Source organism: Papilio xuthus, unplaced genomic scaffold, assembly GCF_000836235.2.
Source record: "Papilio xuthus unplaced genomic scaffold, Pxut_1.1 DF827542.1, whole genome shotgun sequence".
Taxonomy (NCBI): Eukaryota; Metazoa; Arthropoda; class Insecta; order Lepidoptera; family Papilionidae; genus Papilio; species Papilio xuthus.
This window is the reverse complement of record NW_013531107.1, coordinates 3576141-3648229: the sequence shown is the minus strand read 5'-3', so window position 1 is coordinate 3648229 and position 72089 is coordinate 3576141. Positions and strand designations below refer to the sequence as shown.

General features: G+C 32.4%; 1 protein-coding gene across 1 annotated transcript; it reads left to right on the top strand.

Annotated features, from left to right (window-relative positions):
- Nucleotides 1-36271: 36271 nt before the first annotated feature.
- On the top strand, nt 36272-52450 carry LOC106119211 (Down syndrome cell adhesion molecule-like protein Dscam2). Its single transcript, XM_013314130.1, has 34 exons — nt 36272-36414; nt 38155-38362; nt 39089-39234; nt 41720-41878; nt 41954-42082; nt 42154-42259; nt 42353-42560; nt 42629-42848; nt 42923-43070; nt 43148-43314; nt 43394-43484; nt 43629-43807; nt 43889-44034; nt 44107-44242; nt 44352-44471; nt 44761-44946; nt 45115-45259; nt 45448-45605; nt 45720-45957; nt 46333-46472; nt 46745-46815; nt 47093-47339; nt 47522-47703; nt 47862-47985; nt 48051-48180; nt 48332-48504; nt 48571-48747; nt 48826-49055; nt 49132-49444; nt 49522-49750; nt 49834-49940; nt 50048-50194; nt 50815-50886; nt 52370-52450. Exons 1-34 carry the CDS (start codon nt 36408-36410, stop codon nt 52393-52395), a joined length of 5265 nt encoding a protein of 1754 aa, XP_013169584.1. The 5' UTR covers nt 36272-36407; the 3' UTR covers nt 52396-52450.
- The last annotated feature ends 19639 nt before the right edge of the window (nt 52451-72089 follow it).

Here is a 72089-nt window from a genome sequence, read left to right as displayed (position 1 = left end):
CCCTCTCTAAATCTCGAAGAAAACTGAGATAGCAATATAATTTCCATTAATTTAATTACGATCGGTGTTCGTATCTAATCATAAAACAACTCAAAATCAGCTTTAAATAGAATTAAGCGAAATTTTGAAGCATTTCGCACACTCATTCATATTTACTTAAATTTTCAACGGACAGCCTCACAGAGCTTCAACTTGCTCAATGCTTTACATTTATGTCTATTTACTTTGATTTAAGCCAACACTCTGATTGAATAATGACATTTTTGATAAAGATAATTAATCCCTCTGATGATGATGATGATGATGATGATGATGACAAGAATGGTCATGATGATGATTATATATATTTTTAGTTTTATATTATGAAAATAAAACATAAGCCAGCGCTTGAACACGATCACATCTGATATTAAGTGATGATGTGGATGATACGCGGTAGCTTATGTCTAAACGATGTGGTTTTTATATCTATGATAATGGTAATTGATGATGGTGATGAGAAAGTAGTTAAGGAAAAAAAAGTATTGAGAGAAAATATATGAACATCGAATACAGGATGACTTTGTTATCATATTATATTAGGGGTAGTAGCAAAAGGAGATCCTTCGTACAAACGCTATTTAAAGAAAATTAGGGTAAAAGGCAACCAGAGACTGTGTAATATGGGACTGTGTATGTGTGGATCTTAATATAACTTTCAGGAACGTACATTAAAACTTTTTCTTGCAAACTTTCTAAATGGCAAAGATCCACAGGTGTTTTACACAAATGAGAGCTGAGTATACAAAAAGTTTCAACATTATAATAAACAGAAATAATTTTCTTTTATAATTTCTCATTTACTAAGCGGTTATCGTGGTCGTCTGTGTTAAAAAAAACCCCTATAATATTAGATGATTCGGCATCTGAATGATAAACAATTTAAGTCAGTGAAATCCTACGGTTAAAGTCACTCCACATTACTGACTTTGTTTACCAAGTTACGAACTTTTGTGACATGCAATTATATATGAAAACTGTACCGAAGTTAAAACCACTAATTTACATGAGACACGTTTGTTCGCTCTGATAGTGTGTTTGTTACTTCCGCATTGAAAGAGCAAAAGTTCTACCCGATAATACGACGACAAAGTTCTATAAAACATGCATCCAAAATGTTTATAGAACTTTGTCTCATTGACTTATTAATATTATAAATGCGAATGTTTAGATGGATGGATGTTTGTTTGACAGTATCTCCGGAACGACTAAAGCAATCTTGATGAAATTTAGTACAGAGGTAGAATATAGTCTGGAAAAACACATAGGCTATTTTTGTTATAACTTCGCGCAGACTAAGTCGCGTGCGACAGTTAGTATAACAATAAATTTTTCATGCACAGTAAAAATCATGGAAGAAATAATTTGTTTTGCGTCTATATGTTGGAATGTTGCCGATTGATTTACCTTTGATTTGTGTGAATAAGATTAGTCTTATTTTTCCACATGTTTTGTTACTTTAAAGGTATTTTGGTTCACTTTAATTTAGAGTTGACCGGACAAATAAAAGCTCTGTAGTAGAGCTTGCTCTTTTATCGTTTAGCGCAGCGCGGGCTCTGCTCATATCTACATCCTGTATAAAGAGCCTTTTGTGAACTTTACGTTTGTTCCCGGTACCCTTTACATGTGAAGCGATGTATGCCGTGCTGCACTTCTATTATTTTGACGAATTAAAATTTGTAGCTCAATTTTAAAGCTACGGTTTATTATATGAATGAAATAAATATTCTTAGTACTTATTTAATTTTGAGTACACCCTATATAAAAACTTAATTTAGTTAGCTTTTAACAAACTATCGTGTCTTTTTGTTTCATACTATTTGTGTGATTTTCTTACATTATTTTCTACTGTATATATTGTAAAATGTCAAAGAGAAATTTAAGTATTTAACAGTAAATACAATTTATATATAATTTTATTTAATTATTCAGTACATTAAATTTAATAACAATTAATTAATTACGTTAAATAATTTATTGTTATTAAATGACGATGTAAAAATAGGCAAAAAAATAAATCATATTATATTTATGTAGGTAGGAATTTGTATATTTTCGTAGCTCGATGTCTAATTGAATTTAAAGCACCGCTCCGGGAGCTTCATTGAAGTGGCTCAGTGTTTAGCGTTTGTAATTTAGATAAGCCCAAATTACAAGTTTATCCTTCGCCGCGATAACGCAACGAGACTTGTAACGTATAATCTTAAACACTCATCGTCCATGAAAATTCTGTACAAAATATTACTATTGCTTTTTATATAAATTTTACGCGTGTTAATAAAAAGTTGCTACTATTAACCTCCAAAAGGATTAACGGCGCTGGTTGAAAGGTAAAGAGATAGATTAGAGTCTGGAATAATACATAGGAAAATAATTTTTATTTTAAAATAAATGTACGCTTCCCGAATAAATCCCGAGTAAAAAAAAAAATTCTTCTCAATAATGAAGCATCGAAAGCTCAGTTCTTTTATTCCTACGCGGACGAAGTCGCGGGTAAGAACTAGTAAAATAGATATATACGTTTTTAGAGACATAAACAGGTGGACGAGTGAAGAATGTAATTAAAAGCGGTTCCCTGTCGTTGACAGACGACAGTCGTGATGTATACGTCACTTTAACCAAATAACTTGACTCGTACAAATGAAAACTCATCAAGATAAAAAGTATTCAAATTTTCAATGGATACTATTAAGTAATACAAAGAAGACTGTAAATTCTCATCACAAGTAAGTTAAGTACTAGTTTCGGAGCAGTGGGAAGTCTTTCATCAAGTTTAACTCTGAAAGTAAGTAGTCAGTGTCTGTACATAATATAGCCGTTGTCAATTAATTACTTGGATTTCACTTTACCTAGGAACTTAGGGTTAGTTGGTGGTCTTCTTTAAATAAGAAATAAAATAGTTCATATTTTTGATTTGAAATATAAGCACATTTTTGTTAATTTACTTCTTTTCTTGCAACCATTCCAACTAAGCTCTAGGCAAAATTCGAATGGTGAGATTCGAACTCTCGACCAAATGAATGAAAATCCATACCTTTGACAACTTAGCTATTGGCGCTCATAGAATATTGAAAGTATTTATGTATCTAAGATGGAAAAGAATATTTATAAAATTGATTTGTAACGTAAATAACAATTTTCAAGTCGATAATGATAATATGCTTTAGTGTGCGAGTTTCGGTGACATTTTGCAACTCAAAAGTGGAACTAACATGAAACTTAGTAACGTTAGAAGTTCACTTTGACCCGAGCAACATGAAGCGACATTTTGACACACGCAAAGTTTCACCAAAATCTATTCCACGAGGATTTGACATCTCCAGTACTTGCAGGGGTGAATGCTTAAGGTTTAAATTGTCAAACAAAATAATTTAGTTAGTGTTGCCGACAGATACGGAACCTTTTTACACGTTTTATACTTTTACTGTAGCGCATCCGAGATGTTTGCGCAAGCGCACACTGACGGCTTTAACGCCGTGCTGCGCAAACGGATAGCTTCGCTTTTACGCAGAGTGCGGGATAGCCCCAACACCATACTAAGAGGCCTTAGCGACAAGCCTGACTGCCCGATAGTGCGACACTGGGTACGTGCACACGTCGTATATTTACCGACGTAATATTTTTTCTAAAAATCAATTGTAATATTTTTCCAATATGTGTTACCTACTGTTACATGAAATAAATAAATAATCATAATTTTTATATTTTTGTATTTAGAACATATTATATTTTTTCTTCGTTTTTTTTGTCAGTATTTTATATTAGTTGTAAATATATCCTCTAACAGTGCATGCTGATCTTTTAATTACACTATTCTATTTTATGACTTCATTTTGTCATTTTATTATATAAATTCCAAAATTCATCGTAACTCAACCGCTCTTTCTATCCTCATATTTTCCGTCGTCTTTAGTTAGTAAATTTTTCTGGTTTTTACATTCTTTATTATGAAAAGGTTTATTTATTTTATTTGGAGAAATACAAGTGTTCCGAAATCTACAGTTCCGTAGAACAACTTAAATAAAGACAAAAAAAATAAGTTTATAGATAGTCTATCAAGCTTCAGTTACTACATTGCAATACTTACCGTGGATTTCTGAGACTAAATCTCAGCTTAAAACATTTCGTTATCTCTGCTTTGTCAAAGATATAGACAGGGATGACGATATGTTTTATATAAAGATTTTGATCTCAGAAACCAAAGGTTAATCACGTAAACGATTCCATTGATCATATTTTATTCAGTCTTTTCAGTTGTAAATTGTTTCTCTTAGGCAAAATTCTTCGTCAATAGCCTAATTGGTTACGGGTACAGATTACCGATCACGAGGTCGGAGGTTCGAATCCCGCCATTCGACTATTGTAAACCATATCCTAGCACAAGTCTACAGCTTAGTTGGAATGGTTAAAGAAATATTATAAAAATTTACAAAAAATATGCTAATATTTAAAAAAAAACTCTCCATTGATGTCTTGTATAATTTTTATTACCTATTCTTTTTATTCATGTAAATAAGATTCGCAGAATTTCTTCTTTCTACGCATTTTAATTTGCTCAAAACAAAGGGCAATAATTTCGGCGAAATAATGAATTACCCTCGACGGAACAAAGGACACTTTTTATACTTTAGAATACAATTATTCTTTGTCAAGATTTTCTGTGATCTTTTTGATAGCTATTTGATAAAAAAAAAATCATACATTTTTTATTTATTTTTATGAGTACCTAAATGGTATGCACGAAGTTAAGTGTCATCTTATTGGGTAATCTTACTAATATTGTAAATGCGAATGTTTGTTTGTTTGAACGTATCTCCAAAACAGCTGCATGGATCTTGATGAAATTTATTATACATATAGAATATAGTCTGGAAGGACAAGTAGGCTACTAATTAAGTTCGATTCCACGCGGATGTAGTCGCCGGCGACTCCTATTTACATTAGTAAAATTCGACAAGTTTTTTGCATAAAAAAAATTTCGTTTTCAAATTTTGTTTGTATATAATTTACAATATACAATATATTTCAGTAGGATACCTTGTGCAACGTATTTTGTGTCGGATTTAGGTCTTCTCGCCTCTTGTGCCACATTCTTGATGTTCGTTTCAACGTTAAAAGCTTCTTTGTGTAAGGCTTCCATAGAGCTATCTCTTATAGGAAAACCCTTTCAGCTCTAAATTGTATATCGTACCCCAGTTTTGAACGTTGAAAATGTATTAATACATTTTTAACAGTAATTTAAGTCTAATCTATATAAAGTAGGTCAATACTAAGTATTGTGCTTAGTATTGTTTTGTTTTTAAGTTTAAATATTTGTAACATAAGTAATAAATATTTCTTTAACTTTTTGGATAGGCAGTGGTCACATCGTTATTTTAATAATATCAGATGGCCGCTAGCTCCTTATAAAACATGACAAAAGAGACTTTACTTTGTTGTGTACAATCGTGGAAATCTGCGGTGTCGCACTTACATAAATAATAAATACCTTGGTCCATACAAAAAGACAAACTCCACCTCTTCTGATGATTTATTAGCTATCAGTGAATTCCGGAAACGATGGTATAATAATAAAAAACAATTATCCTTGTACAGCATTGTTAGGCAGCGTTCTAATGGTAATTGATATTGCTTTTTAAGCGTAACATCGTCAGATTCCCCGATTGTACATCTCGTACCTACTGTTAATCTGTTAATATAATTTTTCTTATTTCCAATAATAAATTCCATGCATGTTCTATATAGAGAAATTAGAACGAATATAGTATTCCTCTGTATAATAAAGTACAAAGATCTGGGAAAGGCTTCATTTTAAATTCAACAAAAGAGCACCCAGAGTGCGCGTTTCCGCGGTAACCCGTAGTACTAACAGTGGGCACTTAGTTAAACATTCATAGTACTGACATGCTTGCTGTAACTATAAACGTAAATATAATAGCATCTTTATTTTACGAATATAGCCAGCTTACATAACCATATTTGTAAGTAATGCTTGCAAGTAAATTTTAAAAATAATTTTGTACCAACAAAATCCTATTAAAACTCTATCCACAAGACGATTGTGAGTGACGGAATGTGACTACAACTTTCAAAATATTAAATTAACTTAAACTAAATAACAAGTTCTGGAGGTGAAATAATTCAATACAATTTTTGTTACAGTCACGGAACGATGGAAAGGCGGAAAAAATATAGATTTTTATGTACGAAAACGTGTTATTTTTAATGTTATTAAAGGTTGCAGATGCAGCCAAAATTCGCTGCAGAACTTTTAAACGTAATGCAAATTAAATGCTAATATTGTTACAAGTTGCCGCGTAGTTTGAGATTTAATTTTTACTTTATTTAATTTAAATTAGTAAGAAACAAAACTGTACTACACAATAAATACTAGAAGTACCTAATAAATTAATATATTTTCGTTATACACACAGAAGACAGGCGTGAAGTGAAAGCAATTCCGCGTTTCGTCTGATGAGTGTTTGTCCTGCAGGCCTAATTTAGTCCTCTTTCCCTTCCTACCCTTTTTCTTATAAGGAAAGGATGGGAAGTGGAAGTGGACTTTCCGGATGAGAGGATGCATGGAAAGGGATAATATTTTCTTTCTGTGCATCCTCTTCCGTCGAGTAAAGGTAGGCAACGCATATGCAATTGCGTATGTCTACGGCCAACGGTCACTTCGCTATTTCAGCGATTTCAGGTGACCGCTCGCTCGTTTGCCACCTTATGATATAAAAAAAATATTTTTCCCCAGTATCATGAATATGTCACTAAGGGAGTCTTTAATGTAGATTTAGCATAAGAATAACTTAAACAACCATTAAATGACTGCGGTCGTTAGTGTGAAGCGCCAATATTTCAATTGTTAAGAGTTAGGCTTTCCGATCACGTGGTCGTAGGTTCAAATCATGCCATTCGACTATTGTCGTAAACAACATCCTAATACAAGGCTCGGGTTTAGTTGGAATCACTCAAGAAACATTAGTTAATTAATAAAAATCTTCTAAAAGTAAAAAAAATAGTTGTCATTTATGGTGCTTGAAAAAAATTATAAGTTTAATGATCAATATTATGGGAAAGTAACTTTCTTTTCGCAATATTAATAGTTTATTATCGATTCCTTTACCGATAATAGCCATTGATATGATATTGAACCCTTAGATGCATTTACTTGACTCGTACGAGCGTAACAGTAGCTCAGTGGCTCGGAAGCCAATTCAGATTTCAATCTTCTTTCTGTTTGCCCAACGGTTCAGAAAATTTGCTACATTATATTATGTATGTTTTCTCTCGCGATTTCACTTAACTTAAAATAAAAATTGCTCAAAATAATTTCTAAAACATGTTATACGCGTAATAGAATTCATTGTTTGGCATACAGATGAAACTAAGTAATTTTTTTTAAAGTTGTGTGGTGCTAAGATGGGAGGACATGGTTTGTTAATAAATGCTATGTTAAAACAACATATCACCAAGCTTATATATAATATATCAAAATAAACTCTTATTATGTTATATATAAAATTATCGTGTCACAATTTTCGTTCCCATACTCCTCCGAAACGGCTTGACCGATTCTCATGAAATTTTGTGAGTATATTGAGGTCTGAGAATCGGCCATCTATTTTTAATGCCGCGCGGACGGAGTCGCGGACAACAGCTAGTCTTATATATAAAATTCTCTTTTCTCAATTTTTGTTCCCATACTCCTCCGAAACGGCTCGACCGATTATTATGAAATTTTATATGCTTATTCAGTAGGTCTAAGAATCGGCTACTATCTATTTTTAATCCCGCGCGGACAAAGTCACGGCGACAACTAGTATTAATTTAATATGGGTATAACATTTTACTATTCTTACCTTTCTCATCGCATATACCCGTGCGTGAACTTTTAATTATCATTAATATAAAGTGGTTACGAAATCACAGACTCGATGTCAAAATAGTCGTCGCACAGAACACAACCGCTATCCTGTAATTATCTAAATGAAACCGCAACCCGAACACCTCAATACATCACTATTTGACCTATAAATAGACATATAAATAACGATACTTAATTGCGATGTAATCAAATTCTTACTATATTTTATTAATACAAAAAGTTCTGTAGGAAATCAGGTGCTTTGTAAAAAAAATTAAAAGTTCAATAAAAAAATGTGTTACTAAATTTAGGTTAATTATTATTCTTTATATTTTAATATTCTATTATTAATTTGTGATACATTTTGATTTGACTTAGGATTATAGTAATAAAAGATTTATTTCATAGTCATTAAGATTAATTGGACGGCAAAGTTTTATTTTCCCATTTATATTCCGTCACAAAGGGAAGGGTTGCCCTCATTTTTTTGCCTTTGACAAGCTTTCTTTACGGTTCCTGTGAATTGCAAATACAAATCTAGTCCTTCGTTGTGAAGTTACTTTGATCTTGGTTTTCTCCGATAATATGATTCTTTTCTTATTTTTCTCACAAACTTCCGTAAAAATTATATTGTTACCAAAATATTAAATTTACATAATCGTTCGAAATTGTAAAGAATTTATAAGTAAAATTATATAGAAATAACCATCAGATCTTTAGAAAGATTAAGCAGAAAAAATGTTCAAAGATAAACTACCGTTATGTTAGAAACAAGAAACACTATATTTTTAAATAATCAATTACTATTTAAAACCGCTAATAAGTAAACTACTTAACAAAATTGTTTTTTAAAACATTATTTATAAAATATAAAACCCAGTTAAAGTGAGTATCCCGTTCCACTTAAAGGATATATAGTTTCATTTTATTATTTTATTCATTACAGTTCTGTTGATGAATAGGAAAAACAGACCGGGAGCGAAGTACAAGTGCACTTGAAATCCGAAACGATAATTGCAACGTTGTTCAAGTACAATCACCTACAAACTGATGATGATACAAAATATTAAAATTAATAAAATTATTATAAACTAATTAATGAAAATTATAATTTTATAAAATTATTAACTCACAAGAGGTATGCATTGGATACATTCTTTGCCTATTTTATGAGTTGACAACACAAAATTGATTTATGTTTTATGAAAATTTTACTAAAATATACCAAACTTTTGCAAGTAATAAACTAGTAAATCATCTTGTTTAATTACTAAATAATATACTCTGACAAAATCCCCGTAAAACATATTGTGATCCCTGTTTTGTTAAAGATAACTGACTGCGATGATGATACGTTTTATACAGAGATTTTGGTCCAAGTATCCAACGATATATATATATATATATATATATATATATCGTTGGATACTTATATTCGACTCATTATACAAGCATGTAGTTAGCTTTGTAATTACTTTAACAGTGGTAGAGTTCGCTTTAACATCTTCGCACGAATTGGCCCGGCTCGCCCGGTGAAATACCACGACCACACAGAAGACAGGCGTGAAGTGGAAGCAATTCTGCGTTTCGTCTGATGACTTCGTCTTCCTACCCTTTTTCTTATAAGGATGGGAAGTGGAAGTGGACTTTCCGGATGAGAGGATGCATGGAAATGTTTTCTTTCTGTGCATCCTTTCCTCCGTTGATTAAAGGTAGGCAACGCATATGCAATTGCGTATGTCTATGGGCAACGGTCACTTCACTATTTCAGCGATTTCATGTGGCCACTCGCTCGTTTGCCACCTTATGATAAAAAAAAACTTTTTTGTATTTTGTGTTATAATTTTTAAAATTTTCGTATTATGATTTTAAATCTCTACGTCATTCATTAACAGTGTAAGATTATGTATTATGTTGCTGACTGTACACGCAAAAGGCAATTATCCCTGTCGGTTGCTAGGCAATATGCTATTCATACAATACTTACTGCATTACATATGGAGCTCAAAGGGTTACTAATTTTAATACAACTGTTTAAAATAAAAGACTGTGGATATAAAATCCTTTGATTCAATCCAAAAGACGGGAATTTTTCTTGTAGGCATGTACTTACGTCAGTTAAGTGTGACCTCAAGGAGCTTTAAATAACTTGATAACTTTGATGAAAATGATTTCATTCGATTTGTATTCTTCTCCGCATTATAGGAAGATAGTCAGATGAGCTTAGTTGTTTTTTTTTTAATATTATATTTAATGTTGAAATTGTAATGGTTAGTAAACTACGAAGTGAGTTACGTTGAGTTTTGGAGAGGCCGAGCTTCAAGTATACTTAGCCTAAATCTTTCGCCACTTTACCGTTCGCCGGAGTAATTTTTACTCGTTACAAAACATAGTTATACGTACTTCTATCAATATATAACATAGGAGAATCATATTTTCAATTTTAAAGCAAAATGATTGTGCCATTTTGCCATATGTTGTCAAACATTTGAAAGATTGTTTTTGTTAGATACAAATTTTACAACAAATTTTAATTCAGAGTGTTCTCGTATTGCCAAAATGCACGCGAAAAAGAATTCAATCATTCGCTAATGCTATCATTTCACGTTTTGTTTACAAAATGAATGAAAATAAAAAATTATTGAAACAATCTTAAAAATATGGTTTGAAAAAACGAGATTATTTATTTATGGTATTGAAATAATTTCTTATTAAAAATAAAAATAATTTGTATACTATTGTAAAAAAAGTTACATCTGCGGGTTTATAGTATACATAAAACGTAATAAAACGGTTTATGCTATATTGAGGCAGCCATGCGCGCGGTCAAAGGACTCTTTCCTTTGTAGTAATCGAGCACGACCGCCGCTTAATTGACTGAATGATTTCAATCAGATAACTCGGCTGAAGCCACGTTTCAAAATAGAACGATAATGGAATGACCAAGATATTTATGTAAAAATAATTTTCTTCATATAAATTTACAACTGTTTTGGCTAATTTATTTAAATACATTTATAACTGTGATTATATAAACAATGAAGTATACTTTACTATACGTTGTAAATTTGTATTTTTTGATAGGAAAATAAGTAGCATTAAATTTAGTTTTAAGTTGTCTCCGATGTTCATTGACGATGAGTTTCCATTTTTAAATTTAATGTATTCATCGTCTACATATTATTGAAAAAAAAAATGTTTAAAAAAGGGATCCACCTGCAAGTAAAACCTATCGATCAAAAAAATTCAAAATCGGAACACCATCGGGCGGAGTTACGCGGTAACACACAAAAAAATGGCCGAATTGATTACCTTACACCTTTTTGAAGTCGGCTAAAATAAAACTTAATTAGTAGCCTATGTGTCCTTCCAGACTATGTTCTATATGTATGCTAAAATTCATCGACATCCATGCAGCTGTTTTGGAGATACGTTCAAACAAACATCCATTTAAACATTTACATTTATAATGTAAGTAAGATTAATCAATAAGATGTTATATAACTTTATGTATTCCATTTTAGTTATACATAGAAATATATAAAAATTACATGTTTTTCTTCGTTTTTCAACCTTGTCTTTGTAAGTAAATTATTGTTGATTTAAGGGGTAATGCTAAATTTGTATAAAGAATGTAAATTAAAATTTATGTCATATTTTAATATGTATTATAAAATTACTTAAAACCATTTGCAAGCTCATTAAGTTCCCGCACTGGGAAAGTTCTCTAAGCTTAATTTACTCAGGTAAAGAACTAGATTGGAACTAACAAGCTAGATGTGGGTCGGAAATTACTCAAGTCCACGCTGGTTTTTCATGAATTAAAATATTTTAGTAGAAACGGGTCACATATTACCGAAATTAGTGTCAGTAATGGTTATAAACTGTCTTTATAACCATTACTGATAATATTATACATTATGTGTAATTTCTGATACTGAATTGACGTTAATGGGCTCTCTTAGTGTTCGCTTGACAAATCTGAGTGTGGCAATGACTATATTTCAATTATAGACTCAAAAACAATGATTAAGTCAGCTATCCAAGGATATAAAGTCCCATTGTCGTATCCGTCGTTCGTATTGTCGTATATGTCGTCCCATGTGATTATATTAAAAAATAATAAAATAAGATAACGCACTTTTCAGCAAAACTATAAGGTAAAGCCTAGTATAGCATAGGCTTATAAATAACGGGAGGGGGAAGTGTACAGTCTAAAGTTAGTTATTGAGCAACCTATGCCTGCTTTGTTCAGAAGTCATAAAATAATTTAACAATTATTTTTACTGTTAGTAAAAATTGGACGTGCGCAAGTTCTATCTAACACATGTGATTGCATAACCTTTTCTTCTTATCATTAAAATGATATTGATAAGTTAACCATTGGTTTTACCTTGCTGCAAAACAATTCATGCAAATAATATCTCATGATATTCGCACTACATATGCGTCTAGTGAGGTAATGTGACCGCAAGCCACAGCTCGCATTGTACTATTGCGGACGATGCGACATCACGCCGCTATACCACGACACTACCATTATAATGCCTATAGCTCGTTGAACGCTATTATCTTACTCGTATCGATTGTTTACACTAGAAAAATACTCCGGTATTATGTATAGAAGTAAAGAAAGCGTCAATAGTCTTATGGTTACGGGAACTCAGATTTCCGATCACGTGGTCGTAGGTTCCCATTCGAGTATAGTAAACCATGTCTTAGCATAATCTTAGAGCGTCATTGTAATGGTACAAGAAATCTTATTAAATTAACAAAAATATGCTAATATTTTACTTTAAAAAAAAGAATAAAAAAAAATCAAGACAAGTTAGGGCTTGTATATCCGACTTGAACAAACAATAATAAAAAGTTATAGAAATTCAAATTTAAAATAATTAGAACAAATTAATTTTATTTAAATCTTAATAATTTCTGCTAACTGTAACATGGCATGTTTTATGTTGTAAAAAAAGAGAAACTTAATAAATCCACTTCAAAAGTTTTAAGTGGAAGCGATGCGGAGCAGTCCTTTGGCGCTTGTGAAGTCAAGAACAACGATAAACTACAAAACTTTTAAACTTACTCTTTAAAAAAATAAGTAAACCACAGCCATTCTTTTTGAATGCACAAATTGTATAGTTTTGATCTCATATTGAAAAAGAATATATCCATATTCATATTACCGATATTTTCTTTTTAAAAACTCTAGAAATTATAAACACAGTAACAAAGTAAACGGCTAAAGATTAACCATTTTTCACCTAGCCTTTTAAGTGAATTACATAGACACTTTAAACAATTTTTTTTTATGTATTTATAAAAAAAAATTGTTGGAAATACAATACTTCTGATTATTATTAAATTAAGATTTATTCATGTATATGGGATAAAGGATTTTTTTTAGTTACAAACCTAGAAATGATAAAAAAAGAAATATATCTGCAAACTGAAGAAATCCAACGGCATAACATTTTTATGCCGTATTTATTATCTTTACCAAGCTTTATTTTAACCGACTTCAAAAAGAAGGAGGTTCTCAATTAGTCTGTTTGTTTTTTCATATTAAAATACAGGCACATATTATTTTAAAATAAAATATATCCTTGTACAACGCACATGAAAACTGAACAACTGGCATCTAAAGTACACCATTACGCTGTTATTCAAAATGTGCTCATTAAAATATGAGAAGGCTTGTAAAAACATTTACTTTTATGATTTAATTAACGTTTGTATTTATAAAATTTTAATTAATTCAATTTCGTACAATTTTTTTTAAGATATACTTTAAAATGCATTGTTTTTTTTTTCTAAGGAAAAAACTTTTAAATAACATTTATCTAATTTGAATTTAGTTGTTTTTTTTAATAAAATTGATAATAGTTTTAACCAAATTTATTGTAAAATCAAAAATATAATATTAAAATAATTTATTAAATACTAATTTTATTTTTAAAATATTAAAATTTTATTTAAGTTTTTATGTTTAATTTTGAACTACCCTTTTTTAAAATGTCTCTTTCAAAATATTTCTCTTCAGATTTTTCAAATTTGGTCTTGTGTTGGATTCGATCCTTCCGTCTCTTTTACCACATTCCCGCCATTCGTTTCAACGCTAAAAGCATCTTTGTGTAGGACGAAGAGTTATGGGGTAACCCTTTTGTCGCTAAATTCTATATAAGAAAATTAATAGCATTTTTTTCACGATGGTTACGATTCTAAAAGAGAAAAAGTCCTTTTAGGGATTTTAAAAGAGTTTAAGAAAAAAAAATAGTCTAATCCGAAATAAAAATGCCTTAAATCCAACGATGCACTTCGTTACAGCTGTTCCCTTGAGCAAGTGTAAGTTTAACCTACGTATGAATTCAAATCAGCTCTACCGATAACTTTACCAAAACAATTTCCAAACTCAACTTCAACAGTGGTAGGGCCCGCTTTAACATCTTCGCGCGAATCGGCCCGGCTCGCCCGGTGAAATACCACGACCACACAGAAGACAGGCGTGAAGTGGAAGCAATTCCGCGTTTCGTCTGATGAGTGTGCGTCCCGTAGGCCAAAATTAGTCCTCTTTCCCTTCCCACCCTTTTTCTTATTTATAAGAAAAGGATGGGAAGTGGAAGTGGACTTTCCGGATGAGAGGATGCATGGAATGGGAAAATATTTTCTTTCTGTGCATTCTCTTCTCCGTCGATTAAAGGTAGGCAACGCATATGCAATTGCGTATATCTATGAGCAACGGTCACTTCGCTGTTTTTAGCAATTTCAGATGGCCGCCCGCTCGTTTGCCACCTTGTGATATATATAAAAAAAAACTCGCTCATCACAACATACATGGGGTGGAATCATCTACATTGTTTTTTTAAATTTTGCATGTCAAAAATATTCGCGAGACTCGATGCAGAGTGTTGTTGAAATTGAGTGACGAGACTGCGTGTACTGTTATTATTTGAGTGGCAATTAAAGCAGACAGTTGACAGTCACGTATTCCTGTAAGTTTGCTTTATTTCTTTTCATTTAAAAGATGTACAAGGATTGTAACAATGATTATACATTCTCCCAATTGTACATATTGTCTTATTATACCCAATGGATATAATAAGCGAGTATGAAATGAAATTGGATAAAAGAGTTTTAAAACAAAAGCATTGTTAAATATAATGAATTTACATCGTACGATATTTTAAAATCATTTCAGTAATATCGGACTTGGTAAACGAGTATCTTTTTATGGTCGTTCAATATTTAATTCCAGTAACTAAACACCTTCTTTTATATTTCATTTGTTTTTGTTATTACCCTGATACTGAAGATTTGGGCGTGAACAACAATAATAGAGGTTATATTGAAAATGAAGTATGGCAAGCAAAGAGTCGATATAGGTCAAGAAATTTAGTAAATGCAAATCTCGCTATTATTAATAATCTCAAATCAGATTATGTTGTGGCCGGTTAGGCAGTTGAGCGTCGGTGGCTCAGGGTTCAAGCTCTTGACTTGCAAGTTGCAGGTCCTGGGTTCGAATCTATAATGGTACGAATATCTGCGAAGAAATACAAAGATTCAGGGTTGACTATGGCCTGGTGACCCGTGACTTTGGGTAGGCTCCGAGCCCCTTAATGGCGACGTATTGTTAGCTGATGATGAGGCAGTTGAATAGTTTCGAATATAAATTATTAATTTCTAAATGTTACGTATAAATCAAAGCGAGTTACTCTATCGTGTCAAGCAACATAACTCTTTGGAGTGTAAAATTCATTTGTTAGACACGACGCAAAACTTACAATTGTAACTAACGTCAAACTCAGCAGCGACGCTACGCTCACTTTGCGCTGCACGATATGATGCCACGTCCTGACGTCACAAAGGATAAGTTTAAATAGACAGTTCTGAAAACTTTTGTACACTTTGAGAAATCTTGCTTATGTATTCTATACATTTGACTTTTACTTTTATAAGAGTTGTAATAAAAGTTTAATTTCATATTTTAAAGCAATTTGTGGGGACAATTAAGATAATATTTATTTTTATTTTTATTTTTTTTGACATATTACAAGATGAGCAACGAACAGAAATGACACAAACTGTCATACATTAAATTGCAGACAAAATATAATCTTTAAAATTCTGCATCAAATTCCATGGACGTTAAAACCAGTCGCAAGAACAATGAGACATAATGCGTGACGTCATTATCCACTCCGAGAATCGGAAACGTTTACGAAAGCCTCGTCCCACAACTTACTCTCCGCTCGAAATTGTATAGAAGCCAGCTTCACAGTTAACTGCCTACGTCTCATTTAATTTATGAAAGCTAAATATGTTAATAATTATAATTTTTTACAACAACGTTAAAACCGAAAAAAAAAACATGTTATTAAGCGCCAACGATCTACTTACCTACCTGTATCTACGTTTAGGTCTACGGGTAAGTCTACGCCTAGGTCTACGTATAAGTCTACGCCTAGGTCTACGTCTAAGTCTACGCCTAGGTCTACGTCTAAGTCTACGTGTACGCAGACATCTAAATCTATGTCCACTGGCTACTGCGCTTACGTTATTCAGATATGTATGCCTCTTTAAAACTTTCTTCTTTTTTATTTGGTAATAAGATTCTGTTAAATACATTATGGGCTAGATGATATACGAAGATAGGTTAATGTTAAATATTTTGCGGCGTACATGTCACCTTTGCAAAAATGTGAGTTCATCCATAGACGGTACAGAAGTGCCGTAACACGTGTTGCTATGACAAAAGAACAAACAAAGCGCAGTCAGAACACGGCAAGTGTTTGAGGGCGCTTGAGAAATCTTCGCAATGGTCGCCGGCAGGAACAAGCACTCAATCTAAGTCTCCCTAAATACACACGTTTCGGTTTGTATACCATTGTATTTGAAATCGGCAACTTTTTGACGTACTAAAAGTTGATTTACAATTTTGTTACAACGCACATCTTCTAAGCTGGGTTCCTAGCACGAAAGTTTACGAGATAGAGTTCGTAGAATCATCGTGAAAATTTGTATAAGATTTGTGTCTCTAATTTTTTTGGACAAAACAAAGATAATAATATGTTTTAAACGGGTATTTTGGTCTCAGAAACCAACGATTAGACATTATTTCTATGGCTTGCGTTTAAATAATAAAATTTAAAAATGTAATATAAAGGGATTTGGCATTTATTAGCATAAATCCAAAGAAATTTTTTTGCTATTCCATTTGTGGCATAAATTAGCCAATAAGTTTCGTAAAAGGTTTTCTTTCCTCCATTTACTAAATATATTTATGTGATCTCCTAAAGCTCACTTAATAAGTAACATCTTATGCGTCTAAGTTATACGATGTTTGCAACTTTCCGAGGTAAACTTTACCTACTTTTTGTATTTTCCATCCACCTGCGAGCTTTTATGTTCTAAGTTACTTAACCTAACGTTAAAAATACGTTGAGAAAGTTTCTTTTTAAAACACAATTGAATATTTTTTCGCGGTAAGCTTATGCAGCTTTTTGAGCTTATGCGAACTTTAGTTTTATTTATAAGGAAAGAAATCAACATTTTTTTAAGTGTCCATTTTGTGTACTGTCGCGATCTACTACGAACTCGAAACTCGAAACAATAGTCTCGAAGTCTACGCCATATTTACATTTTTTAACATTTGTTGTAAAGTGATCACCGAATTTCGCCGAAATAGCGAAGTGGTCGCTGCCCATATAAATCTGCATTACCAGAAGCGTTGCCTACCGTTAATCAACAGAGACGGGAACGCACAGAATGATGATATTTGTTAGCTATATGTCTTCTTCCCTGCCAAAACCATTCGCACTTTCCATCCTTTACTTGTACGAAAAGAGTGGAAGGGGAATAGTAATTATGCGTGTTGTAATGAATAACATGGACAAAGGCGGGTCTATAGTTCTTATAACAAGCCGAATGAATTCGTGAATGCGGCGCTTCGGAAACGGATGCGAACCACGCAACCGCACATTAATTTAGACACGTTCCGGTCAGTTATTTGGCCCGCAGTGCCGGCGTTGGCTTGCACCATTTTTGTTTCATATTTCTTAATCTAAGTTACATTTACGTTTACGCTTCGTAATAGTGTTGTAATTTATTTTCGTTTCAAGGAAAATGTATTTTTATATTTTTCTATGTAAATTTTAATAATTTTTTTTTTGTTATTACATCTTAATTTATCTTAAATAGGTAGGTTTTTTTTAATAAAATTATTGTAACAGAGTGATGTAACGTACTTTTAAAAACAACTCTTCATTGTTGTTAGGTGATTTCGTTGATTAATGTGACGTCTGCGTCGCAATTCGTGCGCCAACACGGAACTGCTTTTAACCAAATTGTCCATCAGATTTACAATAAAACTTTAGTAAATGCATAAAACGGTTTATGAACATAAAACTTTTAGATATGTATATATTAGTAAAGATTTTAAAACCCAATAATATGAAATGATTAAGAAAAATATGAATCGAAAGATACGATGTTTGGCAAAATTATAAAAATAACAAAAAAAAATACAATTATAGACAAAAGCTAAAACAGTTGAAACTAAGAATTTAGATATATCGAAAATTAACTGATTTCTTACTATAAAATCACGTCTTGTTGACTATAACTCCGTGTTAATTTTAATTGGTATCGCTTGTTCCTTATATCGTGCTAGATTCCATTGTGTAGTGTGTCGTGTCGTGTCATATCTCAATCGTCCTTTGTTTATATTCCAACTACGTCGTACTAATTAATGAGACGCTATCGTAAGCACACGCTCTTATTTATACAGGCGCTTTGATTATCTGTCACGATTATTATATAGGTCAAAGAATAATGACAAGCGAAACAAATTAAGTAAAAATATTACTAACGGTGTTTACATAGATAGATTACAATAAATAGATTCACTAAAAAGCTGAAGTTAAATAAAAATTCCATACTTACATAACGGTTACTTGCATTTTTCAGTTTTTTTTTTGATAAGAAAAGTTAGAAATATAGTTTTTAGTACTACGATAATTACAATTTAAAGTACTTTTTGACAACGAACAATGTTAAATTACGTATATTTTTCTTTTTTATTTGATAATTTAAAAATGTTACTAAGCTTTTTTACCTTAAAACAACCCCTGTAATTAATACATTATTATGCTTCCCCTTTTATTTTGAGAAGTCACGTGTTAATACTTAACGGGAACTGACGTGTATTATATTTCAACAAAGGGAAACAAATACGAGGTGACAGCATTTTGACAATACTTATTTTATGACACAATCTGCAAAAACACCATTGTTTTGAGCTGTATCAGAGCTACTAATTGTTTGATTTCCCACGATATTTTGTAAATAAATTCGACTTATTCCTTGTGTTATTCAAACTTTCATGAGACATTATACTAAACTAATATAAAAACGGCTAAACACTCACGTATATTCGTCCGGTGGCCCCACCGACTAGTTTCGAATCCATCGGGGGCCCTTCATCAGGATGAGTGTGCGACGGGCCGCGTCAGCGAAATAATACCAGTACCAATCATCCTGATGAAGGGCCCCAGATGGGCTCGAAACTAGTCGGTGCCGCCACCGGACGAATATAGTGAGTTTTTAGCCGTTTTTATATCAGTTTATTTCTTGTCTATTATCAGTTTCTGTAACATATTAATCCATTACACCTGCGCAATGTTCTCGTAACCTATTTATCACAGAAGCAACCATTAGACTCTATAGACAATCAATCAATACGGACTTGGGACACAGTATCAGGATTTACAGCCATGATTAAGTCCCGTTTCCAATGATGTCAAGTGTACGGAGTAAAAAGATTTTTTGAACACCCTGTTATTGAAGAATAGCAATAAAGCTGACGGCTATGATTTAGAAATTTAGAAGAAGAGCACAGTCTTCCATTTGAGACTATATTTCTACATCTTTATTGCCTCTTCCAAGTCACTACTCCTGCATGTTCCTCGGTTTTGGTTATTTCAATGCCACGAGTTTACAGTTACTAATGTTATTGGCATAATGTAGAGATGATCTATAGATCAAATCTGTCTAATTCTACCAGAGTAGCAGACTCTTCATAGTTTTTGAGCAATGTAAGTTTTGTCTGTAGTTATAAATTAAATTAAAAACTGTTTGAAATGTACATTGAATAGCAACTGATGAACCGTAACAAAATAGTAATAAAGCTACATGTATAAAAGTTTCACTTGCTTACTTCGCCCTCTTGCGTCGTGGAGCACCTGTGGACTCCGCAGTTGCCGCTTAGAAACTTGTTATGAAACTTTTAATGTATATTCCGAGTTAAAAATTCTGTTGCGGTCTTATAAGCCATTGTATTTTTTTATTTAAATAGAAAAATAGGACGCACTTAGTGTAAGGGAACGGTAAGCGATCGTTAAAGTTATTTCAAAAGATCAAGTTTATAACATTTTAGCTGTCGCTCGCGACTCCGTCCGCGCGGAAGTGTTATTCCGTTCTGGAGATACCTTCTAAAAACATCCATCCAAACATTTGCGTTTAACATCACATCACAGTAGTAAGGTTTTTATGTTAATATTTTTGTTTTTACTTGTGTCAATAATAAGGCAGATGCTAACAAATTACTGTAGATAATTTTGTGAAAAATACACAATTTTGTATTTCGCATGTATTGAAAGTTAAGCGATAAGTTAATATCATAATAATAATTCCATATTGCTATACTTTGGATCGTGTATCATAATCTAAATGTATTTTTCATGTGACGTCACAGTCTCACCCACGCTTACATTAACCCCGACCGACGACACGTCAGTTCGTTTGGCCGCGTGTGTACACTCCGCCGAGGAAAGGGTTACCCCATTATCCTACACAAAGAAGCTTTTATCGCTGAAGTGGACGGAATAAAAGTGGCAAGTTTGCCGACGGAGGAGATCCGACACGAGATGCAAGCTATTAACTAGCTTAGTGTGTAATAGTCAAGGATAGCTGAAAATATGTTTTCATTCAAAAAATATAAACAAAAAGTAATAAAAATAATATTACTGACATACTCAGAGTAATTTAGTTTAAGTGCAACCCTTAATTTGGTAAACGACATTCAATATAGCATTATTTTTTCCTTTTAAAATACTTATTTCTCGATCAGTTGTGCACTTTATAATGTAGTTTTAGAATTAGATAATAGCGGACAACACTAGAATATCCAGTTTAATCCTTTTTCCATTATTACTGGATGCTCGTAAGCTGCTTTTGAAAAGCTAATGAAAGGTCACTCAATACGAAGGCTTGAGCTCGCAGCTCGGCTTCGTTCTGCGCATCGAATCAAATAACTATAAAACGATAGTACTGCTGCTTTAACTTCTAATAGATATACAAATATTATTCTTTAATATATATCGTACGATCTATGTTGATTAAAAGAGAGTTATTTTAAATATTAATTGAAATTGCATAACCGAAGGTAGAATAATGAAGAGAATGGAAAAATGTATTCCCTTTTTCATAAATTTTAACGTGTTATTTCTTTTCCGAAATAATCAAACGTCTGATTTTTCCAAAATCATCTGAAGTTCTCTAGTCTAAACAAATTAAATTGGAAAACGCCAGTACAATCAAAATTTTGAAAAGAAATTTTAGGTTTAGAGATAAACAGTCTCTTTACTCCATTGATTAGTAATTTTGCGGAGCCATTAAAAAGCTAATCAGAATGTATACACATCTATAAGTACTGCGCTTTTTGGTAGGCGGCGTGCAATTTAAAATTCATCCGGCGACGACAAAAGAGGATGATCCTCATTAGCACGCAGGCTAACTCATTACATCTCCATAAATCTGTAATCTCTCTTCCATGGAACGAAAGCTTTTGGCACACGAAAATATAGCACGAAATTAATGCTACGATTGTTTTTTTTTGTTTTTGTACAAGTATCCTTTTTGTCTTTTTTTGTAATTAACTACTGCGCATGTTTATTTTGAAAAAACAAATTAAACTTATATTAATTACTTAGTACAGACAACAAAAAAAGATGTTTTTATTGTCTATCGCTATGACATGTGATTGTATTATATTTTTTTTGTATACTTTGAATATTTTTGTATTAAAAAATCAAAATATGCTAAGCCTAAGATTCCTATGTTTGTAATATTATATAATAAAACAATATTTAAACTTTTTACATACTAAAGTATAGTACCATAGTAAAGAGTAAACAAAGGGAAAGAGGCTTTTGCATCATAAATACTCATAATATAGAGATAAGTATCGTTAAAGCTGAAAGCGATAACAGCGCGTTGTGAGCGCTATCTGGCAAAGGCCGGGCGCGGAAATGTCGTCTCGCCTCTCGCCTCTCGCCTCCCTTCAGACAATTTTCATTTCCTCTGCAACCACTTTGCCTCCGTCTGCCTTTTGTACGTGACGTATCCTGTTGCATTCATTTTGTATATACAGGCTTATGAAACGGACTGTATTTAATGTACAAATTCGTTTATATACTTATAATACAAATGATAATTTTTTTATTGTCATAAATAGAATGACGTTCAAATAACTAGTATTCAATACTAATTTTTATTTGTTTTTACACCCAAATAAAACTGTATTCGGCTGATTTTATAGAAATGCTAACAGTCGGCGTTGACAACAAACGACGTCTAGGAAGCGTTTAAGTACATACATATACCGCGTAGCTTATACCTATCAGCTTAGTTACTACAATTTAACAATTTAAACCGCCGACTGAAGCAATCAAAGTTCGCCTGAGATCGATTGTTGCGATGCAAATCGGCTTATTCCTCCGTAAATGCTTCGTTCTATTGTATAACTGTTTCTCAAATGGCAACTTTGATTTTAGTATAGATTGTTAAGTCGCAACCAAAGTATTTTAGAGTATGGGAACCAAAAAATTAATATTTTCCATTGAACTTTAGAAAATTAAACCCTTTCACTGACTTTAAGACTTCTATTTATAGTTATAATGTTAGTTCTTAAGCAGTTAATCAGGTTTATCGTAATACGACATTGCGCAACTTCCATCCCGTTTAATCCGCTACACGGCCGGCCGCTCTCACGCTAAATTAACTGAGCAATGGTTGCATTGCTTAGCATTCAAATTCGGAACATTAATCTTTATACATCCAATATACAATTAACGTTGTTTAGTGGATTTAGGAATTTAACATATACCGTAGGTTTCTGAGACTAATATCTGTATGAAACATAGTCATCCCTCTCGTAATCATTGAGAAAACGAAGATAACAATATGTTTTAAACGAACATTTTGGTCTCTAAAACACACCTTGATGTAAAGGTTACCTTACGTAATATATAAGGACACAGTACATAAAAATACGTAAAGAATACTATAGTGATGTAACGAGTGTCTTATTTAGTCTAACGAAAACGTAATTATAGATTTTAAATAATTCGTTTCTTTTCATAAAATTTCTCCGACTATATTCACGCTTATGTTATATTGTTAGTACACTATTTTACTTATTATCTATATAAATTTATTTTGCTTTCCTGACTTAAACATAAAATACAAATATGAAAGTTTTTAAATGCGCTCACGAAGTCTCGTATTATACATAATGAACTTTTTAAAGTGGTTGCTTGTGAAGGAAGTGCATAATACTCATAACGTTCAAAATAATTTTAATGAGCTTATTTAACGAATTATTAAGAGATAATGTGTTTTTACATACTTTTCTCTTTCTTTTTTTAAGTTTTATAAGAATAACAAAAAAAAGAAGGAATCGTACACACAAGTAAATAAACATAGGTGTTTACTTAGGTATTGTTTGCTGTAATCCTGTGCGAGGACAAAACAAAGAGGGTTGCTCCATGCGAGTGTGAACTGACTGACAATGGTCGTATTGTGAATGCAAAGGGTGGAAGTGTCACTGCCTTGGGGCTGTTTCCGCTGTGGCCATACTTGTGATGATTTTGACTTGATGGGAAAGGTTACGGAGTTAAATAATATGATTTTAGATCAATTTAAAAGATTTCAGAGTTTAAAAATGGTGAATATTTTTTTGTGTCGATAATTTTTTTACTTAATAGAATTTATATTTCCGGTTATGTTTTACGTAAGAACTCTACAAATAAATCTAGCCTTAAATAATAAATGAAAACTTATCCTATTTATTTTTATGTCTGTAGATATTTTGCGATTCACCAAACTTGAGATAGTGATGAAGTTGTCGACTTCATAAATAAGCCGAACGGAAATTATTCGGATTATTTTCTAGGTCATTCACAAATAACCCTATAAGTTTCGAAAGTTATCGAAGATATTTATTTTTATGTACTAAGTGTCTAAATCATTTTGCCAAATCTATTTTAAAACTGAAATCTCACTTTACAATGTACATAATTTCATACTTACACAAATTAAATACGTACGATTTGGCAACGTAGTAACAACAAGTAAAATCTATTATTGCAAAACGGGCCATTGTAATTTAGTTTTAATGGATATCTTGAAAACGACTACATCAATTTGAATTAAATTATGTATTTACATAGGGTTTTCAATTTAAAAAAATAATTAATTAATTTAAGCGTCAATAGCCTATTGGTTAAGGTTACGGATTTCCGACCACGAGGTCGGGGGTTCGAATCCCGCCATTCGACTATTGTCGTAAACCATATCCTAGCACAAGCCTACAGCTTAGTTGGAATGGTTAAAGAAATACTAGTAAATTTACATAACAAACTGCTAATATTTTAACAAAAAAAAAGTTTATATACAGTACCGCGAATTCCTTGCCAAAATACATTCTTTAATCCACAAGAATATACAGTTTTTGATTTGAATCATTTATCTTGCTGCATATATATAATACAGAGAAGGACCTACTAGATACGGAAAGTGGATCTGTCCGGTGCTATGTAAATTAATGTGCGGCTGCACGGCCCACTTCCGGTGCCGAACGTTCCGGAACATTCACAATTTACTGCGCACAATTTGCTTAATTCATCAATGTATTATACTTTGAAGAATAACTCTAGATATATTATATAATGATAGGTTTCAGTAAGTCAGCTTGTAAGGGATATTTTTATATTGATAGTTTTAATTATCAGAATAATAGGTATATTAACAATTGAAAGTGATTATTATTGTCATAATGCCATTATATATAAACTAGCAGTCGCCCGCGACTCACTCCGTTCGGAATTTTAAAAAAACATAATTGGTGGTCAATGTTTTCTTCCAGACTATATTCTACATCTATGCCAAATTTCAGCGATATCCATATCCATAAAGCCGTTCTCGAGATACCTTAAAAAAACATCCATCCATCCATCCAAACATTCTCATTTATAATATTAGAAAGATAGTAAGATGCAGAATATGAAAATTATATTAAATTCTATAATAACGTATTTTTATACAGTTATATCACAAGAATCAAAGTAAATAATAGCTGGACTTTTCTCGCCTTATACGTTTTCTAGTTCAAACGAGTCTAATTATTTATTCTCTACTTTCTTCTCGCTTTATTTTACTTTGCGTAATTAATATTATAGTTTGCGAAATAAAACTCTTTCTATTTTAAAATAAATACTCATTTTCTGATAAAGAACTTTTTAATATCACAGAACACAGTATAATTCTAATCTTAATATCTTACTAATATTATAAATGTTTAGATGGACGGCTGAACGAATTTCGATGAAATTTTGCATAGATGGTAACACGTAGAGTGGAAGAACACAAAGGCTACGATTTTTTTTTTAATTCCGTGCAGACGGAATCGCGGCCGACAGCTAATTAACTTAATAAATCTGCTACTATTTGGATTCATTGAATGTTAGGTTAATTATTAAAGTTGATACTTTATTTTAAAGTGTATTTTTATTTTGAAATATATTTACAGTTTAAAGTAATTCAATTTGTAAAGACAGAGCGCGTGATGTTGAAGTAGCTTGTTAGTCAGTTTTGTCACGTTTCTATTTAAACTCTTCGTCGCGAACGTTGTCGTCAAACGGTGTAAGATAAATTTGTTGCGAGGCATTGTAATGTTAAAGTACTTAAAATATAATTATAAAATATAGACTATAAAAATTAGACAATGTTTTTAACCTTTAATACCGTGACTATAACGCCAAGCGTGGAGGGTTTTTTTTTAACAAATCGTGGCTATTGGAATTATTATTATGCCTATGCATGCGAAATGAGTTCTTGATCTTGATGATATACTTTTACCGGAAGTGCATATTTATAGTAAAAAGAGTAAAAAGTAGTACCGGAAGATAATATATATATGGTAAAGAAATAACCACTTTCACGTACATATTTTTTTTCACCGACGTTCAAAGTGTTAAAACATTTGTTAAACTAAAAAGTGTCTAAATATATTTTATGGGTAATAAGGCAATATTTTAAAAGATGTCTTAGAGAAAGATTCAATTCCGTTATTTTACTAAAAACAAAATTTAACACCAAGTTCGTGGTTTTCGTAGTCAAACTTGTTGTAATTTTAATTACATATACCACGGAACGCCGCCATGTTATGTACAAGTTTAGATAAGCAAAAGTGAGTTTAGGCACCGCGATAACATTATGAGCGTTTTATAGTGCCATCATAGCTGATGACGTAATTAAACACAAACGTTAGACGCATGGTGATTAGCACAATACAGGGATAATCTTAGAATTTAATTTATTTTATTCCTAACTAACTGCCCGCGACTCCATTCACGCGAAATTAGATAAAACCTAATTAGTTGCTTATGTGTTTTTCCAGACTATGTTCTACATCGATCTATGTCAAATATCGAGATCCATTGAGTCTTTCTAGAGATACCTACAAACAAACATCCATCCATACATCTAATCATCCGCACTTATAATATTAGTAAAATGAATTCAAGTATGACAGACGTGTACTAACATAGCCACTTTAAAATCGCCAAACTATAATGATGTTATGAAAACTACCGGAGTGATATTCAAATGCGATGTGATGGAACTCATGAAAAAATAAAATTCGACACATTCAAAAAAAAAATAATTACACATGCTTTCATGTCAGCTCTTAAAGAGGTAGAAGTCTTTAGGTTGCACGGTATGTCTTTTATATAGGTGACTGTCCAGTATAATTCTTTCCCAAGAAAAAGTTCCACTACATAAATCATGGGAGACGTTCTAAGATTTTTTGTTCTTATAGTATAAGTAGGACAGCACTTTAACTAATTGCCGAGATAGTTTTTTTGTTAGAGTTAAATGCGACAGATTTAAAATTCCCGCTGCAAAAACTCTTATGAGTAATTAGAAATGGAAATTTAATATGAATTAATCTACATTTCTTATGATTCTTTACAATTGAATCTTTTAATAATAACTTGCCTTGTTATGCGATGATCGTGTCTATTTGCAATTTTAATAATTAATATAAAAACAAATTATACGAACTCAAGTCGGGAAACAATTGAGAATCGAATAATCGATGTCATCTTACTAATATTATAAACTAGCTGTCGCCCGCGACTCCGTCCGCGTGGATATATAAAAAAAATAATTAGTGTAGCTCACCCATCCATCCATCCACATTACATCAATCTAAACATTCGCATTTATAATATTAGTAAATTAAATAAAAAGCAACTCTTTAAGGCATAAATTCGAAAAAAAAAAGAATAAATAGTATCCCATGTCCGTCTCCTGGCTCTAACCTCCTCACCAATTTTCAGCCATATCGGTAAAGCCGGTCTTGAGTTATAAATAGTGTAACTAACACGACTTTCTTTTATATTGTTGTAATTGTTTGTTAGAAGGTATTTCTATGGCTAGACGAATCTCGCAGAAACTTTGTATAGATATAGAACATAGTCTGGAAAAACACATTGGCTACTAATAACATTTTTTTCCGCGCTGCAGGAGCTGTTTTATGTGTAAAAAAGTATTGTGTTGACAAATGTTTAACGAAAAGTATTTTTAATTACCTTAAATACATAAATTATAAAAAAAAAGAATTAAAAAGTGTTAAAGTAAAAAGAATTAAAAAGTTTAAGTATATGTCATCAGATTTAACTAAACATCGTGAGTACTAGGACCACATAGTCATGAATGATTGTTAGGTAACACGAATCTCCTTTATGAACTTAAAAGCTATTCCATGTTCGGGTAAGCACGTATCATGTTACGCGTGGGTAAGATTAAAGAGTCTCTATCTACATACCTCAAAACGTTCGTAATTTTGCAAATACAAAGCGTACCGTGGGTTTCCACTGCTGCAACAGTGGTACAAAATCATATCTTTATCTCTGTTTTATAACAAGGATAAGAAAGGGATGAATATATTTTTGTTAGTGTCTGAAGTAGATGAAAATCGGTGATCTTTGATAGTTAAGGAATGTAACAAAGACTTTTAAATCAATTCGATACGCGACAAATTTTAGACTCGCATAAAAATATGGTCAAGGTTGCGGGAGTGCACTGGATGCGGGCGGCACAGGACCGGACATTATGGCAATCAAGGGCAAGGGCAATCAAGGGCTTACGTTCAGTGGTGGACGAATTACGACTGAATATGATGATGATGATGATAAAAATATAATTTATTTGGACACTAAAAGTAAAACTATTGTGCTACATAGTGGAACGTTATTAGGTCCGGAAGTATCATTACATAATTTCACTTTTAACCTCCAAATGTTTTTAATTTAGAAATTACAAAATGGCCGACTTTATGATGCAATTAAATGATAAATTAAATCATATACACCAGTATGAGTACACCAGTATACATGAGAATGTAACAGTTTACGTATGTAAATGTGCATCAAAGATAAAATATTGATAATACAAAAAAGAGAAATGTCACTAAATAGGAATGGTCCCTTGTTACATTCAAATGCTAGGTGAATGCGTGTCATTAGAGTTCGTGATGGGAATTGTCGTTTTACGAGCCGCATTGACGTGCGACGAGAATTCAAATGAATCGGCTTAAAACCTATTTTGCATCCGGAAAATTTACTAATTTCACACATTTTGTTATCAACAAAATTAATTATTGTATCTTATAATATGTAATGAAATCTACTTTGTTTAATTTAAAAGATAAATAATTGACCTAAAAATAAATTTAAAATACTAAACAAAGCTTAGTAAGGAAATATTGATTATAGTACGTATGTAAGCTCTCAGAGTTCAACGACCTTTCCAACGATATTGACACGGTACACCTACATTTACTACAAAACAAGACAAAACTTTGAACGTTATTGGACAATTAGGATTTTTTTCAATTTTCACGATAAGTACAAAACTATTTTCTTACCATTGTCGCCACCTTAAGTATGACATATTAGTTGAATACAAGTTGTGCTGAAAAGCTCGTTTTATTTTTTTAATAGTACACATTTAATTAATATTAATAAGCCACTCTATCTATTCGTAATACGTTCATTATTATTTTTGTCTTCCATTTTATTTCTTTCTATAATTTATCCGTGATACTTCATGGTACTGTAGTAGGGTATTTCAGAACTAAAACTAAGGTAGCCGGGGGCTAGTGGTTACAACGAGTTCACGTAAAATACGTCCTTTGTCACGGACTCACCTCCATTGCACCGCACGATACGGGTCCAACGTTTTAAAAGGAAAGTTCTTTTTGTATTCCACGTGTTTTAAGCGTTGGGACGGAAAAAGTTAGACGATTTAACTAAAAAAAACTGTAGCATAGATCCGAAACAGGAATGTAAAATTCTCACCGGTATATAAAAAGAATAATTTTAATATACATTGTGATGTAAAGCTTTTTTATTTTAAGTTTATGAACAATTTACCGAATTTTTTTTTGAATATATTTTTCCTTTTTGCATTAGCGAATTTATTAGTAATAAAACCATTGTAATAAAAATATCTTCATTATAGCATTTGTTGCGTTATATTTGGCTCGTTTACGTATCGTTCAAAGTTCTGACATCAACTGACTCTCCCTCTCTCCAGCATGTATTTATGACTATCGTTATAACGATAGAAAATCGATAATAAATAAATTATCTGTAATTTAGATGTAAAAATAATTATATTGTGGATAGTAAACACCGTATGCGAATTCAATAGAATTGAATGTCGGGAATTTGTTGGAGAATGGGGACATTTGCATTTTACTCTTAGTGTCGGAAACTGTTATACTATCGTTTTCCGATCTCCTGTTCTGTAAACTGGGTTACGTTCGATGGAAATATAAAAATATGCAATTTATAACGGAAAATGTGAAGTCAAGTAGTCGTATTAGATGTTGTAAACTGTTGCAGGAATAAAAATCTTAGATATAAAAATTCATAAGAACATATAGAAAGATCGCATTGGTTTTTACTTACGAATTTGTTTGATAGACTAAAAATAATTGTAACTAAGAAACAAAACTCTAAATGCGATGGAACAAAAAACTGTTATAACGTAGTTATTTGTGTTTGTTTTCTGTTTGAAATACTATTGCTGAAAAGAGTTTAAACTTTTATTGGTTCGTTAATTAAAACGTAGCGCTTTACTTAACCGCTTATCGATACTTAGTTGAAGTGTTTCCCATCATGTAGTCTAAAAGCGCTGTATCAACTTCACTGTAAGTACAGGATGTTACTGCTTAGTCATGGAAAGAGGTGCTTGTAACACTGGGATACTCACATCCACTCAGACGATCCTGTTTATATCCGTTGTTGTGCGAGAGATTTTAAATAATCGACAAAGACATTTTGGCTACGCCTGCGAATTTAAAAACAACTTAATTAGTAGCCTATGTGGTCCTCTAGACTATGTTCTACATCCCTGTCGAGGTTTTAGAGATACCTTAAAATAGAAATAAATAACCTAGAAATAAAATCTTAATTGCTTTTTAATTTACGTCCATAATAGAAAAAATAGGTATACAGATATTTTTTGATAAATGTAATATTATATATAAAAATGAATTAAAACAAATGAGTCGACTTCAATTTAAGAAAGAAAATAAAAATATTAATGGATATTGTTTCAGAAGTCAGAATAAACATTAGTAGCTAAATAATGAAATGTTTCATCGTTAAAACTTTTATTATGAGGCCAACAAATAAAAAGCAAGCAAACAGGAAGCATAAAACTTTAACTAATTGATGATAAGGAAGGAAAAACAAGAGAAATTCATTGTTATATAATGAGACGAAATGTTGTCAACATATAGTTATTATTGAATAGTTTAACTATTTCCTAACCTGAATTCATTCAGAAAGACTCTAAAACTAGAGGCAAAAAATAATTTTACATGAAAAAACAAAGACAATAATATTCTTTTTTTTTTTTTTGGGTGACCGATTAATAAGACGACCAATCCGCCCAACCGAAAACAATCACAATATTTTTATGGAGCTCAATTTATTAAAAAAAATAATGTCATTATTACGAAGCGGTGGATGGACGTAGATTTGATTAGAGACGGCGATGGTAGGAATGCATGGTTGAGAAAGGGTGCGCCCCCTTAAGTTTCGTTTCCTGGACAGTTGCAGTTCGTAAGGGTTGGTGAACGGATCGAGGACTACCTCTCCGCTTGCCACCTTTCGTAACAGCTCATCTTGGTGATTGGACAGTCTTCCGTTACTGCTTGTATCCCCGTGAATATCTTCACACAGATTTTCGCAAAGTCCTGATCTGTTAAACACCACAGGAGACAGACAAAGACGGAACAAACAAAAGATCTGAACTATAAGAGTCGTTGCACGGAACAATAAAAGGCGCGTAGTGTTTGGCGTGAGTTGTCAACAGCTCAGTTTAAAATTGACACAACCCCTCGCTATTACTTTGCCCGTCTTTTTTGTCCTTTGAAGTCCCTTATATCGAAAGAGAGGTGAGAAAATTATCAAGTAGTATTTACCAAATGTAAAACAAAAGAAAGCTATAAAATGGAAACAGATTGAAGTAGCGGGTAATCGAATACGTAATAAAAGAATTTCCCGAGAATCCGAGTAGAATAAATTTCCTTTAGCAGGAATATTCAAATGAAGCTTGAATACAGAGGCTTTCTATTAAGACGTAGTCGAAGTGCAAAGTGGCTGGCTGAATAAGATAAAATCTGCCTCGTCTCCGCCTGGGCAAATACGTGGTTCAAAAACATGCCCGCTTGGAAATTCAATTTGTTTGTATGCATCTTCACATTTATTTGTTTTACACATTTACAAAATAAATACATTTTACAAATGTAGATTCTTCTAAAGGAAAACATAATAGGAATCTTAAATTATTCAAAATTTCGTGAGACATTATAATAAACTTATATAAAAACTGCTAAATGCTCACGTATATTTGTCCGGTGGCGGCACCGACTTGTGCACTGAGCGACGGGCTGCGTCCGCGAAATAATACCAGTCCCACTCACCCCGATGGGCACGAAACTAGTTGGTGCCGCCATCGGACGAATATAGGTGAGTGTTTAGCAGTTTTTATAATATATAAGTTTAATAGGTATCTGTTTTTTAAACATCGTTATTTAATAGTACTTGTTATTTACTTTTTTATTACTTTTCCTCTACAATCGATCTTCTCTTTGAACTAGTTTCGGGCTTCGTATATACACATAGTAAAGAGAAACAAACAAAGCCATTGCGAGGTGCCAAATCTAGGTAGATTTACTGCCTGCGAGGATTCCATTTAACTATTTTCGACACCATTGAATATTGATTTTGCTTTATATTATAGAATATAACACATCTAATAGTCAATAACCAAACCTATTTTTATTTGATTTTTGTTAATTTTTTTAAGATATAGTATATTATCAAACTGCAAACATCTGACACTGACGCTGTATTATATTTTGCAAAATATTTACATAAAAGAATATACCTACTTTAAATTGGGACTTTGGGCAACCACAAGGGTCTTTCCCACTGCGCCATGAACCCTCCTGTGCACAATACGCGGCAATATTTAAAACACACTCCATTCAAGTGCAAGGGGCAAATGGAAGAGTGATAAGTGTCTAATTTCACACTTTCTAATCTATGTACATACATTTCGTATGTACAGACATTTCGAAAAATTTAATTTAAATATTTTTAATAATTATTACTTAATGTTATCATCATATTTCAACACTACACATAATCTTTTTTTAATGTTTAAATATTTTGAACCTTAATCATATACCATGTCCTAAATGCCACATATTCGCCTCCGCTGTTTCTATGTCATCAACCTGCCCTTATCCCTATCGAGGGTCGGCACAGTATGTACTACTCCTCCATACATCTCTATTAGCCGTCATATCCGAGGCTACCCCCTTCTTACGCATATCCTCTTTCACACAGTCATTCCATACTTTTTTGGTCTTCCCCTACCCTTGTAGCCATCCACATTCAATCTCATTACTTTTTTGCTTATTATATATATCATTATCCCGCCTCATAACATGTCCAAACCACGCTAATCTTTTACTCCTCAATTTCTCGATCACTGGCGCTACTTTCAAACTTCCTCTAATATACACATTTTTAACTTTATCCTTCCTTGTCACACCACACATCCATCTTAGTATACGCATTTCAGCTACATGCAATCTTCTTTCATCCGAAACCTTGGATGTAAACCTCCGCTATTTCTATGTATGAATATGAAAATCTTCTACTATCCTGTGACATTAATTTTTTTTTTAATTTCGCATAATTTAAAATATGCTAAACACCGTTGTATATGGTAGTTCTGATAGATACTTCTCTAAACATAGGGGACGAGGCATGACAGAGAGCAATTCAAGTAGCACTTATAAATGAAGTACAATTCACATGAAAGACAAGGCGCATTCATCAGCTTGTCTTGTTGTCATGGGTGTCGTGTCTAAATGACTTCATTGTTCGCCAAAAGAATACAATTTAGAATATTCTACGCTGTATTTTTCATGTTATATAATTCTAAAATACCTATAGTGGAATAGTATACTTCACTATTACCTTATATCTTTATATATATAATTCTTCTGTGAGTGTGTATGTCACTGAACTTCTCTCAAACGACTGGACCGATTTTGATGAAATTTTTTGTGTGTGTTCAAGGGGAGCTGGGAATGGTTTAGATTCACAATTTTGTCCGCTGGACAATGTTTTTTTTAAATTAATTTTTAATTTATTAGTAGTTGTTGATTTTGGAATGTTTTACATTGGATCCGACAGACGGCGCATCGCAGTGTCAAATTTTAAATAATATTCGAATTAAAGACGTGTAGACAGGACAACGTCTGTCGGGTCCGCTAGTTTTTATATACAGTTAAATCCTTACGACTTCATGCTTTATTTAAAAAAAATATTCTTATAAGCAATATTTTCGATTAGAGATCTTCTATCTCATTATTAAGCTACGCTAAATTTATTACAATGTGTTTAAGGCTATATTTAGTTGTTTACTATTAACAAGATTAATAACGTAATAAGAGGGCTTATCTAATGAGCCGCGTGTGCCAGAACTCAATGAACCGAGTTCGACCGCCGCGAGGCAAATCAATTTCAACTAAGCTTTGGCTTATTAATGTCCCGATTATAACAATTAACTAGAAAGATGATAGTGTTATAATTATGTTCTAATGATCTGATCTTGGATATATGATACATTAAGTTTCATAATTTTTTTCAATTAGGTCTTTGTTCATCATCAGTTAAATGTACGTCCCCACAATGTCCCTCGAAGTCTACCCTTTTTTTTCCAGAGAGGAATATTTTATGGATACTCCGCGCCCCGGGGGGGATGCGGTAGTTATGTGGGATTCTCCTCCATAGCGGGGGCATACCCATAAACCTCTCTGTTACTCCAACGCATCGGGACGGGACCACGGGCAAGCTTTCGCTCTCGTCCGCGGCCCCGTCTGCGCCAGCTGCCGAGGCAGCTCCCTCTCGGCTCGAAGCCTACCCTAAGTTAGGGTTGACTAGATCATAGCTGTCCCAGTCCGAGTTGGTTGTTATATAATTTGGTATAATATAACTTTGTTACATAAACTCTTGATATTATTAAGAATTTAAGAATTTTTAATGCATTATTAAAAGTATATTTTTGCGACATACAAAATATTTCTCTACGTTATTTAACATTCATTGCAGTATTGTGTATACAGTGAAAGATAAATTTGTCCATTAATTACACGTAAAATTTCGAACATCGAGTTTGTTGTTTAATATTTGACTTCGATCTTCGAACATTCTACTGCGAACATTTTATACCGTCAGAACTCTTGCATAAAATATAGTGACATCACTTTCATTTCCCTTAATCAAAGTGCGATAACAATATGTTTTTAGACATGTGTTTCGGCATTGGAATTACATACAACATTGAATCCATCTTTTACACTTTACCGCACTTCCTCTTGCACTCTTTAATAAATTGTAAAAAATAATTTTTACATTTTAATAACACTCCAGCGTATATAAATTCCATCACAAAAGTAAGTCGTTAATGCGCGTTCCTTTTATCTAAAGGAATATAGGCATATAAATAGGAATTACGATGTGGAGATGGATTTTCAAAAGATATTCCAACGGTAATAAAAAGCCTTTTGATGTTCTCTGAGGATTTACGTAAAGACGAGAGAGAAATTCATGGTCTAATATGTAATAAACATGAAGCCTTCTAAAATGTAATAAACAAGGATATTAAATAGCTAAAAAAAATTACCGTCAAACATTTCTCTATTATGAATTACTTAAAAGAAATTAAATGTTATTATAAAAAAGAAATCAATCATAAAACTGAATCATTTGTTTATTTATTATAATATATATAAGAAATATTTAATATAATAAAACGTTAAGTATCTGTTCTCAGTATTCCCGGAGTTAGTTTCTCATTAAAGTTCTTCGTCTCATGATGAAATAACCGATAAAGTTTATATGACGAAATATATTAGCCCATTTTATTAACATGCAACATTTTAAACAAATATTTTATCTTAACATATATTCTTTGTGACGATATAAATTTTGTTACAAAGAATCTTTACCAGATAATCAATATCTTATTTAGTACATACTAGCGTGCATTTTTACTATTATGGTAAGTCATATATCACAATTCTCTATTTTTTAGTTTTTTACGCATACAATATTAGGTTTACTATAGTAAATATACTAAAATGAAAATTAAATAGTTTCACGATTCTAAATAATTCTAATAATTTCTTAAATAATTAATAATGAATACTCGACAACAATTAGTTTCTAAAAAGCACGCGAGGACACCTACCGCTACGAGGAGCTACGTGCTACGTAACTTGAGCTACGAACTACGAGTTTCAAGCTACGTGCGCTTTAAGCTTTCCGCGCCAGTCTTCATTCGAACGCCGCAGGAGCGGGTCGTGGCCGTTCTCCAAATATGGCGGAAAAGTTTTATGAACGTTCGTTATGTACGTGCTTACTGTAATAAAATTATGGGATTATATGAATTGAAATGGAACTGTGCAGTGAACAAAAATTTGTTGTGTATGAACATATCATGACTGTTAATTTAAACAATTTTGCAGCGATTTGAAAAATTGTTGTGGATTTTTAGCTTAGTAATGAAAGGTTCGTTAAATAAATAATATTTATTTAATAAAGATAAAGTATTAAAGTTAAGTATTAAGTTAAAAAATTCTCTAATCAAAAATAACGCGAAAGACTAATTAATAAATATTGTTAAATGTTAAGTTTGAATAAAACTGTTTTTAACCAAATATGGCAGAATTATATAAAACATCTATTTTCCTTGTGATAGTATAATCCGTTATTTACGCCAAAATTAAAAATTTCCTTACTTATACCGCGCTTGAGTTTATAATTTTTTTTTTACTTTTAAATTGAATCGTAAGAGAAACATTTAAAATAACTAATACATACTTTTAAAATATTTAAACTAACAAAGTAACATATTTTATATTAGTAATGGTAAAAAGGTAAAACTTTTTCACTGCCGAAAACTATAACATAAATATGTATTACAATTTAAGTGAATTGCTACGTATTAATAAAAACAATAAAAACCTTATAAGATAGATTTATTCTGTGTCTCATGAAATTTATACAAAATAACTTAAAATTAAATAAAAAAACATTTTAAATCTATACAAACCGTTGGTATTGATTTCATTTCATATTTTAATATTAGTTAGTACTAAAGTAAAAAATCTACATCGTCTGACACAAAAAATTTATTGACTTTGATACAATTTCTAAAAACGCTCCCTGTTTACTTTTATAAGTTTCTCCTTTCGCTTTTTATTATTTTAAATTCACTTGAAAAGTTTTTGATCAAAGTGCACTTGGCCGGTATTACAGTTGGATGTAAATAACGCAGCGGCCGGCCAATAGAGGCTGCTCACACGACTTGATTTATGACGTGGCCTACAATAAACGACGTAATAATAAATCTTTTTAATATCCATTTTGTACAAGTAAAATGGTGCGATGTACATTCCGCCTCCTTTTAAAGCAAAATTATGCGATGCAAAATTGGAGTACGCTTTAAATAGTGTCCTATAAAACTTTACATGTATATTTTATGTGGCGTAAAAAATAAATAAACATCCTCTATCATATCATTTTTTATACGACTACGTCTTTTTTGATAGTTGTTGTTGCTAAATTCGATTATTGGTATGTTCATCATCATCATCAGCTCACTGTACGTCCCCACCGAGGGGCTCGGAGCCTACCCTAAGTTAGGGGAGATTAGGCCATAGTTAACCACGCTGGCCAAGTGCGGGTTTGTTGACTTCACACATATCTTTGAATTTCTTCTCAGATATGTGCAGGTTGCATCACGATGTTTTTCTTCACCGTAAGAACGTCGGGTAAATGTACATATGTAAATCGGAAATCGAAAAACACATTGGTACATGACGGCATTCGAACCCAGGACCGTGCAGATTACAAGTCAAGTGCTGAAACCACTGAGCCACCCACGCTCTATTTGTATATTAGTTTAAAACATTTTACAACATTGAAAAAAAAAGATAACGAGAAAGAGGAACAGTAAACACATGTTGTCAAAATTTGTACAATGTAACTTTTAATCTTCTTACTAGATCAAATGTGTGTCTAATCTGCATTTTAATTGACTTGGCATAATTTTATTTTGAATACAAAATATGTTAACCCGATAAAATTCATGTTACGTCACAAAGTTTAGCGATAAACTAACGAGGTTTTCGTGCATATTAATATTTTGGATATCAGGCGAACTAGACACAAATAAAAACAACCACTGCTAAATAAATAAAAAAAAATATTGTCGATGGTTAAGAAAATTCATTTTGTTTTGTCAAGGGTATAAAATACCATGGACATTGGCCATCATCGCGGCAGCGCTGGCCAGTGCGAAACGGCCACACTTCACTGTGGAGCCGCCGGCGCGCGTGCTGTGGCCGGCCACACGCGGCGCCCACGCACTCTGCCGTGCCACTGGCCATCCCACACCTGACGTCAACTGGGTCACTGCTGAGGGACAAATCCTTACCACTATACCCGGCTTAAGGTCAGTTTAGATATACTTTGGATCTAAATAGACATAGTATGATATTGTAAGATTTAAACGTCATGACTGCTTGTAATAATGAGCCCACTGCAGGTGAAAAGCGCGCAGATTCGTGTACCTGCTAAAAGAATTGCGAGTTGTCAATGTTATGCTTTAAGTGAATAGTTAAACGACCATCAAAGTTAACGATTTAGCTAGTTAGCAAAGAATACTGTCTGGGTAACTGTTTTATTTTGTTCTTCATGAAATTCTATTTTTTTTCTTTAAATAATTAATTCACACTTGTGTTACAAAAACAACTTGAAAGTAGTTTAGACAGTTCTTACTGAACCAATTTATAAATGACAGAACTAAGCTGAGCTCTTTAAGGCGAACTGCTAATAAATTGGCGTACTTTACGATCTCACTCCTTTAAGACTAAGTTAAATTCGAAGTCTCTTCCGTGCGAAGTATGGAGCGGTTTGAAAACTTTTAAGCAAAGTAAATAAAATATCACTTTAACTATTAGACAAGTAGTTCATTCCTTTCTACATGTATATGATTAGTTTAAAATGAATATATATTTTTTATTAAATGTAAAATATTCTTATATATTTGAGTGTATATACTATCACATTCGGTGTCATATTTTGTTTGCTTAAAAACTCTTTTTTGATTATTTCTCTTCATTATCTATACTACTTCCTTAGTGGATTCCTTAGTGACCATTTGACGTTGTAACATTAGACACGTGATGACCGACGGACGGCTAGTGGTCGGCGCGAGACGTTCAGTAGTGGACGCAGGAGGTGGCGGCAGTAGCGCGATATTAAGATGCAAAGCGTCAAATAAAGCTGGTACAACTCTATCAAGACCTATGTTACTACAACCAGGTGAGTACCAGTAATATATTAAATAAGGTACAAAAATAAGGGCTTGCCAGGGGTTGATTAAAATTATGTTCTAATTGTTCTGAGTAAATTAAAAAGTAATTCATCTAAATAAATAAACTTATTGGTTATAAGAGCCATGGAGTAAAATTATTATCAATAAGCTGATTAAATTTGCCCTACAGAGTTTAAAAATTGTAGAGCCTGCAAACCAATTAAACATCTATATACATAGATATATGTGACTGTAGATTGTCCCTTCTGTCTATTTAGTGTGCTGCAATGGCTATTGGGCAGCAATCACTTTGCTATTATATTATAGCAATACTAACCGCTTAATCGTATGCCTCCTTCTAGTAGGTTTATATAAATGAATAGGTAATTAATATGTCCTATCGCAAACGAAATAAAGGTCCTTTCGTAATAAACAGATGTACTAAAAAAAACAAATTACAACTTTGAGCAGAGTAGAACCAATTAACTTTCCGTTACACAGCGAGGGAAATATGAAATAAAATGAAAAACATCCAACGGCCGCTCGAGTTTTTTACACGCCAAAACTTTTAATTAAGGAATTAAAAATGACATTACAGTGAGCTCGTAACAAGGTAAATTTTCCTTGTTCAAAAGTATTTGAAGCAAAAACAGTTTTTTTAAGTTAAATTATAGATCCTAATGCTAAAGGCGACGGAGCGCGCTGTCTGAAAACTTTTAATATTGTAATTGAATATAATAAAATGTCTTCTTTTTAAACAACTCGGAATAAAATATTTATTTAAGTCAATTGCCTTCACCCGCGACACCGTCCGCGCGGAATCTAAAGAAAATATAATTAATAGCCTATGTGTTCTTCCAGACTATGTTCTATATGTATGCCAAATTTCATCAAAATCCGTTCAGCCGTTCTGGATATATTTTCAAATAAACATCCGTCCATCCATCTAAAGATTTGCATTTTTAATATTAGTAAGATAGAATTCACTGTACACAAATTACGAACTATACGAAAGTGGAACTTAATAAAATACAATAACACACAAAGTACACAAAATAAAACACATACAAATTATATCGAGCGGTATCAATTTGATGCTTTTTAGGGTTCCGTACCTCGAATGGAAAATAACGGAACTTTTATAGGTACACTTCGTTGTCCGTCCTTCTGTCTGTCCAAACTCTATTTTTCGTAACAGTGAACTACATTTGACAAAAAACTTCGACCGTTTGTTAATTTACTTAAAACTTAACCTTATTCAGATTATGGTTAAACATAGAATAAAATATAATATAAACAAGTGAGATTCTTTGAAGACTAAATAAGAAGGATTTCCAATAAAATGTCGTGTTGTATTCGAAAATATTTTTCCGTTAAGAAGTGAGTTCGTGGTGCAGATTTTACTTACCATATTTTAACATTTTCCACACAATGGAGCGGACTACAAAAGGAAAAATTGAAAGGCAACAAATGGAGGCGCAAAAGAGGCTTATTCTTATTCAAATGAGTTTTGTAAAAAGTATTCGACACTTTGATATTTTATTTTTGTATTGTTTTACAAATGCTTTTTGAATCTGTATTCGCAAGGTAACTTGCATAATCACTTTCTAGAAAATAAGTTATCTTGCTTCTTACTAGTCTTACTTCTTATCTTACTAATATTATAAATGCGAATGTTTGGATGGATGGATGTTTGTTCGAAGGTATCATCAGAAAGTCTGCATAGATCTCGCTGAAATTTAGCATAGATGTAGAACATAGTCTGGAAGAGCACGTAGGCTACTAATTAAGTTTTTTTTTTAATTCCGCTCAGACGTTATTACACTTTTGTAAGTTTAATACAGTGTTATTTGGTAAAAAGTTAGCAATTCCATAATCATCATTTTCTTGGCCATATCGGTCCGCGTTCACGGTTTTTTTTTAAACTTAATGTATTGGCTTAATTTTTACGCCCGCCGCCTGCCTGTCGCTAACCCTTCTTGGAAAAATACTCTACCTTAAAAGGACAGCAATTTGTGTGATTAAATTTGATACACAAACTACAAATGTATAGTAAATTCCAATTCGTACTTACTATTTTGATAAACACAGTACAGGACAAAGTTTAAGAAAAGTAGTCACATAATTTATAAGTTAAAAGTATAGATTGTTGGAAGTACTATATTATCTAGGAAGCCCTGTACACTGACGAGGCCCTATACGATTGACACTCACGGACGTCCATCATTACCTCGTTCAGCAACGATATAAACTCGCGATGAAGACCTGATAGAATGAGAATTTAAGGTGTAAATGCTTAAGAAAGTTTAGTTAACGTGTAACATTTACATTATTCATTTATGCGACTTTTCAGTCTCTAATCCAAACAAAAACATTTAAATCTGATATAATGTGGATCTACTGAGTATCGTAAAAGACCAATCGCTTAAAAAGAAAACAATTTTTTTTTTGTTTTTTATATTCAAATGTAAATAAAAATTATTTGATTCACAGTTGAGGATAACGTTTTATCACATTCTATACGTCAGCTAACTCCCGCTAAAGTTGGTGGATCTGTTGTATTACGATGTGAAATATCCCCACAAATTGGTCTTGTTGATATCCGATGGATCCAAGACGGGCTTACACTTTCCTCGAGTTATATTGGCGGAGGTAAGTTGTGAAAACTTATCAATAACTATGGCTGATATAAAAAAGTAGGAGATTAAATTAAAGCTTTTATTACAGATTCGCGTTGGATATCTGGTGCTGGTGGTTTCTTGTTAGGCGTAGATTTAACTCAAGCAGATATGCAAGCGGAATATTCTTGTATAACTTTGGACACTCCTAGTCCAATAATGAAACTTACAACAGATGGTGAGTTTAATGTAATATTTAGAACTTGAAATGGAACTGACGTCTGTTAACTGTTTTGTTTTATTAAACAGACAGTAGTTGGTTGGAAAACAACGAAATAAATTCTGTTGAAGCACGAACAGGTGATACTGTTATATTGCCTTGCATTATGCGTCACGTCAGTGGACATACTATTACGTAAGTAGATTTACTGTTACAAATATTAGTACACTTTTAAAAGATCAATAATAGATATAAAATTTTAATTACACTATCAATTCAAATTATCAGTTGGCAGCGACAGGAAGCAAGTGGGGTATGGATAGCTCATACTCCTGGAGAAGGAATCGTTAAGGGTGGTGCCCTCATCCTTCCGAATATACGACCACATCATGCTCTACGATATGCTTGTTCTACTGGTACTGAATCTTCAACTAGACTTCTTGTGCGATTAATAGTTACAGAACCGTTGAGTGTTATTGTTACTCCAAATCCAATGGTAAGTATATTTTTGCTTTTTATATTAAATTCTCCATTCCAAAATTACATAATATATGCGCTTTTTAGATGCTTGGGACAGGTGGGTCAGGAGTTTTTAATTGCTCAGTACAAGGTGGACGTGGTGGAGGCGTTACTTTAAGTTGGCAACACGAGGGTCGACCACTTCACGCACCGCAGTCTCGGCTATCGTTGGGTCCAGTCCGATCACACCATGCTGGTCTTTATCAATGTACTGCTTATGATCACATGGATTCAGCTGTGTCTGGAGCTGAACTTGTTATAGCTGGTACTTCAAGTTTCTTCTTCTTATTTTCATTCTTATGTCATTTTGATCGTAATTATATCACAGTGAATTTTTAGATAGACCACCGAGACTTATTTCAACATTTAGTGAAGCTGTTACCAGAATAGGACAAAGTATTGTATTGAGATGCGCGGCTAATGGCATTCCACCACCAAGAATAATATGGACATTAGATAATAGACCTTTGCCTTCTGCCCCAGATAAGTAAGTAAAATTAAGACAGATTAATATTGAAAGTCTAATTACTTCAAGTTTGTGATATCTTTATGATTATTGTTCAGGTATAGTGTAAATACAAGAGCAGAGTCTCTACCTAATGGTGAAGAAGGCGCAATAGTATCGACGTTAAGCGTAACAATCCGAACAGCAGACGAAGGCGGTAGATATGGTTGCAATGCTACTAATTCTGGTGGCTCTCATGCTCATCATGCAAGACTTAATATATTTGGTAATTTAGAAAGTTCTAAAATAGACTATGATGTGAAATAAATAGTACTTGACGTAATATTAGTTATTTATTTTAACAGGCCCTCCAAATATTCGGTACCTGCCACCTATTCATGTAAAAACAAACACGGATGTGATACTTAATTGCCCTTATTCGGGATATCCAATAAAGTGAGTATACGAAATTTTAGAAAGAGAGAGTGAGAAGAAGGAGAGACAGAGAGAGAGAGGCCGAGAGAGAGAGAGAGAGAACACTTATAATAATAATAATGAAATGGTGTTTGTTTTATTTTTAACCCTATTAACTATCTGCAGAGAAGTTATTTGGCGACGTGAAGATGGATCAGCTATAGACTCTAGTCTTGAATCAACGGAGGACATAGGTGTATTAAGGCTACCTTCAGTAAGAAGTACTGATGCTGGTAGTTACACGTGTGAGGTTAGAGCTGAGAGTGGGGAACTCGCTAGAAGAACCGTTCGTCTCGAAGTACATAGTAAGCATAAAATTATAATATTACAAATATAAAAACAAAAAGCAAAAAGAGACATTAAAATGATTTGTATTTTTTTGACAGAACCACCAAAAATAATGCCATTTCATTTCCCTGAGGAACTCGAAGTTGGAGGTAGTACGCAAGCAACTTGTAGCTTAGTGTCAGGCGATAAACCAATATTATTTTCATGGCATAAAGATAATTTGCCAATACCATCAGTATTAAAGGTAAAAGAGTGTTCATCAATATTACAGACCAAATTATGGAATTTATTGGATTAATATTTGTTATGTTTTAAGGTCGAACAAAAAAACATGGACTTTTTCTCACTGTTGGTGATACACAATCTTTCCTCTGCACACACTGGTGAATACTCGTGCAGAGCGACTAATGATTTTGGAACAATTAGTCATACTGCACCATTGATAGTTAAAGGTACTTATAAACATTGTCTTTTTTGTCTGTTTTAAAAATATTTACTTAGGATTTCTTGGAGTAACTTAGAGTTGAATAACCTATCAATTAAAACAGTTATTACGAATAGAATCACCGTCTTGGGTGTGGCGAGCACAAAATACTTCAGTGTCAGTTGGAGCTGCAGTACTTCTCCCTTGTTCAGCTAAAGGTCAACCATTTCCCAGAATATCTTGGGAATTTTCTTCGGGTAAGTTTGCATGAAATTTCAATGCTTCTTATTTAAAACTAGCTGTCGCCCGCGACTCCGTCCACGAGGTATTAAAAAAAGTTTCCTACGGGAAATAGGTTTACCAGGCAATTATTCGATTTTTTCTCACCTTTTTAACTTTCCCTAGATCTCTACGAACATTTCAAGATCAAGATAAGATCCGTTCAGCCATTCTCGGGTTTAAGCGAGACTAACGAACATCAATTGATTTTTATGCTTATATATAGATTAAAGATTTAAAGAACTTTAATTTAGTAATTATTTATAGGAGGTGATAATTGGCACCACATTTTATGGAGTCAATCCGATACATCGGATTCTAGTGAAGGAACAGTTTTATCTGATGGTACTATTTGGCTGAAAGCGGTTACTTCTAATCATGAAGGATGGTATCGATGTACGGCACGAGTGCAACATTCATTTCTACATCACTCCTTCTATCTTGACGTAAGAGGTAATTATATTTTCCTCTCTTAGACTTTTATTTGAATTAAAAGTAAAAGCGAAATCTGAGGAGCAAAAATTTTTATAAGATCAAATTAAAAAAAAATGTTTTAAAGAAAACTCTTTCGTGTCTCGCATTTCATGGTTTTTACTAAATGGTTTATTTGTGTACGAACAGAGCCACCTATTTTAACAAGAGGTGACGGAGGCGGAGAGACTAGATGGGTGGTAAGGGGATCAACTGCGAGACTCACTTGCACTGTCAGAGGGGAACCGGAGATTCATTTACATTGGACACATGATTCACGCCCATTATCTTTACTGTGAGTAATTATATGCTGTACTATTTGTTTACCTTGAATATATTAAATAGGTTTTTGCAAGAGCCATACTAAACTTGGTCTTGTCCAATGAAGACTTCACTTTTTACTGAAATTACCAACATTAAAGTTGATTAATTTTAATTATGTATTATAATATAAATTATTATTTTCATTATCTTTATAAATAGTGGCACAGGAGGTGTGGAAACAAAAGACATAGGCAATGGATTGATAACGTCAGAAATAACAATAAACCACGCAAGCCCTGAACACGCGGGAGACTACCGATGTTTGGCGCGTAATTTGTATGGAAACGACGAACTACTTTTTCGATTATTTGTGAAAGGTATTTAATTATAGCTATGTATTTAATTGACTTTAATCAATTCTTTTGTATATTTCCGATAATTACTTATACTATTACAGTTTTCTTAGTTTAAGTTAATTTGTCTTGGCGCAGAACGCCCCAACGTGCCGGAAGAAGTTCGCATTTCTGAATTATGGTCGAGAAAAGCTCGTGTAACTTGGAGAGCCGCACGAGGAGTAATTGTGTCGCATTATACATTACAATATAAAGCTCTTGCAGTCGACATGACAAATGTCGGCTTGAGCGTACCGATTCCTACATTGATGAACACCTGGGACACTCCGGAGGTTGTAAATGTGACGCTGACGAACTCAGATCTACTACACGTTGCGTAAGTATACAATACTTTGAATAAATTTTTAAAGAGATTTTTTATTTCATAATGATTGTATACAGACTTTTTAATAAATAATTTTTTTATGTTTAGTTCTATTATATATTAAATGAAAAATAGTATATTAATCTTTCAACCTATCTATTGTATAAATTTAACTAAACATCGAAATTAAATTAATAAAACAATTCTGTACTCACAAATAAGTATTATAGCATAACTTTGATGAATATTAAAACACAGAAATGGAACATATCTAAATCCCTCGATCCGTACAAACATGAAATATTTAATGATTGTTAGTGACGTTTTCAGTTGTAGTCCGATTTTCCATTACAAGAGGATTATTGTTTAAGCCTATTGACCATTCAGATCGGAAGGGCCGGGTCGCGCCGGGGCTTTGGTGACGGGATTAGCTCCGGACACACGATATGTCCTTAGACTCGCCGCACACAACGACGTCGGGGCATCCCCGTATACTACGCCTCTACATTTTACTACCAGAGAAGAAGGTACCTATTTACCAAGTCTTAGTTTGTTCTATCTGTTACAATATATTATAATTTTAGGAGAAAACGTGAATATTCTATGCTGGAACACGGCAATGGAATGTAAAGCGATTTGACGCAACGCTGTCAATAAATCGAAGCTCTAATAGCAAAATGAATTTAAACAAAATTTTACTCACAAAACTTGTATTTAAGATATATGTAATTGTTTTATAAATATTATGTTTGTATTATTAAGTCCGTACCTTTATTTAAATGTACAATAATTTGAACAGCCCCGGGCGGAGTGCCGCGCGACATAATAGTGAGAGCTCTGCGCGCTCGAGAGTTACTTGTCACTTGGCAGGTATTGTTTTTCATAAATTTTTGAGCATTTTTTCAACACAAGATGGTTTTATTATAAATACTCTTGAAGTTATAGACTTATATTCTTATTAAAATTCATATTTTGGACCAATTTCAAAGAACCCACCTTAAGAATTAAGGATTGAAGTGGGTTCTTCTATTTTAATACATTAACAAGTAGTAATATGGGCTTTAACGTTGTCTTTTACCAAACATTATTTGAATATTATCGATTAGCGAGAGGAATCCGTTTAAAATGTGATTTTGTATCACTGTAGCCACCGCCGCGAGAAACATGGCACGGTACATTACTCGGCTATACGATACGTTGGTGGGAAGTATCCGAGGAAGGTAAAGGACATGGTGATAACTCTGGTTCTGAGAGTGGTGCCAGTGCGGATGCGACCAGTACTACTCTGAGAGGGTTGAAAGCGGCCACGAGATATGGTATCACTGTGAGGGCTTACAATGCTGCCGGTGCTGGACCTATTTCTCCACCTCATTATCGACACACACTTGAATCTCGTGAGTATCTTTAGAATTTTATATCAGAATTTCTTTTATTTTCAAGTATAACTGCTAAAGCTGCAGATAAAAATGACACTATTGTTTTTATAATATTGGTATTAACAGTTCCATAGGCTTCATGTAAGCAACATAATAAAGAAAAATTTACACTTGTATTAAGTTTTTATCTTTTTGGTTAGCACCGAATGGAAGTCCTGAATTGTTACCCTGCATATCAAGTGGTTCGACCTCACTTAGAGTGTCATGGCATCCGCCAACTCCGGAATCGAGAGGAGGCATCATAACTCATTACACGCTACAGTACACGAGACGTGATTCTGACCCATTGTTGCCACCACAAGACGCATATTTACGTGTTCAGGTTTGTACATTATGTCATTAATTATAAAATCTTTATGGATAATTTTTGAAGTCAATAGGCAATATAATGGCAGTATTATTACCAGTTCCTTTCTAAGTTCGTTATCTACTTGTTTGTTTATATTTCTTTCTTAGCACCATTGAACCAAATTTCTTTAGGGAGAAGAAACAACGGTATCGCGTTTATCACCGTATGCTGAATACGAAGTAAGGGTTCGCGCACACAACGCGGCGGGAGATGGTCCACTCTCTGCTCCTCAGTTCTGTCGCACAGACGAAGACGGTATGTAAAAAAAATTCCATTAAGAAGATATTAGGAAAAAAGTTTTATTAAGTATTTCTTTTCAGTACCAAGTGCACCAGGAGGTATGAAACTTATAGCGTTGAGTGAACGATCCTTAAGGGCATCGTGGCTGCCTCCGTCCCAGCCTAATGGAAAATTAACTCATTACACTCTATATGTAAAAGATTTGTCGGGGTAAGATTTTAAATGTTTTTAAAATGATCTGAGCAAACGTCCTATTTTATTTTAAGCAACCAAGCTATATATAAAATTGAATTGAAATTGTTTTATCTAATTTTTTTGCTTACCCGTTGAAGGTAGTCCTCAAGATTCTTAACATTTTTAGATCTCAGGAACCAAATGTTACACGAATGAATGCATGTATCGAAGGCGAAGAGTGTATGAAACCACTACGAGGACTTCGTCCGGGTAGAACATACGAAGCTTGGGTTAGAGCTGCCACAAGCGCCGGAGAAGGTCCACCATCAACAGTAGTCGCTTGTCAAACGAGTGCATTAGGTAACTTCAAATTAATATCAAAATTCAAATAAATGTTGAGTAAGTAGTAACATGTATATTTTTTAGCACCAGCCCGAATATCTTCTTTCGGTGGATTAGCTATGGAAGCAGCTGGAAGTTCTTTATCACTACGCTGTGTAGTAGGAGGTGTGCCACCGCCTGCTAAACGCTGGCTTCGGGCTGGTAACCCCCTTCATCCTGTTCCACCATTCCAATTAGAAGGAGACGCTCTACTTATTCGAGGTATACAAGTTGTATTTAAATCTATTTGTCCAACTAAATGTGTTTCTATTTGGCTCCAGTCTTCACTTTTCATTCTAGGCTTAGAATTATCACACGCTGATAATTACACATGTGTTGCTGAAAACCCACACGGCTCTGATTCTGTTACGTGGCGGGTAATTGTGTTACGACCACCAGCTCCACCAAGCTTAGCTTTGTTAGAAGCAAGATCTAGGGAACTAGAACTTGATCTAAGGCCCACGCCACGAGCACCCGGACATGCACTTCCTAAGGCTTATACATTGCATTGGAGGCTTGCTACACCTGAGGTAAATTAGCTGATCCTATATTTTATCCTATTCTAACGCACAAATTTTGAAATAACTATACTTTGAAATATTGTAGGGGGAATGGCGGATACAATCTGCTAATCCAGGTCCTGTGACCTTAAGTGGCTTACGATGTGGTTCAGCTTATCGAGCATACGGCTCTGCCGGTGGAGCTCCCGGAACTGAGATAGCAGTAAGAACTTCAGGCGGACCGCCTTCTGCACCTCCTGATTCTAGATGGATAAGAGCAAATGCTACTCATGCGCGATTTGACACAAGCATATGGTCAGATGGGGGATGTGGACCCGTAGCCCTAAAACTGGAATGGGCCGGTTCTGGTGCTTTGGGTGCAAGAGATGTGCCGGTTGGTGGAGAAGTTATTTTAAGTGGTTAGTTTATTTCTACACCTTGGTTTGGTTTATTTAAGTTTAAATTGAAATTACAATCGGTTCTTAATAATTGATAGGTTTAACTCCGGGTTCGAGATATCGCGTGGCTGCTCGAGCCTCCAATGAAGCAGGGTTGACGCGAGAGGTTTATGAATTCACGACGGTACCACTTGAGGGTAGTTTTGCTGAAGAAGTGGACGCCCCATTCCCAGCTACAGCTGGCGAGCTTGCACTGTTATTAGCATTATGTGCAGCTCTATCGTTAGCTGCGTTGACTATACTTGCAATACTTTTGAGACGTAAAAGGTACAATCGACTACACAACACTTTTATTAATTTTTGTTTTTTTGGAAAATATTTAGATCAAAAGTATATTACAAATTTTTTAGAACCGACGGTGTGGTGGCACGTGTCGCAAGCAGTAGTGATAAATCTGGCTGCGGCACTTACGGAGATGCGCCACATCCAACACCAAAATTATTACCAGATCCACCAGGTATAGACAGATTACGATTATTATTTGACGCCATATTAAGAAACTTCTAATCAATTTGTATTAATACTTCATGTTCTTTGTCTGTCTCAACGTGATGTTTGTATTAGATGTGTACGAGATAAGTCCGTACGCGACGTTTGCGGGGCCTGGCCTTGCTAGCGCGGGATCCCGTGCGTACACACTGCAGCTGCGAGCGCTCGCACGACACGACGACGATGCCGCACCGCCTGCTCATTCATCCTCCTGTTGTGATGGTATGTTTCTATGGGTTTTCACAATCGAAACACTTATTAAAAATACAGTTATCTCTATTTTTTTGAGTGTTTTTATGGATTTCACTGTTAATATTACACATAGGTTTTTTTAAAGACATCAAAATCTATACTTTATAGCCGTAGTTATCCAAAAATATCGTCACCGTTAGCATCCTTCGTAAAGATTTTACAGCTACCGGTCTTTTACTAATTACCGTAAATTTAAAAATTGTTTCACTCGAACAAAGCATATTTTAAAGTGCTAAATCGACCGCAAGTGTCCTGCTGGGACTCTTAAACGGAGGAAATGGGATTGCGGATTATGGGTAGGGGAGATGAAGTAAATTTAGTTACGAGAAGGGGGAGTTCAATTTGATAGTATCCTACTTAAGCTGTATTGGTCTTTAGTTGCTCCAAATAATTAAAAAAATTATATATTCATTTGAATTTTGTTGATATTTGATATGATAACGACTTTCAATAAGTTGCAAACGTCGCGTAATTTTTTTTATGATGTACAGATCATGCAAGGACATTTAAAAGATGTTTTTAGTCTGAAAAACATCCAAATTTCCTTCATTATAAAAGCCGTTTTTAATTAATATAATATAATTTTTTAGAGGAAACATGCGTGGATACCTGCGATGATCAAAGACGCCGACGACGTAGACGCCATTATTGCCCGGATCATGGTATGTATTATAAACATATTATTATTAATTAATATTTCAAAAGACATCTTACACGAATAGAAAAATACAGCTAACATAAAGCATCGAAAAATAAAAAAGGTCAGCTTGTATTTAAAAGTGAAGGAAGCTTTCAAAAGGGATTGCTGAAAATATTCAGCCGACAAGAGCTTTATGCGAAAATAAAATGAATGAAGATTTCGTTCAAAAGACGTATGTTCCATTTTATTAATTTATTAAAATTTACTCTGATTTTTGAGATGAATAAGAGTCGAATGAAAACGATTAACCTAATTAACCTATTAATTCACTTGAAAGAAACAAACATTTGCATTTAATAAATCAAGGACTTAATATTAACAACGAAATAAGTAATTTTAGGCAGTTTGTTTTCCTTTAATAATTTATTTATTTTACTCTAGTATGTAGAAAAACCAATAAAGCACACTTTGAATTGAAAATAGCATACAATAAATGCTTGAATACTTTAAATGAATTTTTAGTATTTGAGAAATATTCTGCATACGAAAATGCTTTTATTTGTTAGTTGGATATTTAATAAATAAAACTGCAAGATATTACGCAACTGGAACGTAACACTGACCCAATTTTTAACTACATCATAACTTAACTCGCACTTGTACAAAGTGACATTTATTTTAAAAACACAGCTTGAAATTAACCACGAATACTATCTGTTAATCGAAAAAATAGTTATATATTTTTAGACATTTATTAATTACAATCCTTTGGCGCGAATGGTGCGCTTTTATTGCAAAGACAAGTGTCAGAATGATTAGAGAGGGGACATAAACGTCGACATTTTAGTAAGGCTAGTGTTGTGCAAGTACACCGGCACAGTGTCGGATTTTTTTCCTAACAATATTGTTTAGTTAAATACTTGTTTAACCTTTTGACCGCCACTGATTGATATTATGGACGGGAAATTAAATATGAAAAAGTATGTTTTAATCTTAAATGTGAAGGTAGCTGGCCGCGTAACCATAACTCAATTATCTTGATATGTCTGTTAGACAAATGACGATCAGCGTGCGATGGAAAGGTTGATATATGTTTAATGAAATATAATTGGATCACTAAGTTTTTTTGGTTAGGCCCAACAAAATTAAATTAATTAGATGGAAGAGAAATATTCAAATAAAACGATTAAGAGTCAAATTAACATTGCTCAATAAAATATTCAATCTATAATGTACTAATCTTACTAATGTTATAAATGAGAAAATTTTAATGGATGGATAGACGGATGTTTGTTTGAAGATATCTCCGGAAAGGGTCAAGGAATCTCGCTGAAATTTGATGTAGATGTATAATAAAATCTGGAAGAACACATAGGCTATTTTTATTCATGCGGACGGAGTCGCGGGCGAAAGCTAGTATTTCTATGAAATTAAATTAGTTGTTCATTTTTCCTTTTAGTATAGTTACGTATAGAATATAAATAAAACAAATTGTTTGTCAACAGGTTGTTCGTTGGACTCGGGGAGTTGAGAGACAATGCCGGCAATAGTCAATATCTAGTCAACGTAATTAGAACTTTACTCAGTTATACAATATTATTAAGAATGAAAATTTTTACATTAAATTTGTCTATTTATAACCAAACGTTTTTTATTTCCTGTCGTAAAACGTAACGTGATTGTAAAATAATTTCGAAGATTATAAACTCAAGTTATTTCTTAAAGTAGGTTCTGTATCAAAAAGTATATATACGAAAACTTGTAGAACTCCCACTTAAGCTGCCTAATATTCGAAAATATTACGCTAAAACATTAGATAATATTAAACATAATGTAGCTAAATAAATATGAACCTTATTTATATATGTACGACGTATCAATATCACATAAACTTATTAGTAAACGACAATTCATTTTAAAATATCGCAAAAGAAGGTATTCTTAAAACGAACCGAGCGAGCAATATCGCGTCCCTTAGTGTCGATTGGCGTGATCGCGATTAAATATGTATTTATATTTTGGTACTTTCGGAACTAGTGTTTAATGTTATATTCCTTTTTGTATTGTGTCGAAGAAGTCTTACATTTGTGATACATATTTGTAGTGACGTGGACTCTGATCCTTGACCTTTGCAGATTGACTTTACCGTGTTATGGAGCGGGCGTTAAATGGTAAGTCATTTTACTAATGTTGTATGTATAGCAGAAACCAATTGATACGAGCGGAAGAACAGCGGGTTGATTATCTACGCCTATGGACATCGACATCAAGAAGAACTACAAATGCTTGTCTAAAGACTATTGCTTATTTTGACTGAATTACCGGTTTCCTTCATTGTCTTATGCCTGTTTGGCTGTACACATGAACTTGTTACGCTAGATACTGTCCATTATATAGATTAAACAAATATAATTATTTGAATCAAAAATATTTGAAGTTTTAACAGAATAACATTATAGTTGGATAAACGAAATACATTTCGAAAATGTTATTAAGTTGACCCAAAACTTCAATGTAGGATAATACTTTAAGGGTCCGTTATCTATCCGCTAGGAGTATGGGAATACGATTTACATATAAATATGTTATGTGAAGCTATTTTCCTATATTAACTTGTTTTGATATAAACAATCAAATATATTCAATTTTTAGGGTTCATTCAAATATCAAAGGACTTGCCGTTATAATTATCTTCAGAATATAAATAATAAAGCATTTAAAAAATTATTTCTGCCGCTCTCAAACTCATTGATTTCATTTGCCCGGAGACCTAATTTAGGCCTTCCCACCCTTTTTCTTATAAGGAAGGATGCGAAGTGGAAGTGAACTTTCCGGATGAGAGGATGGAAGAAAAGGGAAAATATTTTCTTTCTGTGCATCCTCTCCACCGTCGATTAAAGGTAGGCAACGCATATGCAATTGCGTATGTGTATGGGCAACGGTCACTTCGCTATTTCAGCGATATCGGGTGGCCGCTAGCTCGTTTGCCACCTTGTATGATATAAAAAAATTGATGGTTACTAATATGGTAGTTACTAATATGATGGTATGGTTATTAATATGTCGGTGACTAAAGGGAATAACTAATCTGTGTGTGGCAATATGAGATATAATAATATTTTAGTTTGTAAACACTTTTATAACGGATGAGTTCATTTATACGAAGGGTGATATAAAAATAAATCTTGTCTTACAAATAAAAAGTTACACTTAATTTAGTGTTGTAGTTGTTTCAAAATAACACGCCTTCTCTATTATCATTAATGTTCACTGAAGCGTTAACTTTTAATTTCAGTTGCAAAATAACTTTAGTAGTTTTCAGTTTGAAACAGTTTTATGACCTTAGCCACCCGTGAGGGAACACGGGTCAATTTTAATATATTATTTAGTAATTTTTTAGCTTTTAGCTAAAGTTTTATGGAAATTAGTAAATTTTAGTACGTAATAGTCTCGATGAAAAATTACACACTAAGAAATTTCTTCTCTTTAATATTCGGGTGCCATACACGATATTAATTTTAATTCTTTATCGAGCTAAAAGCTTTTTTTAACTTATTCAATAATTCTATCTAACTGGAATTTTAAAATTAATTAAACTATTATCCTACCTTTAACATTTGTATGTAAATTTAAGGTATACGTACAGACCGACAGCCGTCCCAAGCGCATTAGCCAACATTTATGTTTGAGCAATTTTGACAAAATTTTCGTAAATTAATGTAAACGCTGTAGAAAACATGCCCCTATTTAATACCCCTTAATTCTGTAGCTTCTTACGTGTGTTTAAGTGAAATATTTAGTTAAAATTGTGTATAACTTTTTGTGTTTCTTTGTGAAATAAAATAGAGCTAAAATTAATTAGGTTTTTTTTTGTAAAAAAAAATAAAATTCTTAGGCATGAAAAAGAGAAAGAAGTAGAGCGGATACGTCTCTTAAGAAAGCGTGTCGTGGAATTAGCTCCCAGGGCAAATATTTGCCTGTCTTATTTGCTGCGTTGAGGTCTTAGTGCCACCCGATCACCGTGCTGTGCTGGATGCGCATGCGGTTTCTTCTTCGGCAGCTGGTTTTACATTGCAAATAAGATCCACATGCTCTCCAACGCTTCACTCTAAATTTCATATTATAATATATATAATATTTCGAATCGCGGCTCGAGACAAAAAATTAAAGAGGTTGGTAGGATGGGATGAAGGAGGTTTATAATTATGACAAAAGACCAAAGAGGTCTACGTGGTGTCGAGTGTTGGGCATCTTAAAAGAAAAATAAAAGAGTTATGATCATCGTGTTATATCTACAAAACGTTTTAAAATCTGAAATTGCATTCTATATTGAACAATGAGAAATAGATAATTAAAATGATAAATCTTGAAACGGACCAAGCTTCGTACGTCGAGCATTTCGTTTGTAGAGAATTATCCGAGTTTGCGTTTGACATTTCAATCGATGTCTACATAGATGGGGAACGGTTTACCAGAAATAAAAATGTTCTCGCTTCTGTATCCATTCAATTAAGAATCAAATTAATTTATTTAGATTTTTTATGGATTTAAGTTAATCAACTAGTAACGTAACTTAAGTTTGGATTTGTGGTTGTTAATCAATAAATCATAGTGTTTCCTTGGCGCGTGTGTCATTGTTACGTCACTATAAAATAGTTAGAACAAGCCCAAAAAAAAATTCTTGGCTTTAGCCAAGAATTTTTTTTACCATGGTTTTTTTCCATGGTTTACCATGGAATTAATAATTATACGAATAAATACAAATATATAGTTTTTTAGTAAGTAAACTGGTACTTTTTAGGTTAGGTTTCTCTGTTTTTTTATTGAAATATTTTTTTTTATGTTAAAATATTTTTTTCCAGTTTTCTCTTATCTGAAGGGAACGGATAAAACGGTTTGGACGTAAATCTTTCGGAACGGTTTATGCAAACAATTTTCCAATCCCCTATCACAAAATCGACTCAATTTAATTGTCTTCCATTTGACCTAAATCCGTTCACTAAGCAATATAAAGCAGGATGTTCACTAAGCAACTTACTCAAAATTTTAGCAAAAGTAAAATGGAAAATGGGTACCGTAATTTATGAAAATTAAAAAAGCATTAGAGCTTGAGATCTAAAAACATACCAGATGACCTTGACAAAATTTTTGCTTTGAAAGTGGCCAGTATTAAATTATTTCTTCTATTATTTCCTTTATTTGACTATAACTTTTTGTTTCATATAAATTTTAATAAGCTGTTTAAAAAAAACATTACAATAAGATCTTAAACAAACTTTTCCAAAGTAACTACTGTTTGGTATCTCTTACGTAGTTATAGTTCAACAAGTTAACTTTAGCTATGTGATTTACCCAGTGAATTGTATCCCTAACTCAATTCCGTGCAAATGACCGCTCTCCGAAACGCGGTATAGTGTTTCAAAGGCGACAAAGGATGTCAATTTCCTCCGAGAGAGGCGCTAACTGAGTTATTACTTTTTCTCTAAGCTGAAAAGCGTTTTAAAAGTACTTACATTGAAGTCACTTGATCTTTATTTAAGGATATTTTATTTGTTTTAATGTACCGAAAATATTATCGTTAACAATGATAGTAAAATTTAGTTTTAAATAGTTTTTTTACAGTTGAACATGGCAATCGTTGTTTCTGGATAAATTATAATTATACCAATAAGAGTGTAGAGATTATTTGAATTTAAAACTAGAAAAAAGTTCTTGTAGTAATGTATGCGATACATTTTTATATGCTTTACATCTCTACTATAACTGCAAAGATCTGACTTGACTGACTACATCTTAATAGTTTTGTTAAATTAATTTTAATTTGCCTTTTAAACTGGCAGCATTGTTTTCTGTAAACAAAGAAAAGTAATAACGAAAATATTATTATAAAATGTATTTTATTACACTTTCACAGCACTCGTCTTCCATTTTATTACAGTTCTAACGCCTCGTCAATTATCTACTGAGGGAAGCGACTCGCAATAAAAATTTAACGTCCTCATTTGCTACGACGGCTGAATTTTTATAAAGTTTAATTGCAAAAATACAATCTCAACGGAATATTAATCTTTATATTAAGTGTAATAAGAAATAAATTACCATAATGTAACATAGGGAAAATACACAATTATGTTGTACGGGAAAGCTGTTTACTAGAAAACATTAGAGTTTCAAGTAACTTTAACTGTTAATTAAATTATTCAAACTATCGTGAGACATTATATTAAACTGATATATAAACACGGCTAAACACTCACGTATATTCGCCGTATGGTGCTGCCACCGGACGAATATACGTGAGTGTTTAGCCGTGTTTATATATTAGTTTAGCTGTTAATGTTAAGATATTTTTTATTAATAAATAAACTTTATAGTTACTTTCAAAACACATTATTATGAAAGTTATAACGATTATGCAAAAAACTGCAACTTATGTCTACATTTTACAATTACTGTAAGTAGTAATTAGCAGTTTAATTTTGATATTTAGGCAGCAAAATATAATCAAAAAGCGTTCTACTCTTAGTAGGCATAAAATTTTATGACGTAATGAACTACACCCACATAATGCCTTCTAAATAATTTAGTAAGTACTAAAACATTTTGCACACCTGCCTTCCGATGTCTATGTTATTTATCTTGATTAAATTCTTGTATAAGACACATAGAAGAAAAAGTGAATTTTTTTTATTAAAAACACAATTATAAAAATGACTTGGTATTTTTGATAAATCAATTACAATGATCACTTTGTTCCTTTTAACAGATTTACGAAGCCAGAATAAAAAGAGAAAAAATGTTTCATTTAATTAGACATTGAGTTAGTTACATTTCTGGGAAAAAGCTTTGAACAGGAGAGTTTTATCTTGCCTTAGTCCTTGTACTGTGTTAAGTTAAATAGTAATAGAGCATTTGGTACTTTATTCTCTATTAAATAGAGTTGAAATTCCATTGGATGTATGTCAGTAAATATTCAGATCGTGACAATCAGAGGAGAGCGCTGTGAAAAGTCTTTTGCTAACGAGGTCCCCCGCCTACATTCTCATTTTAGCACAGCGTTACCCCTCGCCTACTATTTAAAATCCTTTTCCTTTGCAAAACTGTCATAGCATTTACCTTTATTGTACTTTTGCACTGCAAGCGCATTATTATAAGTGCATTTTACTGCAAATTACATTTTTAAACTAAAAATAGTCTTTAACGAAAATTTATAATACATTTTTACGTTTTACCAGAATATACATTGGTTATAGCTCAAAAGTTTCTAAAAACAACGGAGGTAACAACGCAACAGAACATTATTCTAAACTGCGGGGCTAGACATAATGCATTCGCTCCGGAGCGATTCCATAACGAACCTAAATGTATAGAACAGACAATAACTTTCGATAAATCACATGATCGTCGGCGCGTCAGTTCCATACATATTTGAAGTTCGCTATGGAATCGCTACGGAGCGAAAGCAGTTTGTCTAATGCCCGCTGTTATGTTGCTAAATGAAAATGGTGTAAGAATGAATTCGATACTACAACAATCTATGTGACAAGCGGAGCAAAGTTCATTCTTGAAAATCAATTATCACAGGAAATTTCTCCATCGATTTATTTAATATATGTGACTCGTTATACATCGCTAAAATGACAAATTGAACATTTTAATGTATTAAATCATTCCATTAGAATTTAACTTCGTTCCAGTACTTTTCGTATCCATAATTTTACACAAGTATGGAGCTATTCAACGTCGACTAATTTACGTAATGGTAAGCAGATGTGCGAAACATTTTAGGTCTACATTTTCAATATTTAATCATCGTGTCTTGCTCTACTACGTTATTCCCAAAATGTTTCTCACAAATAGAAATTTTATTTTTATTGTAGCTTAATTTTTTTTCTGTTATAAATTGAAAATCACACACAATTTGTTAATTTTATACTTGTAGTTAAGTATAACATTTAAATCGACTATAATTTTTTAAAGTACACAAAATGTTTACGATTTATGTCTATTTTCAGTAAATAATACCTTAAAGTTTACTAGTTTCCTAAGGAAAAAAATTTAAAAAAAGACGTAAAAAGCTTTCTAAATTCAGTTCAAGCTAATTAGAAGCTAGTTTGAAAACAAACGTCGAACGAAGAATGAACGACTGAATGAATGAATGTTTCCATTATTGTTTTTAAAAATAGAATCATGCTAATCACAATTCACAATCAGGATTGAGATGTTGAGACTGATTGAAAGATTGAGTAATGTCCTTGCTGTAACAAAAGACTTGTCTATTTAGTAGCTCATCTCTGTTGACAATCTAAGCGAAAGTACGACAAATACACAAAACAATAGCTTATATTCGTCGTACATTGTTCAAAAGACTTTTAGTATTTGGGATTATGCATTCATGTTTGATTTTAAGATAGTAACGACTTTTGACTTTACATCTTTTTAAAGACCGTTTCAATTTCGTTCCGGTATTTGTGAAACATGTATGGAAAACTACGTGTTTCATACATGTGTAAAATGTAAACTAACCTTAACTTTTATTTGTCGTAACCCATTTATTATGAGAACAATATTATTATTACTTTATATAGAAAATAATGTTCTTATGCAATTATTAGGTTAGTGAAATATCATTGTAAGTACTAGTTGATAGAAGAGCTTTTTAGGTACTTATTAAAATAGATTAAATAGTTTTTGAGATCTCGTAATATACCAGTCGAGCGTCGATGGCTCAGGGGTCAAGCACTTGACTTGCAATCTGCAGGTCCTGGGTTCGAATCCCGCCATGTACCAATGTGTTTTTCGATTTCCGTTTTACATATGTACATTTATCTGACGTTCTTCACAAGGAAAACATCGTGATGCAATCTGCACATATCTGAGAAGAAATTCAAATATATATGTGTCAACCAACCCGCACTTGGCCAGAGTTGTTGACTATAGCCTAATCACCCTTAACTTAGGGTAGGCCCCGAGCCAGTCCGTGAGTCCCCACGTAGCTCACTAGCTGATGATGAATTTACTAGTGGATAACTAAAATCAAAGTTTATTCATAGAAAGTATTTCAGGAAGCTACAAAATATATGTGAAAAATACAATTTCACACTCAGAGATGGATATCCAAATGAAGGCAATTCCGAAGTGCTGATTTTTCGCTCCGCTGAATGTCGGTCTGGCTCTGATTGAAATCGGTGCAATAGTTGCGCAGAAAATGCATTAAATTCCAATTGTGGCTCGCCGTATTTCCCTTGATATTTGTACTCACCTTCTGATGTGCATTGCTTCGTTTTCTGAAGGCACGTCAATTTTTATAAACATTAATTAGTACTGCTATGATTAAAAAAAAATTTTACGAAAATTTTTAACATTCAAGATTTTTTTAATGTGATTATTATTAACCAAATTATTATTTTGATAAAATGTTTTATTTAATAATTTCTACGAGTACAATTCATATAAATTGCTTTGCATAAAGTGGCTATAAAATACCGGAGATTCAACGCTATTTATAATATTTTATGCACGTACACACCTTATTCCATTGCAAATCTTAACTAAAGTTCTGATTTATGAAATGCATATAATTAATACGGAAAAGTTTAAAAACGACTAGACAACGTCAATAAAAACATTTAATTGTAGTAAAATGCTGAAACAAGAAGACAAGCAATCAATCGTCCAAAGCACATAAAATTTACGAATTTATCTTTTATTTTAGGGCGAACGCTGCCAGTATCTTAGGAACCTTGCCTAAAGGGAGACCCTTGTAATAATATATTTTACTTAATTATTCGTTTTTAATATTTTATTTAATATCATAGATTTAAGACTCTTTTGTCATCTATTTTTTAAATTTAACATTAAGTTTCATTTTCGTAGTAATAATTCATTACATGTTTTATTCTTTTATCCATCTAATTAATGTAGTAACGATAATTGTGGACGAGAAAACATTAATTAACCGCAAGATAGTTTCCTTTCAGCTTATCCGTCAGGATCCTTTGTTAACTTCTATAAAACGAAATGATTGAGCCGGCGTCGCGACTCATCACGGTCGGGAAAATGACAATTCCAGCAGAATATTTGCAAAAAAAAAGATCGCTAACGAGCTAGTTTTCATCCACCTTAAATCCCTACAGTTTTTAATCCATCGTGCTTTTCTGCACGGGTAATATTTTAAAAATCCTCGCGCAATTTTCCGCACGGAAATAGTACTCATAATGAAAAATTAAAGAGGACGCTTTGTGCGCCCTCTACATCCGGTAATTAATTGCAAGTAACTACCTTACATTCTTTTAAACGTCAAATTTTCGAATAAAGTCATCGGTTGCCTTTAACTTAAACAATGCTATGGTCTTTTTTATTCATTTGTTTATCTTATATAAAAAAAAAATCGTGTCATGCAATGTTAGTTATCATACTCCTCCGAAATAGCTTGACTAATATATATTAAATTTTAATTTTAATAGGTCTGAGAATAGGTTACTACCTATTTTTTAATCCCGCGCTGATGGAACCGCAGGCCATAGCTGGTTTTTAAATAATATAAAAGTAGACAACGATTTACAAATGCTTTTTCTATCTTGCTTAAATGAAACTTATAAATAATTACAGACGACTTTTTTATTTGATTCTTTAATCTATACTAATATTATAAAGCGGAAGAGTTTGTTTAAACGCGCTAATCTCAAGAACTACTGGTCCGATTTGAAAAATTCTATTTTTGATGGGTAGTCCATTTATATAGTAAGGCTTTGGGCTATATAACATAACTCTGCGACCATTTTTTTTTTAATTCCACACGGACGGAGTCGCTGGTGACAGCTAGTAATAAATAAACCCAAACCTTAAACTTTTTAAAGCCTTCTTAAAGGCTTGAAATAAATTAAATTAATAAAAGCAAAGAGATGTACCAAATTGCATGGACTGTAACAATTTAAAGCATCATATTGTTGTTACGTAACGGTATCTAACGTTTATCGTTCCGCGGTGTTACAGTGCAACTAATGTAACAATCTGCTAACATAGCATTGTCCAACATATGTAACATATCCAACATAAAACATTACAGCAAACTTACGTAAAACATTTATGTTAAACTTTGTAATATACGACGGATTAAAACTCTTGTAAAAAAACCCTGAGATGCCTATCATTGTTTTGATTTCTTTTTCAGTTTTTTTTAAGATGCTATTGCCCGCGACACCATCCGCGCGCAATTAAAAAAATAATAAGTAGGCTTTGTGTCCTTCCAGACTATTTTCTACACCTTGTCAAATTTAATCGAGATCCATTGAGCCGCTCCGGACCTACCTTAAAACAAACATCCATCTATAGAACATTCGCATTTATAATATTAAGTAAGAAAGTAAGAATTGGTCAAATTAAAATATGACATAAAATTAAGTTGCAAATATAAAGTTGCCATTAAGTAGTAAATGGTATTAAAAAATGACGGTGTAACATGTTGCAAAATTCTCCTCGTCATCGTCTTCCAATTTCTTGCATTGGGAACCTTTTTATTCTTTACCTTAAGAATTTGCTGAGTCAGCTCAACTATCGTTACATTACATTAACGAAGGCTTGTGATATAAGTTTGAAGAACTTTGAAACATCGCTTTTGAACGTTTTTAAAATTAACATGGATTTTATAAAAGAGTGCATAAATAAAATATAAAATCTTATATAAACATTTACATTTGTAATAGTAATGGATGGATGTTTCTTAGAGGGTACATACATAGAACGACTCAACGCATCTTGATAAAATTTAGCATGGATGTTGAACATAGACTGGAAGAACACACAGGCTACTAATTAAGTTTTCTTTTAATTCCACGCGGACGTATTTGCGGACGACAGCTATTATTATATTATAAAAAAAAGTATTAGAAAACCTATGGTCATTTACGCTATACGTAGTATGTTCTAGTTTGATAATAAACTAAATAAAGGATGGATGGATTGTGTGAAAGATACTATAAGATTTGAGTGAAGACTTAAGCGACTCATAGAACGATTTCGAAGATGAAACCTATTGTACCCCATACATTAATATAAGGGCGTAGAGATTCAGTTAGTTAAGGATTTAAAAAAAAATAGTGAGTTGATAAAAAAACCTAGTGGTACAGTGGTGAATTTCCGAAAGCTTTTATCCCGCAACTCAAACACTCGAGCGATGACACGCCGCTAGTGTTGTTTGCAAAGCTCTATAAACGCCCGCCCGTTATGAGATAATGGCCATTGAAGTTTCTTTGGTTTACTTTTAACATTTTTATATCCAGTAAATAATAATATATTCGACTGTTAGTTAGTCATGTTATGTCATGAGAGCGGAACTGTATGAACACAGGTTTTTTTTATAATATAAAAAAAAATATATATATATATTTTCTGTGAGTTATTCATTTTAGATTATAAACACTATCAATAAGCTATACGATAAATTTATCTACTGTTGATAAAGAAATGATACAGTGAAATAATTTATAAAATAAGTTGCATATTAAAAGCTTCGTCGTATCGACGTTCAAAGTAATGTAGATAATGAGGTAATGAACCGAGACATAAAATAACCACCATTTTTGATAACAACAGTGCAAGGTAGATGCACTTTAGTTAAAATAGAACTATTTAGAAATTAAAAAAACAATATTTGATTAATTTTTTAAATATGCAGTCTCTGAAAATGAAGTTAGCAAGCAAAGAGTTGTGTGAAAAAGTTATGCAAATCTGGTTATCTGTTTTCCAGCGTCCACTTAATCGAGTTCGTTCTCCTTTGGTTCCTAGTTGATTGCTACAAAATTGCCGCTCTGCATTTTTATGAAGTATTAACCTGGATAACTCCGCTCTCGAATAATTACTCTGATTACTTCTTCTGTGTTTTGTATGTTTTTATAACGAATATTTTGTTGACAGTAAAGGAATTTTGATGAGGAACAAGCTTTCGCCCACGGATCTGTCCGGGGAATTAAGAAATTTCTCTATTAGTAGCATACGTTCGTCCAGATTCTATGTTCTATTATTTAATATCTACGATAATTTCAGCGAGATCCGAGATCCGAGATGAGTCATTTTGGAGATACATTATAACAAACATCCATCTATCTTTCGATCTAAACTTTCGTACTTATATTAAAGAAATATTCATATTATCTTCATCTCTTTTTTGCAATATCGTAATCAAATAAATGCTAATAGAAGTATTATTTTCTGAAAATATGTACCTTTGACTGATCACATTAATGTGACATAAAATGGAAATACCAAACCTATTATCTTTCTTTTTTCAAAGATAATAACAGGGATGTCAATATGTTTTTAAATAAACATTTCGAAAGTAAAAGACGTCACTGTTTACTTTTTGAATGTAACAAGATACAAAAGCAATTATTCCTTTTAATTAATTAGGTTGAGAATTTCCTTTGTCACAAAGTGGATTGCAGTAAGCGAGACTAATTGTAATTTCTTTGTAATATTTAGATCCATTCCAAGTTATTAAGAAAGAAAAAACGAATTTCTAATATACTGGCGACTAGATACTAAAGATTTTATCTTAAAGAAAATTGTCACAAAATCGCTTCATAAATCATTTTCACATGATCGTCATAAAAATTTGTCTTTTATTTAAAAAAAAAAATTTTGCAATCATACTTCGCTTTTATTTTAAAATGGAACGCAATTATAGTCCATTTTAGGATAATATTTTTAATAGTAAATACAATTTATTTTAAGGTTCAAAATGTAACGTTATTGAATATCTGGGACGCCTCCTTCCTTAGATCTCTATATTAAGCTGTACCAGTAACCGAAAATTAATTAAACCCCCGAGCTATCTTACGACGACATTACCTAATAATAGATTTAGAGACAGATGCTTAATTAAATTTGCTAACGAATTTCTATCAATGTAACAGATATCTCAGCAATTCACGGAAATACGTCGAAAGCAAAAACGTGAAGTATACGGTAATTAATTTGCGTAAGTTAGAAAATACACATAAGACCACTATGAAATTAGCTAAGGCTTTATATACTAGGGGATTCAAGCAACTTTGTCGGCGCAAGATTAAAAAAATATCAGCCCCAAAACCACTTCGTTCTCATCATAACCTCTTCAAAATCTGTCCAGCTCTTCGGGAGATTATCCAGAAAAAACACGGTCTTGCGGACAGATAGATTAGGACAGACGTAATTTAGCTTTATTGCAAAAATCACAACATACACTGTCGTTGCAAAAACGTCATACAAATAAAACAAGTAAACGTTATTATTGTGTCAAATTCGGTACTTTAGTCACGTTCCCATGACTAAGGAACGCTGGAGATCTTATTAGTTATTATGATTCAGTTGTTTGAATAAAAAGATATATTTTTCGAACCGTTTTATTCATTGATAGTTATGTTTTATGTTTTACTGCTTTATCGTCCAATGTAAATTTTTCACGTATTATATAATACTAGCTGTCGCCCGCGACTAAGTCCGCGCGGATTAAAAAAAAAACACAATTAGTACCTATGTGTTCTTTCAGACTATGTTCTAAATGTATGCCAAATTTAATCGAGATCCAACAAACATCCATCCGTCTAAATGCGTTTATAATATTAGTGTCGTTAGTAAGATTCATGGTATGGTGGTTCGAGAATTTGTGGCAAAAAAATAGAATGATTAATTTTTATATAATGCCAACTGCCTGGATTCAATCGATCAATTCAAAATACTCCAGCTATGTTTCAATTGAATTTGTATCTTGTATTATACAATATTCGGCATCGACAATTCGTACCGATAACCTAATTCCGCAGTATAACATAATTGCGCAGTGTGGCGATACCTTTCTTCAATCGAATTCCACCCAAAGAGTTTCACCACGGAATGTAGCAGTCGTTTGACCGCTTTACCTTGGCCACGGTATTTACGAATTCCAATAATACCAGATCTATTTTATTCTGTGAAGGTTTAGTTATAATTGTAATATTAAATATCGAATTGTTATATACACTAGTAATATTTATGTACAGAATATGATTACCAAAGCCAATCTTTAAAAAAAAACAACGACTTAAATAAGCCCCTAAAAAGCCCTTTTCAAATGTAAAAATTAAAAAAAAAATTATGTAAATTACTAGCTGTCACCCGCGACTCTGTCCGCGCGGAATTAAAAAAATAGATAGTAGCCAATTCTCAGACCAACTGAATATGTATGTAAAATTTCATAAAAGTTGGTCGAACCGTTACAGAGTAGTATGGTAACTAACATTGTTACACGAGAATTTTAAATTTAGATTAATTAATTTCGTTTTTTTATTTTTGTGTATGTTTGTATAAAAGTACAATTTTCAGTTATCCAATGGAACAATGCATCTACATGTTCTGTGCAATTTTAGCCACAACGCATTGTGTAGTGGAAACCAAAAATATGTACGTTGTATATAAATATTGCCTTCGATTGGAAACCTGGGATGTTCCGCGCAGATTGCCTCGGGCGCTATTTTCCTTATAAAATTTAGTGGTTAAAAATACACACTATAAAAGTATATTTTAAGCTACGGAATTCAAAATAACGATGCACATATCAGACTAAAAATTTTGATAAAAGAAAAATACCTAATTAAAGCATTTTTTTCTGTTAATGGATAGAAGATGGATGTAATTTTTTGGGTAACAATTTTCTTGATAAACATTGCAAGCGTTTTGCGTTTTTTTATGGTGGGTCTGTATTCTTCCAAACCACTTTATTAATTTTGATAAAGCTTTGGAAGTGTTCTTGGGAGACCAGAGAATGTGCCCGAAATTATAAATAAAATAAAAACACTTATTATTGAGAGTTTTAACATTATTTACATGCTGAATTATTATTAAATAAAATTACTATGTATATGTTATTAACATCGTAACAAAAATTTATCGATTTATCTGTACAGTTTTCAACGATGCAAAGTATTTTAGTTGACGTAATCTCAATATTCATGAGTACAGTGTTCCGCAAACAGTGCCAGCATCCTGTAATCCAGAACTGATTGAATTACAAACTAGAAAGTTTAGTTTTTAATAAAGTTTGTAGATCGGTAAAAAAATATCTTCGTATCTTTATGTAACTTAATAACTTTTATAAACATAAAATTAAACACTTTTAAATGCACGGAACAAGATAAAAGACTTTTTTTCGCAGTGGAAAAAAGGGTTAAGTAAATATAACATCTATTCACAAAACTATCTATTATAGTCTTTTATGATTACTCATATTGCTTTCCTAAAAAAAAATATTAATTAAATTAATATTTTCTCTTTCTGGATGAGAGGATGCATGGAAAGGGAAAACATTTTTTCTTTCTGTGCGTCCGTTGCGAATGTCTTCAGCGATTTCAGGTGGCTGCTCGCTCGTTTGCCAGCTTATGATATAAAAAAATTAAAAAATTAAATTATACAACAATGATTTTAGTCAATTAGTTTTAATTAAAGTTAATCGACATTCACGTCGCAAATCCCTTCATTTAGTCGAATTTACCCTTTGCTAGGTTGGACCCAAGTTAATTCCTTTGGGCTTTGAAAATTACTTTTGCATTTAAATGTCGGCCGTCATACGTTCAGAAACATTTTGCACCATCTGTGTTGAATGTGATTAATCCATTAATAATTCTATTGTTAACATATTGTTATTCATAATATTCTATTTTTGAAATTAATCCGAAAATTATTTTAAAAAATTAGAATGAAATGGAATTAAAAATTATTTTTTTACTCTTCAAACAAAAATCATATTTTTCGATTGCTATTCCGTTCTTTAAATTGGTCTTTGAATCAGATGTATATATCAAAAACTGATAATAAGTAAAAATGGATTTAAAACAAATTTTGATTACGTCTGTAAAAGCTCTAATTGCAATGTGAACGTCAAATGACATTTTATCGAAATGGATAGGGAATTAAAGTCCACGACTAGAAGTCCATATTCGCAGCATGTCTATTTCAATTCACGTCAATTTCAAAGTCCTTAATAAACACGACAGAATATTAACAAATGCGTTTCAAATTAATTCATTATGGTATAAAAGTTTTACAATCACATCGATTTCATACTCTAATCAGTAAGAATCAAAGATCATTTTCGCTTGACAAATATTAATCCTGAAGTCGTGACTATCAATATAGCAGAGTAAGGAAACTGTTCACTAATGAGATCCCTCGTCTCTCTGCTCATTTTCTTTTTATGTTAAGCCGACTCCCGTTCACTTTTGCATAGTTGTGTCTTTTTATTAATTGTCACAAATACGTCGACGGAATTTAATTATCAACATATTTCTTTCGAGGGAAGTTTACTCTTAAATAGCTTAAGGGCGCAGACAAACTCGGTGTTTTATTTTTATTCCATTTCAATACAATTTACTTTTGAATACGTAGATCATTAACTTATTTATCTGGTCTCCAGATTATAAATATAAAATAATTAAAATTTAGTTTAGAAATACAGTAATTATTTTTTTTATAGTTGGTATGAGGTTAAAAAAGCCGCATACTGCATACGCGGCTTTTTTGCCGCTTTGATTAAGAATAAGCTTTAAAGATGTTGACTGTTTTGATAAATAGCTTAATCAATTTCTCTGACATATTTAACAATTTTACGGGAACTTAAGAACAAAAAAGTGTAAAAAAAACAAATGAAATTAAAGTATATTCTACTAATATTTTAAATGCTAATATTTAGATTTTGCTAGAACAATGAATGTTTGATAAAAGGTATCTGCAGAACGGCTCATCGAATCTAGATGTTTGGCATAGATGTAGAACATAGTTTGGAAGAACCCACAGGCTATTAATTTTCTTATTTTTTATTTCCGCGAGGACGATTTCTTGGCCGACAACAAGTTACATATATTTAATTTTCTTCTTCTTCATTTCAAGCATTGCTATTTGATAAATAACATTAAGTGTCGAATCCATATCTACTCGAGAAAAAAATATACATAATTCATATAACGATACCCGTTGAGAGGATGAATATGTCGATCCATTTTATTTTGTATTTCAGTAAAAGTTTGCTTATCGCTCTTTTGAAATTAAGAGAACGAAGATCGTAAAATGGAACGCGAGATCCTACGGGAATAATATTTCAAACTTCAATGGTAATTCGTATTCACGAAACGTGTAACATTATTTCTTTATATTATTAAGTTTAAGCTTAAGCTAAATTTATAAATAAATAGCTTACAAACTATATCAAGTGTGTTTGATCTTAATACATCTTACTATTTTTTTTAAATGGATAGATGAATTTTTATTTAAAGGTATCTCGGAAACAGCTACGAGTATATGAATGTCGCTGAAATTCGACACAGATGTGGAACATAGTAAGACAGACTGGAAGAACACATAGGATACTAATCAAGTTTTTTTTATCGCGTGGACGGAGTCGCGGGCGCCATCTAGTTGACAACAAAAAATAAATCTATCCCAAGGGAACTATCCAATATTCAATTAAATAAAACCTGAGTAACATTTACATAGATAAAATATTATTAAGATAAGACAAAAATACAAAGTTCTTAAATATTAATATAATCAATATAATTTTGACCCCTAATAACTAAGTTAAATATTTAACCAATGAAATATCATTGTTTTTAATTAATTAGGTAACACGATGAATAAACAAACACGAAAATAATTGATGAAATAGGTAACCATGGCAACAAAAACGTAAATAATAAAACCTAATAAAACAACAATCTATTACTTGAACTATGACAATATTTTAACTTTGTATAACATTTTTATAATAAGCATACGATATATGTCAAGAACTCCTGAATCTAATTATAAATCTAACTAATATTATAAATACTAATGTTAAGACGGATGGATGTATGGATGATTGAAGGTATTTCCAGTATGAGTACAGATCTCGATGAAATTTGGCATACCTATAGAACATAGTCTGGAAGAACACATAGGCTGCTAATTATAGATATTTTTAATTCCGCGAAGACGAAGTTGCTTGCGACAGCTTCTTCCTAAATAAATGAATTATAAATAGAACGAAATGATTGACAACAAGAGTAAGGTAACTAATTTTATTGTGATCAGACATGAAGAAGTAGCTACGGTGAATTTCTTTTGAAAGGAAATGTCGAGATTGACAAACAAGTATCAATTACTCGGGACTATGTCACTGGCGTGGCTTGTACGTGACGTCACAAACTAGCACACGTGAGATTTTCCTTGTTATACGTGTTTATCTTAAGTTAGGCTTATTATCAAGCTGTACACTCGGTTTCTGTTGCCTATGGAACAAATCGCTTGCACGCAGTTTTAAATATTTTTCACTTGTTGCATATTACATCTTTCATCGCGGAATAACTTCTGATTCAAGCCTGGCTTCTATGTTGTTATGGTATTTCACCAGGCGAGCTGGACTACTTGTGCTTCAAATGTAATTGTTGCCGGCTTACCACTGTTAGGCTATTACTTTGTGTACTGTTAGAGATATTTTTTTTATTAGACCAAACGACATCTACAGACTTGGTCCGTATTCTTTCTTGCACATAACCCTCATGCAAAATTAAAATAATGAGTCCTTTTTATTCTCTGATTTTTTCCTTCTTTTAATTTTTTTATTTGCTTTATAACTTTTTTCTTTTGTTAGACATTTAATATTTTTATTTGGGGGTGTTATGGAACTTTATATATTTCAAAGTTCGCACCCACGATGGTATAATAGTGTTATACCTTTAAAAAAAAATTTTTGTTCATTTAAATATGTTTATTTCTCCAATATTCCTGTTTATGATATGCGGAAGTATTAGGTAAATGTAGACGGGCAATTAGGTCAGCACCTCGCTTTGTTTACATTAAACTTCTGAGTATCCAACATAGAAGCGATATACGCTATTGTTTTCGGTTAAACTTTACACATTGCTACATTGCATTAGATATTTATATTGTTGTACATTTTAATAAAATACTATATTTTTTTCTATCACATCGTAAACCGTATTAAAAAAATTATGACATTTTCATTTAACTTCTTCATTGGAATATGTTTTATATTAAGAAATAAATTAGAAAATAGATATTAATTTTAATTATTTTACTACTTAATACTGAATTAATACTTAAGAAATAAATGATTTTTATTCCTGTATTATGATTAAGTGTCGATTTAAAGCAACCTGAGGAAACAGAGATAAAAAGGTATCGTTTTAATTACTTCGTTCCGTTGAAAATGTTCTGTGTAATAACTTTTGCTGGATTGTAATTAATCAAGGAGACTTTAGTTGTCAGCGAAGATTAGACTCGCTAAAGCTAAATGTAATTATTTATCTTTTTATCGTTAGCCTAAATTACTAGTATGTATTCCAAAAAGTATTTATTTAAAAGTTAAATTTTATTTTTTAATACTGTGATCTTTTAAAAGTTGCTAAAATTAAAAAAAAACTTGTCTACAAACGTGACTTAGACTTAATATTTCGTTACGACTTAACTTTAAATATTATTTATTTATTTGTCACATATTGACAAATTGGAAAAAAAACACAAAGCATACTTGATATCAAAAGCTGTGGTGAAATATTAAATACTTACTTATATTTTAAAAGTAAAGTAAAATGCAAATAAATTATCTCCAAGCTTATAAGGAGACTGGAATCAAATTTCAGGTTAAGGCGGCGTAGCACCGAGCTAATAGAATAAAAGCGTAATTGATAAATCTGATCTTGGCAGATTGATTTCAAACCCACAATTTTGTATTAGAATTACTTTTTACGAGAATCTTTATAACGTTATAAAATCAAAAAATAAGGCTAGATAATCGATGCATTTGAAGGTTATAGTTAGTAATAACAAAGAAACAGATTTTATTACACAATTTTCTTCTAACCAATGTCGTAACTATGAAATTAAGATCGTAAGAAAGTCGGAGGGAAAAATATTATAGTCCCAGATGTCATTGTGACATAAAACGGCAAATGGTATCCTATTAATTTTGTTTCGATATCCAATAAAGTGTATATAATCTGTAATTCTCGTAATGTAGTCTAGTTTAATTTAGAAATTCTTTAAAGGTCTAAATTAAAATAACTTTTATTTGTAGTGTTGGTTTTGAAGAATTTCTTAAAGATTTAATTTATTAATTCTATAATTTTTGAGCTAAGAACATTACTAATTATTTAAGTTCTTATACCTATTCTAAATTAACTGGATTTTATTTCAGTTAATTAAAAAATTGTAAAT

Bases quoted from the DNA above. Each gene is read 5' to 3' on its own strand.
- LOC106119211 (XM_013314130.1), top strand. The intron at 45,958-46,332 runs GTAAGTATACAA...TTGACCATTCAG, and splicing joins TCAGATCTACTACACGTTGC to ATCGGAAGGGCCGGGTCGCG. The intron at 48,181-48,331 runs GTAAGATTTTAA...TAACATTTTTAG, and splicing joins TATGTAAAAGATTTGTCGGG to ATCTCAGGAACCAAATGTTA.